This window comes from Chelonia mydas, chromosome 2, assembly GCF_015237465.2.
Source record: "Chelonia mydas isolate rCheMyd1 chromosome 2, rCheMyd1.pri.v2, whole genome shotgun sequence".
In the NCBI taxonomy this organism is placed as follows: domain Eukaryota; kingdom Metazoa; phylum Chordata; order Testudines; family Cheloniidae; genus Chelonia; species Chelonia mydas.
Genome location: NC_057850.1, coordinates 80,152,065 through 80,224,153, shown reverse-complemented (window position 1 = coordinate 80,224,153; position 72,089 = coordinate 80,152,065). Strand labels below are relative to the sequence as shown.

Genomic DNA, 72,089 nt, shown 5'->3' with positions numbered 1-72,089 from the left:
CGATCAAAATATGTCTGCAATAATTTCCTTTTTGCAGTAAAATAATTCTACCTTAAGTACTGATGTATGAAGACCACTTTATACTTTACCTGTGATTTAGCTAGTTGTAATATTAACACTTGAATGTAATTAAAGACAGCTGGTGTACCACAAATACTCTTAATGTTGAGATAAGCTTTTATAGAGCCAAAGCTGCTCACTTTGGTGAGTCGTCCCACTGAAGTCAATGAGCCTATTTGTGTAAGTAAAGAGAACATGATTTCTGGCCCATTATTATTTAGCTCTATACGTTCTGATTCTTTATCTTCTATAGATTCATGCCCAATGTGTTTTATCTTCCACAGCGGCTAAGATTTGCTATTTTTGAATCATTGTTTCCGACGTTTTTAGAAAACTTCTAGTGCAGCAATCACAGCTCATGACTAATTGCTTATTCACTAAGCTTTTTGTTACAGTAAACACTTGCATATGATATGCCAGTTTTTGGAAACCCAGGAGGTTCACAGGAGCAAACAAAGTATGTTTTCCCGCTCTTTGAAAGCAATTACCCCTGCACGGTGAAAATGAACTGGTTTTGAAAACGCCCTCTTATGGTATGTCTACACTGCAATTAAACATGTGCGGCTGGCCCATGTCAGCTGACTTGGGCTCATGGGGCTCGGGCTGCGGAGTTGCAGAACTACCATGTAGATGTTCAAGCTCATGTTGGACCCCGAGCTCTGGGACCCCTTGAGGCGGGAAGGGCCCCGGAGGCCAGGCTCCAGTCCAAGCCCAAACACCTCCACCACAATTTTACAATCAGTAGCCCAAGCCCCGTGAGCTCAAGTCAGCTGATGTGGGCCAGCTGTGGGTGTTTATCTGCAGTGTAGCCGTATCCTAAAGGAAGAGTCATTCAGTCATTCTGTGAAAGGTATCAAAAGTAAGGATTTCAAATACTTATTTCCAGTTTAAAAACTTCGCATAGGCCATAGACAAGAATTATAAGAATGACAGTCACATATTAAAGGCAGTTAGAGTGAAAATCAGAACAGAGCTGAAGTTCCCTTTTTGGACTCAGAGGGTATGTCTACATTGCAATGAAAATGTAGCAGCTGTACCAGCTGCCTCAGGGTTGTGGGGCTCAGGCTAAGAGGCTGTTTAATTGCAGTGTCGACCTTCGGGCTTCGGCTGGAACCCGGGATCTAAGAATCTGAAAGGTGGGAGAGTCCCACATCTTGGCTACAGTCCGAGCCCAAACGTTTACACCACAGTTAAACAGCCCCTTAGCCCAAGCCCCGCAAACCTAAGTCTGCTGGGACAGGCCATTCGCCGATGTCTTCTAATTGCAATGTAGACTTATCCACAATCACATTTAAGAGCCAATGCTTATTCCTGCCTGACCCACATCAAATATCTGGGGAATGGAATTATCTTATCATGATCTCTTATATACATACACACACACACACACACAATTTTGTATATATGTTACATACCAAAAACTTCTTTAAAAGAACATTAAGACTGCAAAATTAACCACTCAAAAGTTAGGAAATGTCAGAATTAAAGTTGTCCATGAAACCTTAATTCAGTCCCCTTGTGTGTGTGCTTTATGGTACAGTCTTTAATTACATGATCACATACTATCATTTGCACAGGACTCCTGCCTCATTCTTCAGTTCCCTAGTTTTTAAAAAAGCAAACAGAAAAAACAGAAATTCCATCCTGTAGAATCTTATGGACTCCCACATAGTTCAACAGGGTTAGAAACTTTAGATCTAAAGGACAGACCTCCGTCACTTGAGCTAACTCATAGCAGTAGTAGGTTGTCATCTTAACATGAGCAAGCCTCTTGAAGGAGATGAGGCACACACTTTGACAGTGGGTTTCACAACTATTTGCTGACAGCAGAGGAGTGTTGAGACTCAAAAATCCTTTGTTCTATTCCAGATTCTGGGGGGAGTTGTACATTCGTGGTTACAGACCCTCCTGCCCCTGTTCCCACGCATCTTCCCAATCCTGACCTCTTCTGTCCTTGGCCCCTCCGGCCTGTCCTCATCCCAATCCAGTCTAAACTCCCCATCCCAGGCCCACATCCCCACACACATTGGACTAGCTCCTCATCACGATACATTCATGTCAGGTTGTTTCCTCCTTGCTGTCTGGACACCAGCAGGAGGAACATTGAGAGCACAGGAGAGACAATTTCTCTGCCCTCCGTTCCTTTGTGCAGCAGCACAGTGACATATGGCTGCTGGGAGGAGCAATTTCAGGGAAAGTCCTGATCAGCCCCAGCAACCCCAGAATGGAACATGCTCAGTACAGAAAGAATGTTTGGAGAATTTACCTGTGAAATTCTAACAATGCACCTTGACCACTTTACCTGCATGCTGCCCAGTGAGCCACCTCTGTCCTGGCTACTAGCATTCCAAAGCTGTGAGCTGCAAACATCCATCACTTAAAAAAGAAAAAAAAAAATCTACCTGCCAGACAAATGTTTTCTCCTTTCTCTCCCAAATGTGGAATTTCACTCCCCTAAAACTACATTGCTCTGAGGCCCAATAGTCACTCCTGAACTAGCTAAAAATGTGATATCTCATAACTTCTCAGGGTTACAAATAGGAGCTTTTTACCATTAGCAAAGAAAATTTCTAGTTTACATGCATCCACTGGCTAGTAGCCCTAGAAAATCTCAGGACACTTGACTTTAAAATGGCATCTTTATGAAGGGAAAATGTATTCTATATAATATTTAGATGGTTTTAAAATGTCCTAATTATATTTTTTCTCTACCCTCGAAGACAACCTTTCTGCATTCAGTTTTCCATTTAACATGGGGTAAAAATAGGATATTTGATATTATTTCAGGGTGGTAATACCTGAAAGAATTATCAGGATAAGACTCCGTGGGGAACTGGAGCATAAACTAAGTGACAATCAGGTCTGGTTTCTGACTGGAAGGCCAACAAATAATGCAGTGTTTGTAGCGTAAATATTGCAGGAGTATAGGGGAAAACACAAGGACCTGCATTATTGTTTGTAGATTTAGAGAAGGCTTATGACAGAGTTCCTAGAGAAATAATATGGTGGTACTTATGATTGTGCAATCTGCCAGAGACATATGTTCAGACTATTGACATGCAGGAGGGTATCACAACAGTAGTGAGAAACTACTGCAGCTCCAGTGAGTCATTCATTGAGAGGGTAGGTCTAGACCAGATGTTCTCAGCCCATGGCCTGTGGGCTGCATGTGGCCCAATTAGCACACAGCTGGACTGCAGCTGTGTGCTAAAAAAAACTCGGGCAGGGCTGGCTGAGGTGGAGACAGCGGCTTGGAGCCTGCACTAGCGCTCCCGCCAGCAGGGGGCTGGTGAGTACTGCAGGGGGGTGGGAGAGTAGGGCTGTGGATAGGTTTGTGGGCCGTGGGCTCTGGGCAGTGAGGGGGTGGGGGACACTGGGAACTAGTGGTTTGCCGGGGTGCTGCAGCACCCCCAGGTTTCAGGTGGGGCTCTGCTCCTGGTGCAGTGTCAGGGGTCCTGGCTGCCCATCCACGTGCTGCGGCACTTGGGTCCTGGCTGCCCAGCCCCACGTGGAGGAGTCTGGATCCTGTTGCTGCCCTGCCCCATACAGCAGGGTCCAGGTCCGGCTTCTGCCCGGCCCTGCATGGCGGGGTCCTGTGGTCCAGCCGCCTGCTGCCTGGCCTGTGTCCAGGGCTCTGCTCCTAGCCCCGCTCTGGGTGGGGGCACTGGGCATAGGGGACTATGGGTGGTTTTTGGGGGGGCACTGTGGTTTTCAACCTGTGGCCCACGTAACACATTGTGCGCCGCATATGTGGCCCACAATGATAAACAGGTTGAGAACCACTGGTCTACACCAAGGATCAGCTGAATTCCTATTTGTGATTGTAATGGACACCCGCACACAAGCAGTTAAGGGAGAGGCTCCATGGAAGCATGCTTTTCACTGATGACGTGATGTTGTTGTGCTGCACAGATAAATACAAATTGGAAAGGGATCTAGAATGTTGGAGGGCTGCATTAGAAGAAAGCAGTTTACGAAACAGTCTACAAATGATGGAATACATATAATGCTTCATAGAGAGGTAATGAGATGCCAGTAAAACTAGACAGTGTAGTGTTAAAGTCTGTGCAACAATTCAAATACCTGAATTCAGTGTTGAACTATGATGGGGATGTGGATGTTAGAAGCTGCATGAAGTGCACTTGGTGCAAATAAAGGGAGTTGATGGGAATTCTCTGCTATAAGCATATGCCAAGGAAACTAAATAGAAAAGTGTATAAGCCCATGATTAGGCCAGCTATGATGTGCAGGTTAGAATGCTCACCTTGGAGGAAGAGCGAACAATTACTTGACACTGCCAAAATGAGAATGCTCAGGTGGACGCTGGGTGAGACGAAAGCTGTTAGGCTATGCGGTGAAATTGTATGAGCCATGATGCAGGTGGCGTCCATCATGGAAAAGCTGAGGGAACATTGGCAGAGATGGCTGGATCATGTGAGATGGTGAGATGCAGAATAGGTTGGCCAAAGAGTACAGGGAGTGGTTTGAGATGTTACAGGAGGATATGAAGAAGGTTGGCTTCAGCTTGGAAGATGTGCTTGTGGAATTGAAGAACAAGGGCTGCTGACACCGATTGACAAGATAAGGCAAAGACGAAGAAGAACAGAATATCTGATACTTGGTGTATGTGTGTGCTGCAGGTAGAATACTGCATAAAGCTTTTATTGAGACTTCTTGAGCAGTGGCGGATTAGGCACTGGGCCCACAGGGCCCATATCCAGAGGCCCCAGCCAAGTTGGGGGTCCCTGGCTTCCACTGCCCAGTGAGTGGGGTGCGGGAAGCCCCTCCGAGCCGCCCCCCACCCCATCCCAGGCAAAAGCAGTGGGGTGGGGGAAGCCCCCCCCACAGCAACCCATCCCATCCCCAGCAGAAACCACGGGGTGGCAGGGGAAGCCCCTGCACCCAACCCTGCTCTCCAGCAGAAGCATGGAGTGGGCAGGGCGGGAGAAGCTCCAGCACCGTGACCCTGGTCCCCTGCAGAAGCGCAGGGAAGGTGGGAGAAAAGGTCTTGGGAAAAATTTTGAAGGAGAAAGTAGTTAAGGACATTGAGGTCAATGGTAAATGGGACAAAATACAACATGGTTTTACAAAAGGTATATTGTGCCAAACCAACCTGATCTCCTTTGAGAAAGTAACAGATTTTTTAGACAAAGGAAACGCAGTGGATCTAATTTACCTAGACTTCAGTAAGGCATCTGATATGGTGCCACATTGGGAATTATTAGTTAAATTGGAAAAGATGGGGATCAATATGAAAATTGAAAGGTGAATAAGGAATTGGTTAAAAGGGAGACTACAGCGGGTTATACTGAAAGGTGAACTGTCAGACTGGAGGGAGGTTACCAGTGGAGTTCCTCAGGGATCAGTTTTGGGACCAATCTTATTTAATCTTTTTATTACTGACCTCGGCACAAACAGTGGGTGTGTGCTAATAAAGTTTGCAGATAATACAAAGCTGGGAGGTTTTGCCAATTTAGAGAAGGACCAGGATATCATACAGGAGGATCTGGATGACCTTGTAAACTGGAGTAATAGTAATAGGATGAAATTTAATAGTGAGAAGTGTAAGGTTATGCATTTAGGGATTAATCACAAGAATTTTAGTTATAAGCTGGGGACACGTCAGTTAGAAGTAACAGAGGAGGAGAGAATAGTGGTTGACCGCAGGATGACTATGAGCTGCCAGTGTGATATGGCTGTGAAAAAAGCTAATGCGGTCTTGGGATGCATCAGGCGAGGTATTTCCAGTAGAGATAAGGAGGTGTTAGCACCGTTATACAAGGCACTGGTGAGACCTCATCTGGAATACTGTGTGCAGTTCTTGTCTCCCATGTTTAAGAAGGATGAATTCAAACTGGAACAGGTACAGCGAAGGGCTACTAGGATGATCCGAGGAATGGAAAACCTGTCTTATGAAAGGAGACTCAAGGAGCTTGGCTTGTTTAGCCTAACCAAAAGAAGGTTGAGGGGAGATATGATTGCTCTCTATTAATATATCAGAGGGATAAATACCGGTGAGGGAGAGGAATTATTTAAGCTCAGTACCAATGTGGACACAAGAACAAATGGATATAAACTGGCCATCAGGAAGTTTAGACTTGAAATTAGATGAAGGTTTCTAACCATCAGAGGAGTGAAGTTCTGGAATAGCCTTCCAAGGGAAGCAGTGGGGGCAAAAGACCTATCTGACTTCAAGATTAAACTCGATAAATTTATGGAGGAGATGGTATGATGGGATAACATGGTTTTGGCAATTAATTGATCTTTAACTATTCATGGTAAATAGGCCCAATGGCCTGTGATGGGATGTTAATGGGGTGGGATCTGAGTTACTACAGAGAATTCTTTCCTGGGTAACTGGCTGGTGAATCTTGCCCACATGCTCAGGGTTCAGCTGATCACCATATTTGGGGTCGGGAAGGAATTTTCTTCCAGGGCAGATTGGAAGAGGCCCTGGAGGTTTTTCGCCTTCCTCTGTAGCATGGGGCATTTGCTGGAGGATTCTCTGCACCTTGAAGTCTTTAAACCATGATTTGAGGACTTCCAATAGCTCAGGCATAGGTGAGAGGTTTATTGTAGGAGTGGGTGGGTGAGATTCTGTGGCCTGCGTTGTGCAGAAGGTCGGACTAGATCATAATGGTCCCTTCTGACCTTAATATCTGTGAGTCTGAGAAGCCCCAGCACCTGAAGCCCCACTGCAGCTGGGACTGGAGGAGGTTTCACTCCCTGCTGCAGCCTTGGGGCCGTGACGCGGGGACAGAGCTTCCCCGGTCTGGGGGGTGAGGGGGGGCAGAAAGGAGCAAATCGATTGTGGGGTGGGCAGAATGGGGGGGACCCTGGGTGAAACAGGGGTGGGGCCCCAGGGAAGTGGCAGAAAGGGGTGGGGCTGTGGGTGGGACCACAGGCAGAAGGGGCAGATTGGGGGCAGGACCACAGGGCTGGGGAGGGGCCCCCCACTTTCTCTGGCCCAGGGCCCCAGGAAACCTTAATCTACCTCCGTTGTTGAGATAACTGTCATAACTTACTACACTTCATCCCTTGTGAGAATACAGCCATTGGAAAGGCCTGACAATAAAACCTTCCTAGCACATCGTACCATCATGTGTACTCTCTTTAGACATACCTACATAGGAGAGAGAGAATATAACTGTTTTACGGATTTTCTTTTCTTCCCTGTTCAGTCTCCTACCTTGGTGCAGCACTGTATGTCAGAAAGGAAAATGTCTACACGGGGAAGTTGGCTGGATTCAGTGTTAAGAAGGTGAGGGACTCAGTGTTCTGACTGTCATAGTTAGCCTGAGGATGCACCATGGATACATCTGCTGAATCATTGCTGGGACTTCAGGTTTTCTGCTCAAGAGCACCATCTGACCAAGCTGAGTATAGCTGACTTTTCAGTTCCTAATGCACTTAGGCCCAGACCCACAAAGAGTCTTAGGTGCTGTGATGCTGAGATTGCAATACTTAACTTTCAGCTGCCTAGAAAATCACAAGAACAATGCTGCAATCCACAAAGCCTGAGTTAGGCACTTAAGTTCCCTATATGATGAATGGGGAAAGAGTTGCCTTAGAATCCCATCCATAAAAGCCAGCCCACTGGGTGGCGCATTGCCTAAGCAAGCCAAACGGAAATGATGAGAAAGATGTGTTCTAAGTCCCAGCCCTCTCTCGGAGATAGGCACCTAAGTCCAGGTTGCTGGAGGTGCCTCTCTCTGCTTCTGTTCTATAACTGGTAGCCCCTCTCCTGGAGTTATGCAGCTTAAGGCCCTACATTGTTTCTTGTGGCATGAATAGGGCGCCTCCCCCATTGCACACAAAGCAGCAGGAGGAGTAGGAAGCAGAGCCCACCTTGTAACTTTCAGCCTAATGGTTAGAGTGCTTGCCTAGGATGTGGGAGACCAAGGTCTAATTCCCCTCCCTGCCTGATTGGGAGAGAGGATTATGAACAGGGGCCTCCCAAACTTCTCAGGAGAGTGCTCTGACCACTGAGCTATGAGATGATGTGCAGCTCCCTCAATCTCGCTTGTGGAAGCTGTTTGATGTGTAAATAATGAAAGCGTCACTGGAGCAGGGGGACTGGACACTGGGTCTCCAATGTGGATTCCCTCACCACCGCACTACAGTCATTCCCTTTCACGCTCTCTCCCTGTGGTCCAGTGATTCTTTGAGTACTTATCCAAAGTGGAACAGCTTCCGCAGAGAGACTGAAGGAGCCCCACAATAGATTATCCCATAGCTCCATGGTTAGAGCACTCTTCTCAAAGGTGTGTGAGACTCCTGCAGAAATCTTTTTCCTCCCCTCAAGCAGAGTGGGGAATTGAACCTGGGTCTCCCATATCTCAGCTGAGTGCTCTAACCACTGGGCTAAAAGCAGTGAAGTGGGCATGCCCTGCTCCTCTGATAGCCGGGCATGGGACCTAATCTTGTAAGTGGCCTCTGAGCCTACCTACCAAATCAGCATCCCTTTCCCCTCCAGATAGACATTTACCCACCTGTCTTCCCCCAGTTGTTGGGGATTAGGCAGAAGATAAATCTCCAGATGCCTAGAATAAGGCAGCAGTGCATGTGCCCAGAGGCAGAAACTTAGGGAACTTCTACACTGAAAACTTAGGCTCTGAGAGAGTTTAGGTGACTACAGGGTTAGGTAGGAGTTTTATGGATCACAGTGGAATCTAAAAATTGCACTTAGGCACCTAAACCTCAGCCTGGCCTACACTAAAGGGAAAAGTCGATCTAAACTACGCAATTTGAGTGATGTGAATAGCTTAACTAAAATTGATGTAGCTTATATCGATTTACCGCGAGGTCCATACTACGTGATTCTTCTCGACCAGTTAGAGGAGTCGACGGGAGAGCAATTGGCGGTCAATTTAGTGGATCTTCACTAGACCCGCTAAATCCACTGCTGATGCATTGTTTGCTGCAGCGTCGATCCTCCGGTAAGTGTAGACAAGCCCTTAGGCACCTAAGTCTTGCATTTAGGAGTCTAAGTACTTGTGTGGATCTAGGCCTGAGAGATAATGACTACTTCTCACTACTAATGTCACAACTGCTTCACCATCAAGACTTATCATTCTCATAGGTATTTTCCATTGTAGTCGGAGGGCCTGATTCTTCTCATTTATATAGGCATAAGTCAGGACTGATTCCACTAAAGTCAGTGGAGTTACATTAACTTAGATTCATTATTTCCCCTCAAGGGCTGATCTACACAGTTTTTACACCAATCTAACTAAATATACCAGTGCAAGATAAACTTTGTTAAACCAGTATGTATGTGGCTACATGAAAGGATTAACTAAATGTCATTTTAAACTGAGTTTAATTTAGTTAAATTAATATTTAATGTATTAAATCAGTAAGAAAAATATATACAAGATGCCTGTATACTCCATGAATATCTAAGGATGACAAGTTTCTGAAATTAGACAAGCATATAGTTTCTTGATCCTTATTTAAAAATATAATCTGCAAAACTCCTGGTTTCTTGTATTCACAGCATCTGTACAATTGGCTGGTTTGTCAGCATCATTCTTTCTGGAAATAATTGTCCTTGAATGTGTCTGCCTGAAGTCTGGCTTACCAGTCTGTTTGTTTAAAAACCTGGTGCAGAGAAAAGTGTTGCATAAATCTATTTATATGAACAATACTGGAAATAATATATGTTGAAGTTATTTCCATCTCCCTTGCTATTTATAGGCTAGATCCTGATATTTATATGTTGGCATAAAGCCCATTAAGGTTAATGGGAGTTTTGCCAGAATAAGAAGTGCTTCAAGATAAAAATTCAACATATTCTGATAAATTTGAATATAGCACTGTCTTCTATTTCAGTCTAGTCTATATCATTTTAATTGAAATAATTATCCCAGATATTCAATTGCATATGACAGCTCTTAACATGTTAGTAACATTGGAATAATATGCTGTTAATTGTAACCATATTTTATCTTCAAGGCCTTCCATAGGCTCTTTTCTTATTCAAAATGCTGGTGTTCCTTATTAATAAAAACACAGTTCATTATTACTAGTGATAAGGCAACATAATAACACCTGCCAAAAGAGATCAATATAAAGGATGGAAACTATTTGTATTACAAACTGTTTGTGCTTGCATCTTGATTAAATTAAAAGGATAAAAATTGGTACTGATTGAATGAATTAAATGGATATTACTGTATTCATGTACCAATCTGCCTATAATACATATGTTTACATGCACGGAAACATATGTACTATTTAACTACAATACAAAGCTATGTAAATGAAACCACGAACACTGAGAGGAAGTTAACAGTTGCCTTCTGAGGTGATTCAGAAGAGGTGATTCACCTGTGAAATCTTAGTTGTGAATGACTGTCTTGATGTGGATGTTAATTGCTTGGATGGAAACTACCTTTTCAGTCTCTCTCAGGGCTTTGAGTTTATCTCTGCTAACTCCTCCTTGCAGAGTCCATGAGGATTCAATCAGACTTGTTGCTGCTCGGGATGCAGTGAGGCTGAGACCCTGTAAATCTAGGAGAGCAGAAGCATTTGGGGTCTTGAACTTTATCAGGTTTGAATGTGTGATTGTGAAAGTAAAGAGCAGAAAAATGACAGCACTCCGTAAATCACACAGAAAGAAAATCAGAGCTGTCAAAAGCAGGAGAAAAACAGACTCAGGCAAAAGCAGAGTTTACAAAGCAAAGGAGTGAGACTTATTTTTAATCTCTCTCAGGAGCCCTGTGGCTCCTGGAAAGCAACCCCTCTGCACCCTTTTTGTTGCTACCCAGATTCCTGCAACTTGCTAAATGGCCTGTTTCTGGAATTGGGAAAAAATAAAAATATAGGCTTGATTTGCAGCTCCACTCTATCAGGTGTATGCCAATTCAGTGGCATCTGGTGTAACAGAGCAGTGACTCAGGTCCCAAGATTTTAACCACATTGGTGCCCAGATTCTCAACTACTGGAAACCCAGGAGACTCCACGATTATAGTTTTCTATGTATATTTCTTTACCAGTGTCCTGCTCCCAGTTGGTCTTCACCTTTTTCCATTCAGGGTTAGTGGCAATATAAGAATTTTTTATCAAGATCAGATAGAGAGGTCCCACTAGAAACCTATCAAATTGATGGCAAATAAACTAAATTGTGTTAATTTTTGTATTGTCATTAATAAAAAATGTTTTAACTGTATATGCATGCAAATAAGTAGTGCTGGTCAAACTATTTGCTGTGAATAATTATTCATTACAAATTGAGTCCCTTGTTTTGTTACTGAATCATTAGTGAATCAATCCTGATTTTCCTCAAATGTATTCATTACTCATAAGTATTTATTGAATAGTCTGGGTGAATTGTTTTCAGTCCATAGTAGTTAGAAAACTGCTACTAACTCATGTGGCTTGGTGGCTCACCGAAGTCACACGGTATTGTTTTTGCTCTCTTAATGGATGACTGAAACAGGAGGATAGTGTACAACGAATAACACACTTCTGGAATTAATTTATGATTAAGTTAACCGGGTTCAAGATTTGCAAGCATTTTGATGAATACCCAGCAGTTGTACAAATACCCACAAATAACTAATAATATGGCCCACTTAATTTTATTTTTATTTACTTGTGTGTATTACAGAAATACCCATACACCCCAATCAGAATCAAGGCCCTACTCTGGGTGCTGTACAGACACACAGGAAGCCACAATCTGTGCCATAAAGAGGTTTCACTATCAGAATCCTAATGATCTGAACTCAGCACTTGTATTCACAAACATTTCTATGTTTTTGTTATTGTATTTGACTATTGCTACAAACGAGGAAGATTTTGTAAATGTGTTGCTAAAACGAGAGAAATATGCTAATTGGACCCAGTACATCAGTTAAACACAAAATCCCAATGTTTTTCCAGTATTACAGTTTACATCAGTGATACCGGAAATTAAATCTGGATTTCCCTGAGTTGGGCTCATAAGAGAGGGTAACCAGATGGCACATTCAGTATTTCCTGGGCTAATTTCCAGGTCTTTACAGGAACACAGAAGTATTTTATTAATGAGGGCAAAGATGAACTTGTATTGCAGGGAAGGAAAGAGAAGAAAGTTTTACTAGCCAATTCAAGAAGGAGACAGCTGAATTTGTTTTAAAATTGAAGCCAATCAGGTGAGATGAGCCACATTTTTCATAGTCTAATGTCCAGGAAGTCAAACCAGCATACATACAATCGAAATTGCAGCCTTTGTAGGAATATCCTATTTTTTTCTCAGCCCATATTCCTGTCTTAAAGGCTTGATTTAATCTTCTGAATATATTTAATATATAACAGTAGTTGAAGCATATGCATTGAATATATTATTCAGAGAAATTATAGGCATGTAATTAGAGCTTTGTTGTGAGATAGTAATTAGTCTGACCATCAGATTCGCAGCCATGGTCGCCTGTGCACAATATCTGGATTTTTTGACATAAGAGTTACTCTTTTCATGGCAATGAGAGGTAAGCGTTATTAAGAGGTCCATATCAATTATTCTGAACTGTTAAATCTGGAGTCTTTAATATGTGATTTGAGTGTTTTGATTTTTCATTCCAGATTCAGAAAGTCTTTCACTTCCAGACCTGGTCAAAACTCAGAATTTCCATTGTGTAGGAAATTCCCATATTTTTAAATTTCATGTCATCCTAAATTGGAACAAAAAGTCAAAATGTCTCAATTTCCTGTGAAACAAAATTTGCAAATTTTTTTGTTTCTGTTCAATCAAAATGTTTTGTTTTAATAAAATCTAAACATTTATTTTTGATTTTGACTTTTTAATTGTACAGTATATTTGATCATGTAAAATGCATTTATAATTGATAAGTCGTTTTGAAATGAAACATTGAAGTGTTTTATTCTGAAAATGTTGACATAATGTTTCTGCTTCAAATGCTTCATTTTGGGCTTCCCCTCCCACAAAAGCATAATTTTGTGGAAATAGTTATGTCCCTGCTGGATCTTTAGATTTTGACAAATTGGCGTTTTCCAATGGGAAAAACATTACATTGGAAAATGTTCAACCTGCTATACTAATTTATTTTTTTCCTAGCAGAGAAATAGGAAATAAAAGCTCCTGTAATGATTCTTTAGCCGTTTCTACACAGAAACTATTTTTTCTTAGTGAGGTATAATAATTACAGTAAATTGTTTCCACTTGTCCTGAAAATATTCCTTATTAGAAGTGTTTAAAAAAGAGGGGGGTGGGGTGGGCATGATATCTGCGTGACCTTTTTGCTTGGAGAAAACTATTAGTTTGGCAATAAGGATAATTAAGGTGTGATTGGCATTTACTGGGTATTTGGTATCTGCTTCTATTACAAGAATAATAATAAAGAACCTGTTCTAGAGAATGATTTGTGAGAATGGGGGAAGAATATAATCTCACTGTACTGGATGTAACACCCTTTATAAGTTGATCATTTTGATAAGGATTGCAATGGGCTGTAATAGCTTTAGTATTTTATGTGTCTTTGATATCACTACTGGGGCTTTTATCTAGTAAAGTGATTAAGACTGAATTAAAATCTTCTCCACTAATAATTAATAAACAGGTTGTATAGGGAACTAACAGAAATAAAATCCGTGTGGGATAAATCAGATGGTGAGGGCAAGTCATCGTTTTCTGTTTTAATTGTAAATAATACTACTGTGGAACTGTCTAATTGTGAAGTCATTTATTTCATAGAAGACTCTTTCTCTAATTTGAAGTTCATTGTAACTAGATTAGTGGTTTGTACATTGCAATGCAGGTAACCAGTTTTGGATGTTCATTCTACTTCATTGCTAATGGAGTTTCATTATATTTAAGGTCACTATGGGGCTGATCCTGCAGCATTGGAGTCAGTGGGAGTTTTGCCATTGACTTCTGTGGATGTAGGATTGGGCCCTATGAGATGGTTCTTCTCTATTTTACAAAGAGAAACAAACTACTAGACTGTACCAAAGTTAGCTACTGGCCAGTATTCCAATGGCCTGGAATCAATGGGAGTTTTGGATGCTCAAGGAAGAATGAAAGAAAAGATTGTCCAGTGGGTAGAGTGATAGCCTTGGGCTGGGGAGACCAACATACAATTCCCTGCTCCGTCTGTCACAGACTTCCTGTGTAAACTTGGGCAAATCCCTTAGTCTCTGTGCTTCAGTTCCCCATTGTAAAAATGGGGATAATAAGGAAGTGCTATCTCCTCGGGGCATTGTGAGAATAAATATGTTAAAGATCATGAGGTACCCAGATACTAATTACCAAATGGGTGCCTTAGATAGAAGAAATTCAGAATTAGGCCTTGAAGGAGCTAAGCATATTTTTACCCCCACCAAGAGCTGAGTGTCAGAATTTTCCCCTTCTATATATAAAATTTGTGGAAGGTAGCAAATAGATGCAAGTAGAAAGTCCATAAAAACAAAGAAGTAAATATGAAATTAAAAAAATCCCCAAAGCTCCCACCACCAAAATACAAAGAAAATAGTGTGTGTTAACTATTCACAGAGACAAAACCAGAAGTAATAACAAACCACCACACCTTATTAATAGAGATCACAAGACAATAGACTTGCTAGGTTCAAGGCATACTGCTATTAGACTCAGTAAAAAATGATACATAGTCCCAGGAAGCAAGATAAACTGTCTTACTTTTTCACTTGAACAAGAAAATATCATGCAAAAATGAAATGAGGTTAAATTTAAAATCACAGAAGAATGACAAGTTAATTTAAGAGTCTTTTCAAACATTTAGATCTGTTCTGTAATATTCATTCCACTCCTACCAGAGACAGTGCTCTGCTCCTCATCTTCGACAACCTACGTTACAGGAGCTGCTTCTGCTTCTAGCACTGCAGATAACTAAGGGGCATATCAGACCATCAGTATTAACATTTATACAGAAGTCATTGAAGTCAACGATGGCACAAATGTACCATATGGGAGTGGGATGAAAATCATAAAAGGCAGGAGCGAGGGATGAGCTGTGTCTGTACAGGTATCCAGTGGTTGTGTAGCCTTAATCCCCTCCAACCTTGGGAGATATTTCTCTCTGAGTTGATGATACAATAAGCCATGTCTCTGCAGAAACACAAAGATCTGGACATTAGTCCCCTCCTTCTGTTACAGCCTGCTCTTAACTATATTTAAGTCAATGGCAAAATTCTAATTGACCTCAGTGCTAGTAGGATCAGGCATTAGCATTTTGTATTAGCACTAGCCTTAGCTAATTTGCATTATCCCCCTTTTTAACTGAAATTGCCATTGGAAAAAGGCTAGTGCTTTTCCAGCAATACAGCAGCAATCAAAAGATTCCCCTTTTATCTTCAGCCCAATAAGGGGAGAAAAATTGTGTTCAGAAGGTTTTGGAATGAGGGATAGAGAAGTCATAGCTGAGCATGTTGTATTGAGAGAGAGGTGTACTGCTGGGACTTGACTTGACTTGAACCTTGTTAATCCTGGCTGGCTCCAAGGGGCTGAAAGATTATATTTAGGTATATATCACTCTGCAGAGCAGTTGGGCGCGCCTGTGGCCATGAGGCTGAGGCTCCCAACAGGGTCTTTGGGAAGATTTACCCACACTTCCCTGTAAGTTAGATTTGTACGTTAGGGCTCATCAAGGGGAATTTCCTGTGCATTATGGCCCTGAATCAGGAAAGTACTTTAAGCACATCTTAAACTTTAAACAGGTGTCTCATCACTTCAGTGGATCTATCCATCTGCACATGCTTCAGTGCTTTGCTGAATCTGGGCCTATGCGCATCCCCAAAGTGTTGATCTGTAATGAGAAAAGATGTTTTTGGTGATGTGTGTAGTATGGGCTCCGCAAGCGGAGAAAAAGTGTGCAAGGGCCACATGGTTGAGAACAAGTGCCTTAGACAGAAGAAATTCAGGACGACACCTCAAAGGAGCTAACCATATCAAAATAAAGGCTTACAAAATAAGCCTGCTGGAATATAAGAGAAATCTATGGTCAAAGGGAGGACAACGCTGAGGGAGACTCCAGGGAAAGCAGATCTGCAAGTGAATGCTCTGTCTGAGCAGGAGGCCCAGCCAAGAGAGAGACAATGAAGAGACCAGGCTGGGAGTGAATAGGAAGAGGCTGTGGGAAAGGAAGACAGGGAAATTTAGGGTTTCTCAGGCTGGGAGCTCATAATAGAGGGTGGGTGTGTTCCTCCTTGAGGAAGTATGGAAGGGGTGGATTAAAGTGAAGGGAAAGGCTGAAGCCAAGGTGAAAAGGGAGAGCTGTACCTAGTGGAAGAGTCTGGGTGAAAGATTTGGTTTTAGCTTTACATTGGACTTTGAGTTGAACTCTGGAAGTGGTGGACTTTGGGACTTAGCTGGAGGGCTAAGTCACTGCAGTGACCTGATAGGACTGGGAGCTGGTGAATAACTGACATTAAAGGGAAGTTTAGGCAGAGGCAGGGTCTCCTGCCAGATTTGGGGAGACCCTGTTACAGTCTTATTGAAATCAGTTTGACAGCCTGTGGAATAAAGAACAAGGATGCCAGAATCAGGTCTCACATTTCATAAGGCACCTATGACTGTGGTTTCTAAGTGCTGGAGGAATGAAAGCCGCAGGCAATTGCAACATCAACCCTTTATTTACCTTGACTTCCATGGGGGAAGGACTATTCCCTTACATTTTCCAAAATGTGTAGAGCTTATGCTTTCGTTGCAATTTTATCCTCCACAAAGGCATAGCTGTACCAACTTTTCATACAACTGATTTGAGAAAACAAGGTTATAGTTTCTATCTGGACTGTGTAAAAAATAAACGCTGTCATAAAATAAAAAAACCACTGCTTTGGAAACTGACATAGTCAATCATTTTGACAGGAGATTTTGAAACGGGGCAACGCTCACGAAGTAATGCTAACATCATAACTTTTAAAAAGTTGTGCCCAGAAGAGGAAAAACTGGGGAGGAAAACTACCAAACGAAGACAATGATTTTTAAAGCTGTGTGACTGTGCTGGATCAATCCAGGGCTGGCCTTGCATTCCTCGGGCTTGATTCAGCACTTCTAACACACTCCTGATTTAGCAAAAGTCCCTTGATTTCAGTGTGATTGGTGGGTGGGTGAGAGCTGCTAGAAATGACCTCTAGATGCAACTCTCAGCATTTTAATGGACTGTTTTACTTGAAGTCCCAGCTCCTGGAGCCAGGTAATAACATGAGAATCTCAACTTAAAAAGGAAAAAAAAAAAGTTTCTTGCCCTCATGGTTATGGAGAAAAGCTTGAAAAGTGACCAGCAGGCAGCGGAAAGGCTCAGAAAGCAGAAGGCAAAAGGAAAAAGAACCCAACGTGTATTACTGTAAAAAATCTTATTTTTTTCAAAAGAAAAAAAGCCTCCAGAATTCTCTTTCCCATAGAAACACCTCCAGCCTCTCAAAGACAAGGGAGCCCGGAGTTTCCATGAAGAGAAAAACCTCTCTGGCCTAACACAGCCGGTTTGGTTTCTGTAAGCGGATGGATTGTTTGTGTAGCTCGGGCTGAAACGTCCGTGTGGAAATCACCCAAAAGCACATCCCCCGCGAGTCCCCCGGCTGCTGGGGGGAACCGTCTCCTGCCCAGTGTGACTCGCCGACGGGCACAATGGGAACCCGCTGAGCAGCTCGCTCAAGGGCAGCGTTTGATCTGGATTTCATGGCTGGAGCCAAACAACCCCAGCCGCCCACAGAACCGGAGCCCGGCTTGCAGCCAACCCCTCTCTCCTTTCCAACCTCCCCCCGAAGGCGTGGCTAGGCACCCAGGTCTGAGCCTTTGGAAAGGGGCTTTTCCCCTCGCTCGTGGGGATCCTCGCTCGTGGGGTGGTGACACACCCGCGGCTTTCTCACCCTCGGCAGCCAATATCCAAAAGCCCTCGCGCCCATTGCTGAGCTCTGACCCCCACGTCTGCAACAACTCGCTGCCCTTTTTGAAAACGTATTGGAGAAAAAAAATTGGGGGGGGACGACTCCCTCTCCTATAGGGTAACCCCGTGGGGTCAACTCTTGGGATATAGACTCAGAAACGTTTGTCTTTCCAGGTACTCACGGGGGAGGTAGAAATCCTAAGAAGAGAAAGCGACCAGGGTCAAATCCTTTGGCACCTGCTCCACTGAAGTCCAGCCAAGCAGAACTCGGTTCCTAGTCGCTTATTCGGTCTGGCTGGCTGTAACCGAGGTCAGTGTTGCACTGGAGGAAGGACAACATCGATAGTTTTGGGGAGTTTTTTTTTAAGGATTTTTACCTTCTTGCAGTATGGGGTGTGTGTGTGTGTGTATCTGCCTAGCTGAGACTTTAGACTATATTAGGTTCTAACTGTACTTATTGAATAGAAGGATTTGTAAAGGGAAGGGGAACTCGAAGGAGCCTACCAAACAGGCTGAAAATCCCCTGCGTGTTCGTGTCGCCCCAATCAATCGGTCTGGTGTAATGTCACAGTTGTTTGAGAGTGGAAATACTTCCTGTCATTGGCTGGCCTTGATAACATTATATTTTAAAGGAGCTTGGATAAGAGACATGGGGGGAATTGCACAGCAGGTAGCCTTTAATAACTCCTCTGCTTATCAGCCTGGCCTAAATTTACCAGCAAGTTTTAAAGTACATTAAGTTACATAAACATGGCATGGAAAAGAATGCATTTCATCCCTTGATAGCGACCAAAGTGACCTTTACTGTATCTCACCTAGAGCCCGATTTAATTAATGCACATTCTGACACTCAACAACAGTGGGAGAACCTGGACTTACTCGCTTTAAACACGGGCTTTGTGTTAATGGGCAGCACACTAAATTGACTATGTCTGCTTATTTCATTAAACAAATGGCACTCGAATCCCCCTGCTTAGCCCTAAATGTTACTTGGGAGGAAGGTCAGAACATATTTCAGGTGATTGGGGATAATAGTATCAGGGACAGTTTCCAAAGGGTTACAGAAGATCTGTGTTGAACAGAAGATCCGACATTTATGACACTAAATCCAGTGTTTGCGAGAAACAAGTCGAAAGTTGGCAATAACGGTTAACAATTGGATATGAAACAAGCTTGTGAACCTCTGCAAAGGAGACCGGTTTAAGTTAAAGGGATCTGTAGTCAAGGAAGAGGGCATACATTTCTCACACACATTAATGTATTTGTTATATTCTTCACAGCTGTATTTTTAGTACTCTCGCTCTTTCTCTATTTTTAAAGCCACTTGTGTAACCAACAGCTTTGTCAAAGGAGACTACAGGGGGTTTGAACTTGTGTATTATTGTTCACTAATCCTCTTTTCCACCAGAGCTTTCACAACCCGCAAACTGAAGCGAATTATAACCTAAGAAAACAATCCCCCCCCACACACACAAATTAACTGTAGTTAATGACTGAATTAAAATCGAGATGGATGTAATCCAGCCAAAATAAACCCCGCGAGTCCACAGAGAGCGCTACAGAAGAGAGAAGCCAGACTCCGCCTGCAGTGTTGTGTCAAAGAAACCCACACAACGAGGGACTCTTTCCTTCAGCCCGGCTGAATCGGCCACAGAGCCTTTCTTGAGCATTTTGACTCGATTGATCGAAATAAGCCGGAACAATCTAACTGCCGATACATTGGAATGGCTAAAAAGTGATGGCTATTATATAGGTATATTTCAGCAACTCTTCCCCTTCTCAATCATCCCAACATCATTAGCGCTGCCCCCTTCCCCCCAGCCCCAACCCGATTTCAATTCAGTTATTCATTCCGTCAGTTGGAGGTAAAACATGCAGCAAAGGAGCAGGGGCTTAACGCGGCTAGGAACGGTTTAAAGCCCGAGAGAAAACTCGCTATTTTCGCTACTGGGTGAAAGTACGTCAGAAGTGGGGTGTGGGGGAGGGGAGTGGCACTTTAAAATGAGCAATTTAAACCAACCTGTGGTTAGTGGTTTTGGAACCAAACTGAAACGAAAAGAAGCGGGGGGGGGGGGGGTGGTTAATTTCCACGTTGCCTCTGACACAGTACACAGGATTTTCTTATCGGAGTCTACTGGAGAAAATAAAATGAAATTTGTAGCCTGGCTGTACAGTAAACAGGCAGCTAATCAGTGATGAAAAAGTTTTGAAGTCTGGAGGGTAACATGCAGGTCACCTTTGAGCCATCAGAGCCACATCTCTGCCAGGCTAAAGTGTCTCTGCCCGTATCTCCCCTCTTCTCTCCAGCCGGAGCAGGAGAGAGATCCTGGAGAAACACGCAATGCCTTCGGATACAGGCATGTTCTTGCCCTCGAATATTGCAAGGAATCCCAGACGAGCGGCGTGAGGATATAGAGTAGCACTGTTTAGCGGGCACAACACCCATTCAAGCAAGAAACTTGTTATGAAATTGAGTGAGGGTCGGGATAGATCCGAGACGCATTCATCGAAATTTCCGCTCAGTGAAAATCCAGTATCCTCACATTATATCAACCATCCGGGGTGCCTGGCCATATACCGATGTAATACTTTCTGGTTTACTTTATTAAGGATCTGCTGGAGAATGTAAACGACAAGCCGATTGCTTTCACTCACTTTAGCAGAAACATTTACTGCTAACAACCATCATGGAACGAAATTACCGTTGTTACATATCATTAAACCTTATGGCAGTCTGTTTGGGTCTCTCACTTTAGCAAATCTAAACATGACTGAGACGTATTCTGGGTTACTGAAGTAAATCAATTGGAAGCCATGCAGCTGCATTCAAGAAAATGGTCCGGTGTCCAGACCTTTCTGCCTGCTATTATATTGTTTAACTTGCATCTCAAATTAGGGGGAAACCCCCTAATCATTTAAATCTCACACTTGGACATAATGAGGAGTATTAGTCAGGCAGACGGGAGCTGAAAGGAATCTCCCGCAATTCAGCAAAGAAATTGTTTCTCCGAAAACAGGCTCTTTTTCTCCACAAGAAATCCTCCTTCCATATACACAACCAAAATAAAGCAATGCATTGAAACTCAAAGCACCGAACCCGCGCTCTCAACAAACTATTACACCCCATATTTTATCCCCAATCATGCAAACTGTTCGCTTCCCACTCACCTTGCCCGGAAAAAAAAACCCTTCTACCCAAGATAAACACTCTCTATCAGCAGGTTTTTTAATTGTGTCTGTCGGAACGAATAGTTTCTGATGGCTACAGGGAGGGAGACATGCTTCATCTAGCCCCTTGCTACAGATGACTCTCTTTCTGTACAAACTGATGATGACAGATATCCAGCTGATAACCTCTGGGGAACGAAGTTATTTTAATTTCCAGTCACTTTCCTGCTAAGTACCATATCAGTTTGTACACAGCTGAGATAAGAGAAAGAATAAGAAAGAAACAGACTAAAAATGTAGCCATAATGGCTGGAGTGGACGGAGTGAGTTCTCATATCCTGTCTTTGACTTTACCTGAGTCCTCCTCCAACAAGTCGAGGATAGCTTTGATTTTACCAGAAAAAGCCTGGGGACGTTTTGATGGCTATTCACCTGATTTCTTAATGTGAACGTAAGGCAAACAGCGTGTGGCTCATACAAAAAGATACAGGGGCCGATTCGGTATGACCTAGGTGAAGTTCAGTCTATAGAACATCATGGCCCTTGGCTCTTTAAAAGTAATTTCCCGCAACCTGCGAAAAAAGATTACGGGAAGGGAAACTGATCGGTGAAATGGGTTTTTAGTGAAAACAAAGCCTGACCCCTCACCTGGTAAAGGCAACTCCCATCTTTTCATATGCGGGGTATTTATATACCTCCCTACTGTACGTACCACTCCATGCATCTGATGAAGTGGGTTCTAGCCCACCAAAGTTTATGCCCAAATAAATTTGTTAATCTCTAAGGTGCCACAAGGACTCCTCCTTGTTTTTGCTGATACAGACTAACACAGCTACCCCTCTGAAACCTTCTCTATTTCTGTTCAGGGAGAAGAGAGCGATGGATGGATACTTAGCTAGACAGAATAATCTTGGGGGGAAATATAATTGGGCAAAGGGGTTTTGATGGTGCCCCAGCTTGCCGTTCTATCAGCATGCAACTTTTGGATTAGTCGCTGATCCCCTTTTGTAAGCATTTGCCTGACACGGATATCTCTGAAAAGTGGTTTCTGATCTCTATCTCCCCCCGCATTCAGCGCGCGTCCCTTTGTGCCTGCGCTGCCCCTCACGCCAGCGCTGGGAGCAGCGGTGCGTCTGTCCTGTGACTAGCGCTGGGACTGGCACCCCTCCGGAGCGCAGTGTTTGTTTAGGGCTCACTGAATCCAATCAGGACGTGCTGGCTGCAGTTTTCCGGCAGGGCTGTGAGAGGCGCCTCCTCTCTCCTTTTTATACCATGAGCCGCTCGCAGTAGCCGCTGGACTCGAGTTTGCCGCTCTCCTCTCTCCTCGCTCACTGGATTAAAGCCTGCTGAGACCAAAGCAAGGAAGCCAATGCGAAGCAATCACGAGAGGTTTGCTTACTGATTTTGTTTCTTCTTGTACCTCTTGATTTAAAACACGATCCGGGCTCGCTGAGGGTTCTGCTGGTGCACGAGGAGTTGCTCTGGACAGACTTCTGATCCCTTTGCCTGGAAGCCTTATCTACCCGCCCCTTATCTCCTAGTTATCTTGCAAAGGGAGAGACGTATTTTGTGCCTGTTTGCAAGGGGGGTTTGTGTGTTGGGACTGATATTCATGTGGTTATCTTAAGAGCCCCGAGGTGGTTTGGGAAGCTCAGAGAAGGAAACTTGCGCGTCCACTTTTGTTGCTTGAGCGGCTGACACTTCCCCCTTCTCCAAACTCTCTCTGTCGCTTTCTACCCCTCTCCTCCAAGGACTTGGCACTGGGCTGGGCTGGGGGTGTGTGTGGCCTGTTTAATACGCTCGCGGTGTGATCTCCGCCGGGGGGCCCAGCTGGTCTGACGTGCAGCAGTTTGAGTTTGTTGATTGTGGATCGGTGCCATTTCCAAGGTGTGCTATAGTGGGTTTGGACTTGCAACTCCACAAGCCCGGAGTAAGTGGCGCAGGCTGGCACCAGCTTCCTCCGAAAGGTACATGCCCCTCGCCCTTAGCAGATCGCCTCTCCTGGGTGGGCTTTGCGCACCCCGTCCCTTTTGCGACCTTTTGTCTGAAACAAACAAAACCGAGGGAAAGACACGGATTGATGGAACGCCGTGGGTCTGTTTCCCCAGAGCCATAGAGAACCTGCCCCGTGCCATTGCTAATCGCTTTCCCCGTGGAAGGAATTCAGATGACTCACGCATCGGAAAACAAGGAAGGGGCGCGTGGGTAGCCGACAATAAACGGGGCTCTCCCCTTCCCCTCGCGTTTTCGATCTGCCACCCAAGATAAGGTGGGGACGCACAGCCTGGTGCCCTGCTCCCTGCCTGCTCTACCTATTGCTGGGGGCAGCTGAGCCCGGGCCGCTGGCGCGCCCTGCGAGGAGGCTGCGGGGTTGGGGTGGGACGCACGCGGGGCTGGGGGCTGCGGGGTGTTAATGACCTTTGCCGGCTGATCCTTATTCTGCCCGGGAGCCAGACAACGCCGCCCAGGCGACAGGAGCTATTAGAGGGTCCCCCCGCCCAGCGGGTCTCAGCAAAGAGGGAGAGGCTGGGGTCTGTTTGCTAACTGGATTTTTTCTTCTCTTTTGTGCCCCCCCCGGCTCCCCCCCACTCCCCCCCATCCCCTCCCCAGAGGCTAGACGGGGACCTGGATGGCCCTGACTGACGGCGGCTGGTGCGTGGTGAAGCGGTGCGGCGCGGACGCTGGCGACTCCTCCTGCCCCTTCCCCGCCAGGGAGCCGGGCCCCTCTCCGCCCTCTCCGGCCTCTTCCTCCTGCTGCTCCCCGGGCGAGCGCGGCTCCTCCAAGACTCCGCAGCACGAGCCCGAAGGGACCCGGCCTCCTCCCGCCGCCGAGGGCAGGTCCCTGCTCGCCCCCTACGTGCACTTCGGAGCCCCCCACGCGCCCAGCCTGCCCAGCTGGGAGGACATCCTGCTCTTCACGGATTTAGACCAGACCAACAAGCTGCTCTGGTCCAGCCGCGGCTCCAAGCTGAGCCCCTTCGGCGCCGAGCAGCCCGAGGAGATGTACCAGACCCTGGCGATCTCGGCCAGCCAAGGGCCCCCGGCCCCTTACGATGGATCTGCCGGCAGCTTCATGCACTCCACGGCCAGCTCCCCGGTCTACGTGCCCACCACCCGCGTGGGCTCCATGCTGCCCAGCCTCCCCTACCTCCAAGGCAGCGGGGCCGCCCAGCCCAGCCACCCGGGCAGCAGCCACTCGGTGTGGCCCCAGCCGGCCTCGGAGAGCCCCTCGTACAGCAACGGCAGCGGCTCGCACCCCTCGGGCCGCTTCCCTTACTCCCCCAGCCCGCCCATGGCCAACGGGGCCTCCCGAGAGCCGGGGGGCTACAGCAACAGCCTCAATGCCAGGGACCAGTACAGCCCGCTGGGCAGGCCTCTGAACGGATCTTACCCCGGCCACTACCCCTCCTATGTGGGACCCCAGCTCACCCCGGCCTGGCCCACGGGACCTTTTGAGAACTCCATGCTGCACTGTCTGCAAAGCCGAGCCACCCCGATCCCGGTGCGGGCTCCCAGCTCAGGTAAGAGCGCCCAGGCCCCGCCACGGGCTTGGGTCCGGGTGAAGGGCCGGCCAGGCTCTCGAGGGCTACAACAGGAGCGAAATAACCCGAGGGAGCGCGAGAGAGGATTTCCCCGCCAGGGGAGGGGAGCCGGGGCGGCATTTTTTGTCTGTGGCCAGCCTGTGTTTTCTGCTGCAAGGCTGGGAGCTGTGGTCGCGGAGAGGGGAGGAAGTGACAGGGAAGCAGATGGCACTGAAGTATAATTATTAGTCCTTATTTGTGTATCCTCTGAGGAGGAGGTCGGTGTCTTTGGAGAAAATGAGAAGATCCTGGGGCGTGGGGTTTGTGGGTTTTTTAAAGGGGAGGATAAAGGTGCCAGGAGGAGCCGTTGTATTAGCACAAACACAGTCTTTGAATGAATATGCATAAAGTTTGCTGAATAGGAATCCTAAAAGGCCGCGGACCTTCAGGTGTCTTTTGGAATAAGTTTTCTCTCCTGAGTTGTGTGCAGGGACAGCGGTTTGGAAGGGATCAGTGGAAGTATTTTGAGACCCCCCATTCTTCTGGCGTTTTTGAATAGTGTGGCTTTGGTGATAATGGCAGGCAGGGGGCCGGTAATACAAAAGTATCTTTTGGAATAAACGTTACTGCCTTGCTTTTTGTATTTTTTTTTTAAATGGCACCAATTAGAAGTATTTTCATCGGCGTTTTAAGCCTGGTCTTTTTTTTTTTTTTTTTTTGAAAGAAAAGAAAAGAACTGGTTAATGTAAGTCACTTCCAGATGTCTCTTTATTGTATATTCGTGCTTCCCCGTATTAACATAATCCGATTAAGAAATAGTGAAAAATGCAGTGTAAATCACATCTTCTATTCGAAATAAACGATTCAGGCACATTACGGAGACTCGGTCAATGGATTTTTGTGATTTCCAAAGGCAAATCCGAAGCCAGTTAGTGTTAGCAATTTTTAAATTAAAATCAATGGGAATTTCTGTTTTAAAACCGCTGGCACAGTCAAGCTCCCAGTGGCGGAATGTACGGATGGAAGCGTCTTTTTAGCAAAAGAAATTATGCGCGTCATTAAATTAACTGTGGGGTTGAAGACTGAGTTACTTTGCGATGATTTTTGGTTATTGCAATCTCTTCAATTTCTTTCAGTCGGAATATAATTTTGCGCTTGCGTTTGCCTGTCACTCTACTAATAAATATTTTATGCATATGGATTCAGTACAATTTTCCTTCTAAACAACAGAAGGAACCACCTAAAAATCTTTTCATCGCTCGATAAACAATCCTTCTCCAGTCCCCCAATGCAACATATTTGATTTAGGCATTTTAAGTCCCACTCTCGTGTTTACTAACGTGACACAGAGAATGAAGATGATTAATTTTTTAGAGATAGCAGTGAAAGAGCAAAGCAAAGCAGAAAACCCTCCTCCTCTCATGCAACACGAACGTTGAGTGTCAGGACTTTCAAAGTTAAAGTGTAAAACACGGTGATAACCGGCCTGGATCAAACCCGCAAGGAAGCAATCATATCATCTGCCTAAGGAGAGGGTTATGGGAATGGAAATGCTCATAGACGAGTGAGGGCGGAGGGGAAAAGGCTCATGGATAGGTTTGAAGAGGAAGGAAGGAATGGGCAACCCTAAACAGAAAGAGGTTAAGGAAGAAGGGTTAGATCTGCAAGGAAGGGCGAGCGGACACATTTCTGTCCCTGGATCTCTTTCTGGATCACTGATTCTCCTTCGAAAATACCAGATGTACTTTCCTTATGTATTCTTCAAGAAACTGCTTTGATTCTTGTTTCGTTTACACAATGTTAAAACGATTAAGTCGGTAGTATATCCCTTTTTGGTCCCTACAACCTTGTCTTTGGAAAAGCGGTGATAATATTACATGGAGTGTAATATGTTTAATTCCTGATTTAAAACGGCCGGGAAAGTAGCTCAGCTAATTTCACGGGGTACAATTTAATGTTTCTAACGGTATTCCCCTATAAACTTTCCTGAAGATCAGTTTTGTGACCAAAAAGGTGTGGGCATGTGCAAGACGGGGGGAGGCATTGGCTGCTGGAGATACAGTCTTCAGAGCGGGGTTAATGTCTTCTTGTGAAGGAAATAAGAGACTGTAGGCAAGATCCAGACTAGGAACAATCAAAGTGTGTGTGCATCCGAACTACAAAGCGCAGGTGTCCTGTCAGTCACCAGACCTCAACATCTCTTTCTTCTCCCCTCCTCCCCCAATCAGGTTTAGACTAAATTCAGAGTAGCATGTGAATGCAATCTGTTTATAATGTTTGTGGGCGAGGTGATATCTTTTATTTATTGGACCACTTCTGTTGGTGAGAGAGACAAGCTTTCCAGCTTACACAGAGTTGTCCTTCAAGTCTGGGTAAGGATAAACTCTGGGTAAGCTCCAAAGCGTGTCTCTCTCACCAACAGACTTGGCCCAATAAAAGATATAACCTCACCCACTTTGTCTCTCTAATATCCTGGGAACAACACGGCTACAACTACACAGCATATATTTGTGTGAGAAATATTATCTCAGCACAAATAACCTTCTGTATGGTTTCCCCATCAACTAGTTTATTTAAGAAGATGTCAAGGTCTAGTATATGCTTGATATAACATTAAAATAGAAGCAAATAAACCGATTAGAGTCCTCCACAAATTGAGGTTCTCTTATGCTATCCATTCTTAGAGTTCCAGCCCCCAGCTTTAACTCAGAAACATCCCCATTGGCTTGGGCCTGTAATATTATTATAATTATGGCACTTAAAGTTCTGGGTGCTTGCTGTATAATACAATAACCATAAACGGATATCACAAATAAAATGTACAATATCTACTATAGATTTGTGTAGGTCTCCTAATATTTCCATGAAGGCTCTTTTATTCCCGGGTGGGAACTCAAAGGAGAGAAATGCCTCTGTTGGAGAGGAAAATAATGGATTCGGGGAGATTTGCACAAAGTTAAAAAAAAAAAAAAAAAAAAACCTTAAACCCCACTACCGATACCATCACATCACTTCGGACTAATGATAAAAAGTTTTCTGTTTCTGCAAGTTAGACTCCCGCATTTAAAATGGATCCAATTATAAACGTTTTATCAAATAAAAAGATCAGCGCTCAGAACACATGCAGTGTGTGTAATCAAGCTCTTTGTTTAAATGTAAGGCAAAGAGTATCGTGGAATTCTCATAATTTAACGGAAACAGAATTCTCATAAATAATACAATGACAGAATTCTCATAACTTTACTTGTAAGAGTTTCTAAGCTTTTACTGAACAATTAAAGCTATATTCTTTTATTATAATTATAAATATATCTAGCATGGATTAAGGAAAAACTATTCTAAAGGCTAGAGATATATTACCTCCATAGAATTTCTTTCCATAGGTATGAAGGTAACATTTTAAAGTAAACAATTGGAAAAAATAACTGTTTAACTCCAGTGTCCTTGAAGCCTTAAGCATTTTACTGATTACTGTATTCAATGGCAGCTTTTAGTGCAAAGATTAATAAATCTTAGTGATGTGTTAAGAGTTACAAGCTGACAGTGTAATTTGAACTGTGGTCTCTGGACTCTGCCATGTTCTGATCTCATTTGAACTTGTAATTTTTGTAAATGAAGGGAGGAGAAAAATTTGCCGGGAGGGGGACCAGGGAGGGGGAAATACAATTTCTTTCTAGGCGAAGTACGTTTAGTATAATCAAACAGTTATATCAAACCCTTATTTGACATTTACAAGATCTCTTTCACTTTAGGGAACACAAAGCTAATATGTGAAACATAAAAGAGTAACCTCAAGACGAACAAAGTCAGGTAGAACAGGGCATTAAAAGGAGCGAGAATCAATTATGAAGCTACACTTCTGCAACAATGGCTTCCTCTTCTCTTAAACTAAGAAAGTGATATAGAAGTAAAACATTTTAAATTATCTCTGTATAATATATGCGTGTGTGTATACACACACACACACACACACACAATTATATAAATCAATATATATATATAATTGATTTATATATATATATATTTGTGTGTATATATATATACACACACACATATATTGTACAGAGATAATTTAAAATGTTTTAATATATATAAATTGTTCTCTATCTTTAAAATATGGAGAGATGAATCAGATAAAAGAAAGGGTTCCACAGGAGGAAATGTTTGGTTGTTATAGTTGGGATTTATTTATTTATTGCCTAACATGTGTATCTTTATTAACTGTTTAGTAATTAATAGATCCCTGTGATAAAATGTTAGGTATTTTTCCACTTAGTATATTTCTTAATAATGAGATTTAGTTTCTCTCCCTCACACACAACACTAATCGTTGTCTCAACTACAGATTTAGTAAAATCCAGTTAGCAAAGACTTTTTTTATATTGAAGTTTTAATAAGTTGTAAAGCATTTTTTTCAGTAAGACTCTAAAACGATCAAACACTTGCTCAGTCGTGAGTGAGAATTATTTGACAAAACTAACTTCACTTCCAATTTACTATGATTACAGTTAGACTCCCAAGTGGACTTTGGAAGGTGGATATTTTGGCAACGAACAAATTGGTTTTGAACACCAATCTCTGCCCTGTGTAAATGCCTTTTAATTTATTGCTTCTTTCTATACAATAAATAAATAATTTAAATAAACACCGCGAGCAATTCTGATTGAAAATAGATTCTGTTCAATATAGGCAATATACTAAAGGTTGGTAAAATTCTGAGATCCGAATAATTCTGCCAGACTAAACGAAAATTGGTAAATATCGCGCTGTGTGATTTTCAGTTTCAAATGTTCACAATTGCATCTTTAACTGACCCAACCGCCCTGTCCTGCGGGTTTTCACTATGGCAAAATTCTCGTTGTGATCAATCTGCGAAGGATCGGGCCGTAGGGGGGGAAAAAAAGTCCCACCCCGTGGGTTGTTAACACGATTCTTTTTTTACTGTGTGGCATTTTGGTCACGCTCTCTCACGAGAGGAACATTTGTATCAAGGCCATGCGGGTTGAAAACATCATCAGGCGGTGTTTTAAACAGCGCTGACCTCAGTGGTGAGAGATTCAGAGTCGTGCCTGCAGCTGCGTTGTGGCCGGAGGAGCTAAGGGCTGGAGACTGGGGGGGGGTGCCAAGACCGCGAGAGAGCCCCCGGGGACAGATGGTAAACGGGTCACTTTGATTCGTCTGCCCAAGGCGCATTTTGCTGCCACAGGAGAGCCGTGACCTGAGCGTGTGCTAGGCTCCGAAGAGCAAATGACGACGCAGGTTGGGGAGGGGGGGCGCGGCCGGGGTATCTCGGTTCAGCCGGGCCTTGCACGACTTCGCTTTAAAATGGCTCTGATGAGGATGAGTCAAAGGGAGGAAGCCGAGGGCAAAGCTCGCTGGGGCTGGGCAAGTTTCCTGCCGCCGTCTTGTTGCGCAATGCCCCCAGCCCTCCCCGCAGAGCCAGCGATCTCTGCCCGCTGATTTCAGCTCGCTCCCCGGGGTCTGACAGCAGGGGATGGTTGCATTGTTAACTCGCCTTCCTTTGACTGTGTCCCCCTCCTAGACCTGCTGGAAGATCTGTCCGAGAGCCGGGAATGTGTGAACTGCGGCTCCATTCAGACCCCTCTGTGGAGAAGGGACGGCACCGGCAACTATCTGTGCAACGCCTGCGGGCTGTACACCAAAATGAACGGCCTAAGCAGGCCCCTCATCAAACCCCAGAAGAGAGTGGTGAGTGAGTGAGCGCCAGGCACAGACGGCTGGGAGCCAGCCCCATTCCACATTCCAGCCCCCCCCCCCTCAGAAACTGGAGTCACACCTTTTGAGTGTGAACGGCTGCTGACGTCATAAGCCTTCAAATACCAACCCCCTGTTCCTAGGGCTTGAGCCTGCAGTCCTAGCTCCCACAATTTGCCCTTTAGCTCCCTCTGCCCACTCACACAGTCCCTGATCCTGCCAGGAATGTAGGGCTCAGTCCTGTTCCCACTGAACTCAGTAGCAAGACCCCCCCATTGACCTAACTATGCAGCCACAGGCCTTCAGTGCCCACAGCTTTCATTGGAGTCAGTGGGAGCCCACGGTGCTTAGCACCTGGTAGGCTCAGGGTGACCCTGTCCTGACCGGCAGAAAATGAGTTCAACACAGTGGAAAAGCCCCTTTAACGTGGGTGAAGTGGCAGACTAACCTGTGAGAAGATGTGTTAGCCTTAGCCGGTTATGCTGGCTAGGTTCCCCCTATGCAGCCCTCTTGCTGTCCTTCTAGTGCTTCAGTCCAGCGTTGCTGCCTGGCTCATCTTTAGGTCATAATTATGTTGGAGCATAAACAGGGGAAATAAGAGTTCTCCCTTTGGGTGTTTTTTTAAAATTGATAAACCCCCATCAAAGAAGCAAAGCAGATGTTTAAAAATACACACTGAAAATACTGGAAGTTTCAGTTTTTCGCAGTGTTGAAAATTGTTTGTCCAGGGGGCTAGAAATTCCTAAAGATCTACCTTGTTTGTGAAGAGCTCATTTCTCTGGATCTCTGGGATTTTTGTTTATATAATTCAAGGAAAACCAATTGCTTAAATAAGATAAAAGCCTTTGTTTTTTTGTTTTATGCCTAAAAATGAACCATAATTTGTCAAAAACGCACATTGAAACCCCGGGGGGAACAAACACTACAGACCAGAACCCCATCTTATAATTCAGCACTGGCACTGAAGAGGGAAGGAGAAAATGGAACAAGAGGGAACTGCAGACAGGTTTTAATAAATCTGTGTTGAGGACAGAAAAGAAAGAGAATTCTCCTTTTGATAATTGCCATTAATGGGATAGTTATAATAAGTGATGTTGACATAATCCAAACCAGGGCTTGGACCCCCAGTGTCTGAAGACAGTGTGACAAACTGATCTAGCTTCAAGACCCCTTCAATCACCCCAGCTGTTGCAGTTCCTTCATATTTCTATTGTATAAAAAGAAATGCCATTCTTTGTTAAACAACAATTCTATCACCATCCACTACAACATTTTCTGTAACTGGAAAAAAAACATACCTGACAAGCTTTTAAAAGCCACATTTTCTTCATCATGTCAACATTCATCTAGTGAAATGCCTGCTCTTAAGCCAAATAATTCATTAAAAGCAAAAGTTAATTACTGTTGAATGCTCAATTTCTTAACTGGTTTCAGAGTAATAGCCGTGTTAGTGTATTCGCAAAAAGAAAAGGAGTACTTCTGGCACCTTAGAGACTAACCAATTTATTTGAGCTCACGAAAGCTCATGCTCAAATAAATTGGTTAGTCTCTAAGGTGCCAGAAGTACTCCTTTTCTTTTTGCGAATTTCTTAACTGGTTATTTAGCAAATTTCATTAAGTAAGACTAATTAGCAGGAAAAATGCAGCACATGGGGTCAGATCCTCAGCTGGTGTAAATGATCATAGCTTTCCTAACTTTAAGGTCATGGAACAGATATACTCCAGCTGAGGATCTGGTCCATGGTGTTCCTGGTTTTCACTTTTGTGTGTGTGTGTGTGTGTGTGTGTGTGTGCATTGCAGCAATTTCAATCTGACACCTCAATGAAACAAAAGTTTTACAGTGTTCTATGAAAAATATAGTCATAATCTATTCCAAATACATACAACCAAATTATATATTATGTATGATTGTATATTCATACATCTGTAAGTATATATAAAAAAATGGTTTGAAGATGATAAGCATGTTTTGGCCCTTGTCCTACTATTACTGAAGTCAGTGGTAAAGCTCCTGCAGCAGGAAAGCCAAGATTTTTTTCCATTTTAGTGCCAAAACTTTTTGAAAGTTAAATAGTTTTTTAGATAAATTAGATTTTACTACAACAGCGATGCAGAAAATTATAGAAAACTTTCAATATAAAATATATTGAAACTTATGCTAATTTTCATGCAAACAAAAATAAAAGAAAAACAAAAAAATTGTGATAAGATCCAACTATGTAAATTTTAGAAAATGCAGCATATACACTGGGGCCAAATCCTGTTCACGTTACACACACACAAAACTCTCTTGATTTCAACAGTCATTTTGCTTTAGGAAGGTAAGCAGAATTTGGAAGCAGTGTGTATCTTTCATTTTCTTTTATTAATTAATACGACAAATTCTGTTTCAGTACTAATTATTTGTTACAGTACATTCCGTATTGCCTTAAATTGGTACCGACTGAAACCACAGCTTGCTGATTATCTTCAGTATGCAATCAGTAATGACTTTTAGATTCAAAGTTCCCAGTCAAAGCAATTATATTTAATTTATAATTCTCTTTACAACTGTGATGTAAAGTTACAGCTCACTACTTAGTTACACAAATGGATAGAATTCAAGAGACTTGACTATAGCTCTGAAAAGTACTTATCATTCTGAAAACATTCTTTTGTGTTTTCTGTGTGGCAGGTGTGGTATCAAAGGTCTCCAGATATTTCGAGCAAACCAACAGTAAATGATACAAATGGAAAGGGCCCAAGAAATTAGTTTTTGTTGTGGACTCTTTCTTTATGGTCATGATGGGCTGAATGCAGTGCACTGAAACTGACTGCTCCATGCAAATCTTTTCAGCCTGCAAACATAGCTAGTCCCAGATTTTTTGACATTGCAATACTTTGTAAAATAACAGATTTATGATGTAGCTGGAATTCCTTGCTTGTGATGAATGTGAAAGAGAGCGCTTGTTACAGGAACTTTTATAACCCATTCACCTTCATTTCACATATTTATGAGGACTGGCTTCACTTATGATATATAGTCTGCAGTCATAAAGCTCTTTGTTATATGGTATTTTCTGATATAAGGTTGCTTCATCTTGGCTCCAAACTCCACTGAAGAGTGTCATAAATGGCTTGTTTATAATATGGACCTTGCTGTCGCACACCAATTTACTGACTTCCTAGAACATTCACACAGAGAGAGAGAGCACTGTTCTGTAAAGCATGTTCCTGAAGTATGTTGTTTTTCACTTGGTGATAAATATGTTTTTACAAAAATGACACTGTTTGTTGTACATATTAAGTCCCTTTGATATCTGTTCCATATTCCTTTTCCATGTCAAAACAAAAGTTTGCAGCTGTCAGCCCTTCAGGTGAAGTTCAGCTTGTGAAAATTGAGCTGTCTTTTTGCTTTAAACAGAATCCCTGCCATACTGGAATGTTCATTTTTCACTGCTGATGTAGGAAGGTCATTAAAAGAAGCTGATTTTTCTCAAACCAATTTAAGGCAATGCTTAAAAAGTAGGCAATTTAAGGCAACACAAAAAAGTGCTGTGTCAAAACGATTACTTTACAGTAGCACATTGTGAAAAGGGAGAGTGCTCCACTGTGCGCTGCCCCGTTTTCATTTGGATGGAAATCTGTTGAAATCCTTTCATATCCAACCTATCAGAGGAAGTGATGATATCCCATGGTCTGGACACACAACTGGGTGATCAGAAACGCCTGAGTTCTAATTTTGCCTCTCCAGAATTGGGAAAATCACATTACCTCTTTGCATAAGTTTCCTTGTTTATAAAATGAGGATAATAATACACACACTCTGGGATGGGTGGAGGGCTTAATTAGATTAGGTTGTGAAGCAGCTTACAGAAGCTGAATGTTGTCATACTGACTTTGTATTACACATAGCTTTGGTAAACCACTTACCAGTCTATTCCTCTCTCCAGCTGTTAAGTGGCAAACTACACTTGTTTATATTTGTTTGTTTATGTTTTTGTTTACTTGTGCTTGTCCCCTAGCCTTCTTCGAGACGGCTTGGTTTGTCTTGTGCCAACTGTCACACCACAACCACAACCCTGTGGCGTAGGAATGCAGAGGGCGAGCCAGTATGCAATGCCTGTGGCCTTTATATGAAACTTCACGGGGTAGGCAGCTATTTCAGTCCACATTTGATTCCTGTTTCGTAAGGACCCAATCCTCATATGGAACATCCATTGACTTCAGTGTGCTGAGCACTAACAGGGGCAGGCTCCACGGGCTTGAGTCTATGCTCATTGAAGACAATAGCAAAGCTCCCTTTGACTTTAATGTTGCAGGATCGGAGCCTAAATGAGGCTATCTTAAAGATTCTGTAAATGTATGTTAAATTGAAGAATAAGAAAAAAATTATTCAGAATGGCACTTGTTAGTAAATTGTTGGTTATACTTTTTCAGCAAATGTAGAAAAATAATGGTGTAAGAAAATAACTGTACTGTGAATATAATGGAATCCATTTAGCTCTAGACTCTGGGAAATCTTGTGACTAAAGTTATGCACATGTATAAGTCTTTGAAGGATTGGGATTTTAGAATTTATCAATACTTTGTCCAGCATTTTAAAAAAAGAAATTAGGTGATGGTTATAAAACATGATCATATCATGTACATTAATTGATTATATTTTCCAAAGCTATTTTTAATTGGGTAAGTGATATTAATTTTGAATACATATTTTCTGTTTCAAAGGTATGTTATTTGTGCCTTTAATGACCCAGACTCCAAAGCAGCTATTTATGCATTTTCTTGGTATAAAAATAAGCTTGAATATGATGCATTAGTTCACATGGATAAATACTTAAAAAGAATATATATTACGTTTTAAAGACCCATCCTACAAGCACTTAGGTCAAGGCCTGTTCATGCACAACTGGAGTCAGTAGGAACAGGATTGGGCCCTTCATGTGTATCTATTTTCCAGGATCAGCCTCTAAGTCCTTAGGATCCAGTCCTGTTGTCCTTACTTAGGAAAATCTCTGGCTGAAGTATATGAGAGTTTTGCCTAAGTAAAAACTTCAGGCTTTTTGGAATCACTGCTAGAACAGTGGAAAAATTAGGTATTTTTTGGAAAGTAGAGTCTATATAATCATAAAAATGCTTTAAAGTGTTGATTTCAATTGATTTAGTTGGTAGCACCATTTGATCTTACGTTAAAATTTGGTTTCTGCTGAGTGCTGTACATGAAAAACTTTATGATCTGTGTTCATTCTCCCCACCTCCCCCCCCCACAGGTTCCTCGGCCTCTTGCCATGAAAAAAGAAGGAATTCAGACTAGAAAGCGAAAACCAAAGAACATAAATAAGTCAAAGACATGTTCTGGTAAATATTGTAAGACAGGATATTTGGATGTAAGGATTTTGTCATTCTGGAAAATATTTGTTTCTAATCACAGTTACTGCTGTTGCAGGTAACAATAATAATGCAGTTCCTATGACTCCAACATCCACGTCTTCTACTAACTCAGACGATTGTAGCAAAAATGCTTCCCCTAGCACACAAACTACAGCCTCGGGGGTAAGTGATAAAATAGTATCTTTATTTGTAAGCAAGCTGATCGCTGTACAATATGTTATCTCAGCTTTTATCTTATCTAACAGTACAATAATCTAAATAAACTTTTCAGTTTTGTTAGCTGATACAGGAGCAAGATTTTCTGAGGAAATTACATATAAATGTAAACAAAACGACAAGCTGGAGTACTTTACAGACCTCTTAATTAAGATCTATATAAATTTTATGATTAAATCAACCAAAGCTTACACAAAAACATTTTGTTTTGAAGAGTTTAAATGGTTTTATCTTAAAACTGTTTTTTTTAGACATAATAGCAATGCACGGCATTGTGACAACATCAATAACATTAGTGCACATAACACAAATTCCTTGAATGCTGGCCAACGTGCATGTATAATTCAAAGCACCACCCATCTCATCTTTTCCAAAAGTTATTTAAAAATGTGTGCATGCATTACACACACACAACTCCCTCCCCCAAGTGTAATTTAAACTCCCACTAAAAGCAACAAAACTCAGTCCTGAGGTCTGTGTACAGGCAAGATGAATTGAGATGTGCAGTTAGGGCCTGATCCAAAGCCCACGGAAATCAATGGAAAGATTCCCACTGGGAGTGGAGGCTGTTCCGTACTTCACAGGACTGAGCCCAGGAGGTCCACTGAACAATATCTTGTTTATTTCAAACTCTTATTTTCATCTACACACCACACCTTCTTACCACCCCTCAGATCAGCATTTGGGATAATACATACTATAGTTAAAGTTGAAAAGTAGTTTAATTTATAACCTCTTTTATTTATCTACACCTCCCCCCACACACACACACCGTTGCAGTCTTCTATATTCTTCATTTACTATATCATTTACTTTAAAAGATACCCTTAGCATGGCTTTCACTGTTCCTTTATTACTAAAAAGAAACTTGTTTATCATAACTCTTTTTTGGTATGTTTCCCGATCCAAATTCCTTTCCGTGGTTTCTTTCCTGAAATATGCAGTTTCACCGTAAACAAAACAAAAACAAAAACAAGTTTTGTTGTTTGTGGACTTATTTACAACAATCCTGCTCAGAGATGCTGGACTTTTGTATCTGATGCCAGCAAGCGATGTTATTAAAAGGCTGTATGTGACACGAAAGAATTCAGAGAGTTCAAACAATAAATAAAATACATTAAAGGAAGGGAAATTTGAAACTAAAACATAGGTCTAAAATGGAAAATGATTGGGTTTCAGGCTCCCTCTGTGCCCTCCCCTCTCCCAAACATTTGATAGGAAAATCCACTTAGATCTAAATTCACCACTAACTTCAGTGGCATTGGATGAGACCTAAACCAGTAATAACGGCAAGTAATCTCCCACTTGTCCATTTTGAACCATGAATGCACATTATAAGAATTGAATCTGTGAAGAAGTTGGAATAATGGCATGTACTATATATACCCATGTCCACGCACTTGATCTTATAACCTTGTTTGCTTTAGGCAGTCAATAATTAACATGTGAAAGGAACAGGAGAGGCAAGAAGATGCAAGCAGAAGGTCATGGTCTTTAAGGCTTGATCCTGCTGCCATTGAAGTCATGGGGCGCTTCACCATTAACTTTAGTGGAAGTAAGCTCGGTCTCTGTGTCTGAATCACGGGAGTTGGTGAGCATGCTCAGGACCTATTGAAGGCAATGGGAATTAAGGGCATTCAGCATCTCAGAGCAATGGAACCTAAATCTGATCACATGTAAAAAAAATTTATATTAATGCCAAACCTCTTTCTCCCTCTCCACCCATTCAGATATTTTTTTCATGAGAATTTAGAGCTGATGGATTGATGGCCATTCTCTATTTATTATTAGAACAGGTACAGCCCAGACATTAGCAGTGCAAGCTTCTCCCTGCTGATCTACCTGTATCAGCTGGAAGAACTGCTCATAGGGATGACTCCATGCCTATTTAGTCCTCGGCTTTTCTAGCAAAAATGTTGTCATTTAGGGCCAACTGTGCTTTTGGTGTTTTTGTAATGTGGACACTTGTTCACTGGGAATTATAATGAACTATATATTGTAACAAACTCATTCCATGTCGCTCACTGTATTGACACGTTTTTGACTGCCCTACTTCTTGAGGAGCAGAAAAATGCTAAATTGACAAAAAAGAACCAAAATACATTAGGGAAAAATATATGAAGTTTTAGAAACTATTGCCTGAAATTCACAGAAATGTTATTGCTAAATGAATCATTTAGAGAAAATGAATTCCTTTGCTGGTACAAAAGTAATTTGTTATGCTTTTGCAAGGCTGCCAAAAGAGTTCCTAGCAATGTGGAAATCTAATGGGAATGAAATTCAGCAGAATTTGTTTTAGCAAGATTCATTTTCAGCCCTACCTTTTCCGTTTCCTTTAAAAGTAAAATAATGGGGGAGGTGGGTGGAGGGAGAAGGTACTTATCCTCTGAAAGGCAGTTACTCAACTGAGCAGCTTTGAAACTGCACATTTCATACAGGGAATTTTACTGGCTGCCAGCCTTGAGAAAAGACGATGGCTTAAATGTTGATTTTATGCCCCTAGTTGAAGAAGTTAAAAAAATTAAAACATATGATTGATTAATAGCAATGGGCATGAATTATAATATTTGGATCCAGCTCCAGACTTAGACCATCTCAATGTTTGGAAGTGTTTGCATCTGAGCTTTTGGGATGACCATTATAAAGATGGGGGTTCTTTGCAAAATTCACATCTGGATCTAGGGATTTTAGTTTGGGCCCATTTCTGTGTATAAGTACTGAGTTTTCTCCATTGTTAATATGGACCAGCACCATTTACAGGCTATATGAAGTTGCTTTATATCCTTATAAAAGAATATTTGAAACTTTCAAAACATACTGCCTCTATATCTTGAGACACATCATCCCACTGATGCCCCCCCTTAAGTGCACAGAGGAGAAAACTGCACACAACAATATGCTGAAATAAACTAATATAAAATGCATATGCTCTAGTCCACACCCTTCTGTAGATGTGCAGAGGCTGCAGTGGGCATGGTTGCCAGCAGTATTCCATTACCCCATTAGGACAAAACACAGTGTAAAGACTGTTACAAAGTCTGCTCTTTATGGCAATAGAGATATGGCAATGGAGTCTCCATGAGCCAGAGCTGATGTCAGTGAGGATACAGCAACAATGAGGGAATTCTCCCTTCAGTAAAGCGTTGGGCCTATATAAGAGCTGAAAGAGGCCCTGAACTCTGTGGCAAGAGGAGACACTACAGCACCTGGCCTTGGGATTGCTATGGCCATTGTGTCTTGGGCATAAAATATGGCACACTCATATAGCAAGTTGTCTGGATGATGTAAATCCACATCAGAGCACAGCAGCCAGGGCCCCACTTCTCCTGTTGCCGTTTGTGCAATGAATAGGAATCTTGATATGCCAGTGGGAACCAATGTGCACCACAAATGGTGCCTTGTAAAGCAGCCTGGATCGTGTCTAGAAGTGCTGTCCTTTACATCTGTTTTTTTACTTTGGGCCAGTAGAGACCACATAGGGGAGCTTCTTCTGCCTACTTATGCTCCCTGTGGAATAGATATGATCATCCTTTTTGCAGCATGCCAGTACTTTGTGCGTCCAGTGTCCATGAGGAGCACCTGGGCTTGCTTTCACGGGGACCATGATGGTGCTCTACATTTTGTTGCAGCTTATGCTCCTGGACAGCACTTCCACTCTTTTGAAGTTCAGCCCGCATCATGGGTGGACAGAGACTGACTGGGTCCTTTGTCTATGTTGTCCTGGTCATGATAAATTTTAAGCATAGCAGGCCAGTTATTGCCCTCACTTACACCCATACAGCCCAAGCAATATCCTGGAACTGAAAAGCTCATTCCTGTTTATCTGGTAACTGAGTGGGTGTATGTAGATATATGTGTCCATTAATGCATAACAGTGCAATTATGTGAGTCTGTGCAGCAAAAAAATGGAGTCAATGCCGTGTAATTTAAAATCTTAAGAACATTTTTGTTTGTTTGGTTTTGTTTATTAATGAGCGGAAACGAACACAAAATTTTTCTCAGAAGGGCCATACAAATAAATATTGTGATAGTCTAATGTCGGGCCTCGTCCTGCAGTCCTTGTGGAGGAAAAACTCCCATTGATTTCACTTGTAATTTTGCTTTTAGAAGGATTTCAGGATTGGGTCCTTAGAGTGACAATAGCATGGACAGCAGTCTTGCCAGGCTGGAATATTGGCTGTCTTTTGGAAATTAGTGACATATTAACCATAGATTTATTTTGGTATAATATAAAGGAGAGATTAGAGTAAATGTAAACTTACACATTTCTAGTATAAGCAAAAGGAGTAATTACACCAGCATTAAAAATATAATTCTACATAGTGGCAATGTCACAGAATCAACAGAATTCCATTTTTGTTATATTCATACTTATTTTTAAGTCAATCATTGTTAAGACAAGATTACAGCAGAAAAGGAAACAATAGTATTCAGAAGAATAATATTCAGAGAACGTGCTATGGATAGGCAGGATCACAGGAGAGCCACGGACACTGGAAAATTAAGGGAACCCCCAACGTTTACCAAATCAGGTTTTGTGTAACAAAGAACTTTTGTAAGCGTGCTTTGAATAAATAAAGGTTATCACTGAAGCTGAGCCAAGCCAGGGCAATGAAACAGGATGCACATCATTTATCAGTAGAGACTGGCTTACTATAGATCTAGCCATAAACCAGTAACACCTAGAATTGATATAGCACTTTAGATCTTTAAAGCCCTGTGAAAGTATTAACTAAGGGGCAGCTCATGGCTCGTGGTTAATCCCTGCTCCCCCTCCCCAAATCTCCTCCACAGCCTCTTTGCATCTCCACTGCCAGCATGGGGGCAGGGAGATAATAGGCTGCATCTCTAGTATTCTCTCCATCACCACAATGCAGATTGGTAGGAAGTGGATTGAAAGACGCAGGGAGCGGGTGGAAGCTTGACTCTGTCCCCTGATATTATGGCCTTCACAGCTGAGTCTGTGCCTGGGGTTAGTAATCTGCCACTGGTTTCAGGGCCAGTATTAATAGTTGGTTACTTCCCCCTGGAACAAGTGGGAGCAGGGAAGGAATTCTGCCTCTCTTAGTCGGCAAGGCTGCCTCTCACAAGATAAAACTGGCAGCAGATTTTTAGGCTTTAGTGTAAAAAATGTATGTAGTGGTGTCTGTCTGTGTCTTACATTGTTGGGGAGAACTATAAGCGCAATGCCAGTTAGGCAGAGGATTCACTACAACTTTGGGATCCCACCCTGACACTTCAAATTCCTTGATCTTCCTTCTCCAACTCTTCCAGCCTGACTCTATTCAGTTTCTGCCTCTTGGACACAGTCTCACACTCTCTCTCTGTGCCATGGCTGCTCTGAATTTGTCCCCAAAGACCTACACATGGGGTGGAATTCACATGGATAACTTAGGCTGAGCATTGCAGTACCCAACGTTTAGGTGTCCTGCTGCCAAGTGGAATTCTCTACCCTGAATTAGGTGCCCAGGCTTCCTATACAAGACATGGGGAGAGTTAGGTGTCTGAAAAGGGGATTCAAAAAAGGCAGCTCGCTGGGCAGGGAGCTGTCTAAGCTAGCCAGTAGGAAATGCCAAGGAGAGGGAGTCATCTAAGCACCACCTCTCCGAGCAACTTAGGAGTCACACTTTGGATCCTCTCCTGGAGTCAAACACCTAAGCCAGGTCAGCTCTGTCTCCCGTGGTTAGAGCACATGGTCAGGATATAGAAGACCCGGTTTCAGATCCCTGCCTGATGTGAAGCAGGGATTTGACCCCAGGCCTCCTGCCTCCTTGGTCTATGGCAAAGGTTCCCATAATTTTTTTGCTGCACCGACCTTTGGAGATTCATGCCCCATGCACACTCAGTCTGTACAGGGGAAAGGCCCAAAGGGGGGGACTTGGATAGTGGTGAGGTCAGAGAGGCCCAGGAGGTGGGGGAGAGGGGAAAATCCCCATGTGACTAGTGAGCTGCAGGGTGCCTCCCCTGCGGAGGGGGATCAGCTGCTAGGGCCAAGGGGAGGGCCCTGTGGGGAAAGCATGGATCTCCTGGGGTCAGTTTTGGGCAAGGGCTACTTAGCCTAAGGGTAGCTTCTTAGCCCCATAGGGTGAGGGGGAGACCAGAGCCACGGAGTATGAGGGGATTCTAGTTCAGTGGGCAGCAGATCCAACCTCAGGCACCCCCCTACCTAACCACACTCGCCCTGGCAGCAGCAGATCTCCCTGGTCTCCCACCACCCGGCAGAGCTACCACCTCCCTCCCCAGGCCCTGCTCCCCAGAGCAGCTCCCCCCTGGCTGGCCTGTCACCCCCCAGCAGAGACCCTGTATCCGTCATGCCCTGACCCCTGCTTCCCCAGCAGAGCCCTCCCCTTGCCAGTCCCCCTCCCCCACACTCAGAGCTGTGCTGTGCCCAGTGTCAGAAGTGGGGCCGCCCAGGATGCCCTGGAGGATGGGGCAGCAGGCCCTGCCCACAGCCCAACCCACAGGAAGATGCTGGAGTCCGGGGACCAGCCTTCTCCTACTCCCCACCCCCACCCCAAGGCACTCTCATCCCCAGCAGAGAAATGGGTTGAAATAATCCACAATAATACATTAATAATTAATGTAATAATAATACAATAATACAGTTCGGGGACTTATAGCAGAGATGTTTAATCATGAGCAGACCTGCGTAACCTAATGATTCAGCCATGGGCATTTCACCACGTAAAGATTATTTTCCATGTCTCACTTTAGGAACTCCCCAAATTGAATTTGTCATGCCATTAACTCCGAGTGGTTTCTAAACTAAGCTGCCCTGCCCATCCCCCTCCCTCCCACACCTTTTCTCCTCCCCCACTTCATGCTGGCTCATTTTAGGAGCTGGACCCAGTCTGGGTCAGGCACTGATATGCAGCCTTCAAGCCGGAAGTGCCTCCGCATTCTCTGGTATCTGCGGGAGCGTTAACAGATAAGCCACAAATGGGAACACAAAACAGATCTCTCTGCTCCACCCTTGTAGAATTGAATCAGGGAAAGAGTGAATTACTTTTTCCAGACAAGGAAAAAGCAGGTGAGCTCTTTACCCGAAGGAATAATAGCAGCAGGGAGAGGTGAATGGGAACCTTTCACACTAATTTCTAGTGTACACAATCTTTGCAAAACTTGTTCAAATTTGAAAATATTGTTTTCCTGTAGTTTAAACTCTTTCCTCCCAGGGAGGGTGAATGTATTTTTAAAAATGTCTTTCTGGTTAAAGAGGAACCTGTGTTATATATTATAGATATAAAAGCCTCTTCCCAAAGTGTAGGCTGCTCCAAGACCATTAAAGCAGGACAAATACAAGGAAAGTCCTGGGGAAGGAGAGGAGACACCCATGGATCTGACAGCACACCACCAAAGGAAAACATTATCTTTCTTTTAAATTTTATATATTGAACTTACTTGTCCTTTATTTATCAGGGCAGTGGGCTTCCACCCTGCGCTAGCTAATCTCCAGGCCATTTAGCATTCTGCTGAGATTACCAATAAAGAGGCCAATTAGACTAGTTGCTTTTTGTGATGTTCACTTCAAATTGGAATGAGAGCATCAAACTCTTTTCAGATGGGCCACTGACCAGGCATCAGTTAGTAAACTTTGATCACTAATGACAGAACTGGATTTGAATCACCAACCTAGAGGGGAAAGGCTCTGTGATCCAAATCTTGCCAGACTCACTCAGTTTTTTACTTAAGCAAAACTCCCAAAGATTACAATGCGCATTTTGACTGGGTGCAGTCAAATTGGTTATATTCCATAACCAATAACATAAGCTCTCTGCTACCACAAGAGACTTGAAGTAAGAATGACAAGGTGGTTGAGGTAATATCTGTTATTGGACCAACTTCTGTTGGTGAGAGAGACAAGCTTACATGGAGCTTTTCTTCAGGTAAGTGCTGTGTAAGCTCAAAAGCTTGTCTCTCTCACCACCAGATGTTGATCCAATAAAAGGTTATTCCCTCAGCCACCTTGTCTCTCTAATATCCTGGGAGCAACATGGCTACCTCAACACTGCAACAACAATTGAAGTAAGGATAGCAGCAGCCATAGTTGCTATCATTCATTTCTTGCACACCCAAACTCCTATTGAAATCAGTGGGTTTTGCAAATGGTATTATTATTATTATGTGAAAAGGCAGTGCAGCATTCAAACAAATTATTAGCGCTGACGGAAAATTTTCATACAAAACATTTTTTCCATCGGAAAATGACATTTCTCTGAGGTTGAAACTTTTCACGGGAATGTGTCAATTTCAATGACATTTTGGTTAGAAAAAAAATTGTGAGGAAGCATGTTGATAATGTCCAAACATTCTATTTTGACATCTGAAATGGAAGCTTTATTGGTTTGAAATGACGTTTTGCTTCAAAAATGATCATATATTACAATTTTTTAAGAAAATGAAACATTCTGATTTAATCAAAATGAAATGTTTTGATTGACCTGAAATAACTTTTTTAAAAAAACTTTTGGTTCACAGAAAATTTCAAAATTTGGAGCTTTTTGTTTTGATTTTGAAATATTGGAATTTTCCACTGAACAGAATTTCTGGTTTCTGATCAGCTCTGCAAATTATCCGTAAATGTCTTTTCAGGGGGGCACGGGATTCTGATGTAAATAAAACATTGTGAAACATTTGAATGATGCTAGGGTTAATGGACCTTTTAAGAATGGACTTAATTTCAGGAGTAGCAATAAATCTGCATCATAAAGTGCACTGTTTTTGATCAGATAACATTTATATCACCCTACAAATATTTATAACAGTAATATAATTTTGTTTTACTGAATAGCAGTATAATATCTAATAAATAAAACATAAAGATAGCAGGAGAGATAAGCATACTGTCTTGTGTTACCTATATAACTGGTTGGTGGTCAAAGTCAGATCTTCTGAATTATTTTTTATTAACATGGATACTTTCTGAAGTACTTCCAGAGACAATTCTTCTTCAGATTACACCAATGGACCCTCACTAAGTTTCAAGAGCTCTGCTGAGGGGGAAACTGGACCCCAGTTTACCACAGGCAGAAAATATCAGCTGACCACAAATATCTCTTTCAATGGAAAAAGAAATTTAACCTGGAGCAAATTTGTCTCTACTGGTGGATATTGCCACCTTTCACCATTAAGACTCACAAAGCATTGTGGGAAGCCGCCCTTGAACAAAAGTGGAAATTTCCATAAACATTTAGGCGAGTCTCTGCTTTTTATGTATGAGAACTGCTAGTTTGGCGCCGCTCCAGGTGAAGATCTGAGAGATGGGCCTGAGGGAGGTTTTCCTTTTGTGTGAAATGATTGGATTAAATATGTGTACTTTCCACTTAAATAATGGGCAGGCTATTTCCACAGTCACACTGTCAGCTATTCCCTTTTATAGGAATTTGGTCCGACAAGTATCCATTTACAAGCAAATTAAGATTTTAAAGTCAATTTATCCAAGAGTTAATTTCTCATGAAGTCAGCTCTTAAACATTTCCTTTATTAGGTGAAATGTTGCCTCTTTCTCTATCTGGCACTGAAGTTTTCCTTTTCAGCAGATCTCCTAGGTCACATGGAAAAAGTGGATTGTTTTTATCTTTGGAACTCTCAGCTTCTCTGTTAAAATAAATGGACTATTATTAGATTTCAGAGTCACATTCACCAAACCTTCCCTGTGGTTTGTCTCACTGATTTAGATCTTTGTAGGTTGCAGTGGATAGGAAGGTTGTAACAAATCCATGCCCACTGAGAACTTTGTGGTTCAAGCTCAACATAACCAATCCAAAGTTTATGGTGACAGCAAGGATGGAGCTAAGACCGTCTTGGTTCGAAAGCATAGGCCTCTGCCACTTGAGATAAACATGAATCTTTGCTAGCTGTCAGCAGTATGGGGATGATGTCATACATTTGAGTGGTTCTGGCCGAGACTGTGAGAAGTGACTAATTATTTTGGCTACCTCTGTTTTTGGGTGCCCACTTTTTGAGGCATCTAAAATGAGTTTAATTTTCAGAAAGTTCTGAATACCCACTTGGTGAAAGTCAGGCCACTTAAGTTGTCTCAAACTAGGCACCCCAAAATGTAGGCACCCGAAATCAGTAGCCATTTTTGAAAATCTTGACCCATGATTCCAGTAGGGGGCACTAGAGCACACCCACCCACGCACTAGCACATTACAATCTAATCATACTAATTTCCATTTCTTTCGGCTTGTCCAGCTCTCCCTTTTTCTGGTAGATTATTTCCATCTTTTGAAAGATAATCATGTAATATTTCCCAAATACTGATAGCTCTTGAGGTGGGACGATGCCAACAGAAGGGTCCGTTATATACTGGGGAGAATGCGCTGGCTGTCCTGATGGGTTTTTTTTTCAATCAGAGGTTTTGAGGTACAAGAGCGGCAGAATGGGGTCAAATCCTGATCCTTCATACAAAGGCCAAGCAAATCGGCTCTGCTTGGAGTCTGGTGCACCCAGGGGACAATAACATTTCTGCAGAATTCTTGGCTTTAGAAGCGTTGCACATAGAACACTTACTTCTAGTAGCTTTCATGGAGCTCTGGCTCCATTTTTCACAAAGGCAAATTCTTTTCAGCTCTCCAGACTCCCGATTTGTTTAATTGATAGGACTGAGTTAAAGCACACTTATGTTTTTTTTTCCTGTTCTCCAGGCGGGTTCTTCAGTGATGTCTGGCCAAGGAGAGAGCACCAGCCCTGAAGGCAGCACACTCAAGTATTCAGGTCAAGAAGGGCTGTACACAGGAGTCAGCCTGACCTCCACAGCTGAAGTTACAGCATCGGTGAGACAGGATTCCTGGTGTGCCCTAGCTTTAGCATGATTCAGAGAAGATGAATCTGGATACCTGCACTGGGCTGCAGCCTTTAGACGTCCACACTTGTTTTTGTTTTGTTCTGTTTTATCAGGAAGTCTGAGCAGCAGGGAGAGTGCTGGCTAGAACATTCCTCTGATGTTGTTTTTGTGCCTTAATGATAGAGGTGTTTTTTCCAAAGAGGTTCTGCCTTAGCATCCAGCTCCTCATCTATGCAAGAAAAACAAGGGAAAGCGAATCTCTCCCAGGGTAAAATGAATACAGCCAAAAAGAGCACCCTAGAGCTTTTGTTAGGTTCCAGAAATACATCTTCAAGAAATCCAGCAATGCTGCCTTTTTGATTGTATGTTTGTTTTCACTCTCTCACTTCTCCAAAAAATTTGATTGGTGTAGTCATCTTTTGGGAGGGAGATAAGGGAAGCCTTTGATGATAAGGGATAGTGAGATAAATTTAAGAAACCGCTAATGTGCGTATTGCTTGTGCCAATGCACACATCTTGAACTAAACCTTTGATGCCCTCTCACAGGTCAGTTCTCTTGTTAGCACTGTCCGTATCCAGTATGCCTCCATTACTCTGTCATTTTCCTGCATCAGAGTTCAAGTACACCCATGGAGGAAATCACAATGTTTGGTACAAGTCTCTCAAGGTCGAGTCCGTTAATGAGATCTTTTGTTTAAAAATATTTACTCACTTTGCAAGACTGCATTATAACTTTTAATGTACACTGTGACTGAGGTTTATGAAAGTTAATATTTTGTGACTGAACTCTATATAGTCAGTCAGAATTTGTAAACAGGGTAGCAATCAGATATTTTTCTTCCATATATAAAATAATTTTTTTAAAAAAAAGAAGTGCAATTTGCGTTGCAGCAATCAGTGTTAAATCATTTGCATAAGATTTAACAACAGTTTTTATATGAATGAATGAATGTAAACATTTTAACTTAATGGTACGTAAATAATTTAAAAGAAAAAAGTTAACTAGGCATCCTTATGCTTTTTTTTTTATTGCAGCAAAAACATCCCACTTTCTGTATTTCCAGTTGTTAAAACACAGTTTTCAAGAACAAACCTTCTCTCAGGAAAAACACCCTTATCCATTTACTCATAAGTTTTGTGCAGAAAAGCAAACGCATCCCCAGTGTTTTGCCATTGAATAAGTATGTGCTGGAAAGATACAAATTGCAATGAAACGTTACTACCTAACTGATACATATGTAAATACTCCATAAGATATTGAGGCATCTTTAAGATTTAGGATGCAATCTGTATAGTGTGACTGACCCATAGTTAGGTTGGTTTACATTGTTTTTTAAATGGGATGTCATTTGGAAAGTTGTTCTTTCATCAGAGCTTTACAAATAAAAGGGTATTGTTTTTTTCTGTACAATGAGACTTCTCCTTTGTTTCACTCTGGTATATTACAAAATATTTAGCAGTATTAAAAGCTATAGAAATGTGTATGATGCAGCTGCAGTGTTTGAAGAACTCAGTGATGTCTTCTTATTTAGCTATCTAATCTAGCTGTCTAATCATTCTGTCTATTACGTATAGAATATATACAATTTCTATAGCTCCTATCACCGTAATACCCAGTAGACCAGTAATACCCCAATGTAAAAACAGGGAGATATACCTGATGAAAAATCGGTAAGATTGAACCCCTACCCACTCCTCAAGTTTTTAATATTACTCTCTTGCTCATATCACATCTCAAGATAGTGATGACATTCTTTCCATAAGTGGCCTGATTCTCCCTTGCACACCTAAAAATCCTTTTGACGTCACCTGGAGTTTCAAGGGTATGAAGACTACAGGATTGGGCCCAAACATTGCTGATGAAAACAGGAGCTAATATTTCATATGACTTCCGGTATTATTAGCAGTAGTGTGGGACGGGGAAGCAGGAGCTCCTGAATGGTAATCGTAGCTCTGCTATCAATATGCTGTATGATCTTGGATGAGTCTTGGCCGCGGGCCCAGACTTTCATTTGGTGTGACGTGGCATAACTCCACTGATGAAGCTATGCCAGTTTGCACCAGCTGAAACTCTGCGCCTCTATTTTTCCGTGCCACATAAAATGGGGTTAATAAAGTTTCTCTTCCTAGCTCTCAGGGATGCTGTGAGGATTGATGAGTGAATTAGTTAATGTTGGTACAATGATTTGATAGTGAAAGCACTGTACAAGTTCTAAGTAAGCAGAAAGGGCTGTCTCATAGGATTCAGGGTTGAGAAAGCAAAGGAAATTGCGTATGGAGAAGAGGTTTTTAATGTGAAATCTTTATTAGTTGAAATGCTGTCGCAACATCATAAATCGGCTATAGCACAGGGGAGAATGTCTCCCTTTATTCCTTAGTGGAAAAAGCATCATTTATGAAACACTTTGATTCCCTGGAGCAACGGTTGCATGAACTCATCCCTTTCTCCTGCTGAGATAGGTAGATAGAACAGTAGTTTACTCTGTGTGTGTGTCTTTAGGGTGAGACAATATAAACCAGGTTTTGTGTTAACACAATAGTATGGTTTTATTCAGAAAAGTGACTCTGTAAAATGGCAGCTTCTTACACCCTAGAGCCACTCCCTGTGTGTATGCCTTGGCAGCCCTGCTGTCTTGTGACAAAATAAAAGTTTACTGCTTTTTGCCTCTGTTGGTACTGCAGAGTCAGCACAACTATGGGAATGAGAACTGGGTTTTATTCTGACCCACACATCAACAGAATGGATAACAAACTGGTCCAAATTCTTCCCTCCGTTGCGCCTGCACCTCTCCGTTGTAGGTAGGGGGTGGCACTGGTGTAACTAAGGGAAGAAGATGGTTAGTAGAACAAGCTCTTATGTACCTGAAAACTGTTATCATGTCCCCTCTCAATCTTTTCTTCTCCAGACTAAACAAACCCAATTTTTTCACTCTTTCCTCAGAGGTCATATTTTCTAAACCTTTAATCATTTTTGTTGCTCTTCTCTGGACTTTCTCCAATTTGTCCACATCTTTCCTGAAATGTAGCTCCCAGAACTGGACACAATACTCCAGTTGAGGCCTAATCAGCATGGAGTAGAGCGGAAGAATTACTTCTCGTGTCTTACTTACAACACTCCTGCTAATACATCCTAGAATGATGTTTGCAACAATGTTACACTGCTGACTCATATTCAGCCTGTGATCCACTATGCCCCCCACAGATTCCTCTCCACAGGACTCCTTCCTAGGCAGTCATTTCCCATTTTATACATGTGCAACTGATTGTTCCTTCCTAATTAGAGTACTTTGAGTTTGTCCTTATTGAATTTCATCCTATTTACTTCAGACCATTTCTCCAGTTTGTCCCGATCATTTTGAATTTTAATCCTGTCCTCCCACTTATATATTTATAAAGAGCTTCGGAATCAGTGAAGGTTAAAGGTACATTATAAATGTAAATTATCATAGTATGGCTGATTGACCTTCCTTAAAGACACATAGTGACAACTGAAAAGCTCTAAGTGTATGGTAATATGGAGAGTGGGGGACTGTATCCTGAGAAGCAGTAACTCTGAAAAGGGTCTAGGAGTCATAGTGGACAAGCAACTGAGCATGAACTGCGAGTATGATGCTGTTGCAAAAAGGGCTAATGCAATCTTTGGCTGTATAAACACAGTAAGAAGGTGGGTTTACCTCTGTATACAACATGGGTGAGACAGATACTGGAATCCAGTTCTGATGTTCAGCTATGAAAAAGGCAGCTGAAAAATTGGGGAGGGTATAGAGCTACAAACATTATTTGAGGGCTGGAAGATGCCTTCTAGTGAGAGAGAGCTCAATCTCTTTATTTTAGCAAAAAGAAAACTGAGCCGTGAACTTGGTTATAGTGTGGAGAAAATACTGGGTACTAAAGGGCTGCTTAATCTAGTGGAGAAAGGATTAATAAGAACAACTGGCTGGAAGCTGAAGCCAGACCAATGGAAATTTGAAATAAGGCACAAATTAATGAGGGCACTTAATCATTGGAACAAACTACAAAGGGGAGGCATGGATTCGCCCTCTTTTGATGTCTTCAAATCAAAACTGGATGCCTTTCTGGAAGATCTGCTTTAGCCAGACAAAATCATGCTTCAGTCAAACACCAGTTATTATGCTCAATCCATGGGTAACTGGGTGAAATTTAATGGCTGTGGTATACAGGAGGTCAGACTAGAGCTAATGGTCCCTTGTGGCCTTAAACTCTATGAATCTCATGGATGGGACCTAAAACTGAGGTCCTGAATTCTGGTGATTATTAAAAGTACTGGTTGGCCTAGTGTCCTGGCCAAACTTCAGCTCAACTTCAGTGTTTGCCTACCTAAAATGTCCTGTTCCCTCTCCAAAATGGGCGTGAACTGTTGCTGTGTTAAACGGTTCCTGTGTTGCATGTATTTCAGTGGTGGGTGAACAAATACATCACATCCCTCACCTGCTCCAGGGCAGTGCTGTGAGGCTTAATTAATGCCTGTTAGGCATGTGGATGTTACTGGATGGAAGGTGCCATATAAGAGCAATCGGTGAAGAATGACCAGAGGGATATGGAGCAACTGGGAGCTCTGGGTGATTCTGAAAACAGAAATCTTCAGAATGGGTAGGCTGCACTAGGGTGTCAAAATCCAGAGGCAGGGCCACATCCTGCTTGCTTTGTTCACAGGAGTAATCTTGCTATAGTCAATGGTACGCCACACGAAAGCAAGCAAAATTTGACCATTGCTTTCCTGTTTACTTAAGGTCCAATCCTGCAGCATGGTCATCAACAGGAGAGGGTGCCCTATGCTCTGGTCCATAAGCAGTACAAAATGGCCTTACACTAGCCAGAGATAACCAGGAGAGAATCCCCACTGTGTAGGAGACCTCTCCATTGGCAGAAACCTGGCAGAGGAGGCTCTGCCACACCAGTGCCCTGCACTAGCCCTGGCGTTAGGGTAGGGAAGGGGTGTGCTGGGAGTGTTCCAGAGACATGGTGGGGGCAGGGAAGGAAGGGGCTTGGCAGCTCAGAGCTCTGCTACACCTCATCCTGGCCTGACCATATGCCAGTGGTGTAAATTAAAGCTGCTCCTGTGTAGCTTCCTCTTGACCTGGGGCTGGGTGGCTGAGGATCAGGGAGCTGAAAGTGGCTTTCTGTGTCCACTGGCCCCACAGGGTCAGGATGCAGAATCTGCCACAGAGAGAGAGTTTTCATTAGACTTTTCTGCTTTCCCTCTTCTCTGCTCCTTTTTCACAGTGTCTGTATTTGTTCCATTTTACTTAAAGGGGAGCATGATTAATCCCTTAAATAAAGGTTTCTGAATCTGAATCTTTGCCCTCCACCAGACCTTGTTTAGGGTTCAAACCAGGCTCCACCGTCTCTGTCTGCTCTTGGCCACTTTTTGCGTGTTCTTTGTGTTGTTAAGTCTCTCTCTGACTAGTGTTTGACGGAGGGACTTTTTGGTCAGCCTCTTTTGCGTGTACCTTCAGCTGCCCAATGGCATGCCTGCTCTGGCTTCATTCTTAACACACATCCCAGATGTTTCCAGCTTCTTTTCTGTAAAAGGTTAGAGATAAGAAGTTGTTGAACTTTCTGGCGAATCTTGGCATTTGTTATACATTTATTCAATTTAATACCTAGTGTTGTTCTGAGGCATTTGGTTTCAAAGGCATTTAGGCATACGTCTGTACCATTGGTAGATTTCCATTTTCACACAAATATGTTAAGATGGAGATAACATTTGAGTTGAAACTTCGTAGTTTGGTCTTTAAGGTGTAGATTTTCAATGACCAAAAATCTTGGTTAAGCTGGTAAATGCAGCTGCCACCTTGCCAATTTGTGACTTTATATAAAATAAGGGTGTATGTACAGTAAATAGTAGAATTATAAAGCAAGGGTCTATTTCTGTAACCCTTTACACGTGAGTAATATTACTGAAATCAGTGAGCCTTGATGAAGGGTTATTCATGTCAAGAAGGGGAGTAGGAGTATATACTAAGACCAGAAGGTGGCTAGAATTGACCCTAGCATCTTCCGTAGACTGTGGATGAAAACAGTTATGCTCTGTTTTTCTTACTGAATAAGTGAAATATTTTACAATTCATTTTTTGTTTTTAACAGGTAGAATAAGGAAACATTTCATGTAGCCTGATATGTGGCCCCCCTGGAGAGCCATTTTTACATCTTATAAATGAAATGGCATCCCATAATTTCCATATGCTTTGATTTGCTAAAGTTGTGTTTTTTCGGGTCAAGTTGAGGACTTCAACCAGGAGTTCTGGAAATAAAGTTTACTCTTTTGTCTCCTTGAAGCTTTAAAGTATCACTTACTGCAGGTTGATTATTCATTGATTCCTTCAAGTTTTCAGATCGCATTTCACCTATAGACAGAACGGTTTGGACAAATTTTAATTTAGATAACTTATTAAAAACTTTAAAATGTGGCTTCTTTCAAAGGAATGTTAAGCATAACCGAGCGTTAGATGGAATCAGGCCAGTGGTGTCTTTAAAATTATAGCTTCAGCCCTATTACTCAACCCTGTGCTCTCCTCAGAATGGTGATAAGCACTAATGGTTTCAAATTAATCATCACAAGAAATTCACAGGACTAAATGAAAGCTTTGTATAAGCAGGAAATTCAGGAAAAACAGCTTGTCTTGCTTAGCCCTTAGTGATCAGTTTTCGCCAAAAGGGAAGAAACTTAGAGTGCAGCTCCCACCCACCTCACACTGTAAACAAGACACCACTATCTTATTATTTCTGCATAGCTGATTAAGGCAATGAGGAAGTCCATGGATGCTCACATCTGCTCTACTGTAGCTGATATCACCACTGTGGTAATATAAATCAGTCCTGATCCTTCAGACCCTACTCCTGCGAGTAATTATTTCTCATGCAGGTAGTTGCATTGACTTCAGTGGAAACACACACGAGAGAAGACTGCTAGTGTAAGGCTGCCTGACAGGGTCAAACACATCATATTAAGAAACATCACATTATATAAACAAAGGTTTAGCATTTCTGGGACAAACCAATGTAAACATTTTAAAAATGAAGTTGGAAGATATTTGTATTTTGCCCCGTTGTGTGCAAAACAATGTAGTAGAACATTTATTTAAGAAATGCTTTTCCTATTCAAAGCAACTAAAATGATGGACTGAGCATTGTGCACTAATAATTTATTGCTTGTTATTGGCAGGCAAAGCTATGCTGCCACAAGGTTAAGTCTGTGATTTTAATCACACAAAGTTCAGGAAATTCAGAGAAATTTTTACTTTGCCTTTTCCATTTATGCAATTTTACAACAGGGTCTTTCCTTATCCAAATGATATTGGGACACTGCTGCTTCCACTGCAGCCAAGAGCAAAACTCCCAGTGAGTTAGCAGAAGAGGTGAACTCTGATTTATATAGAGACTTTTAAGGAGATGAACCCTAACACTAAATGATGGTAGGCTAGGGTAGTGCTCAGTAACTCACCAGAAGAAATAAGATGGGTCAATTTAAAGCCTGCACTATCTACAAGAGCAAGGAGTTATATGTTTGACACCTTTGGAATTGGTTAGATCACCTCAAGTAGCTGCCTAGACCAAACCATACTCATTGGAAATAAGCCCTCAAGAAATGCACAGAGGAAGTTTGGACATTCTTCAGCAAAAACGGCCAACTTAAAAGAGAACCAACGTAGTTCTACTGGAAAAGGAAACGTACCCTATATCCTCAGCATCTCCTAGAGGATGCTAATCCTACTTCTTCCTAGTGTGAAGGGAGGATGGAGTTCAAACAACAGAATACATTATTGGACTGATAGAATGGAAAAAAATGGGTATATCTGTATTGTGATGACCTAAAGCAGCTCCATGAAGCAGCAGGAAAGGAAAGTAGAGCTGGTCAGAAAATGTAGTGTTGTCAGACAAGTAAGTGTCGGCCATGCAAAAATGACAAAATAAATAAATAAGTTGTGGACATTTCCTAGTTTTCAGTTTCTGTTTTTTGCTAGGAAAAAATGAGACATTTTGGAAAGAAACAAAAATGTTCATTTTTCATCAAATACATATTGACTGAAAAAAATTCCACCAGCTCTAAAGAAAAGATGGTTTTGCCACTGTGGAAAATATAGTTTCCTGGTCACTTCATTGTTGTGGCACTTCTAGAGCATTCTGTCTACATCCTGGTACATTTTAAGGGGCGATCCATACTTGACAGCCCCTGTGAGAATTATGACTCCATGTTGGCCCCAACACAGATTGTGCCTAAAAGACAAATTTGAGTCCTTAACTGTGAAATGCTTTGAGACCCACAGATGAAAGAGGGTACAGAAGTGCCACGAATTATTATTTATTTAAAATGTAGCTCTCCAGCAAATTAGTTGCATACAGCTGCGGGATTTTCATTCTGTGGGGAGAAGATAAGGTAAAGGAATATGTGGAATGTAGCAATGCCACTTTGGCCTATGAGTTCACCAGATCTCATGAGTTGAGCATCTTTTAGCCTTGTCAGCAGTTGGATGGGGAAAAAAAGGAAACCCTATGTACTTAAGGAAATAGTTACGGTAATTCAGTAGGTGGCACTCTTTTATTTGAGTTAGCACTGAACCTTTGGGAAGAGGTAGAAATTATGCCTTTTGGATTGGAGATAAAACTGATGTCCTTGTGTATATATAAACCCACTGTACTATGTACCGCTATCAGACTCCAATTCAGCAAAGTACTTAAGCATGTGCCTGACTTTAAAGACATGTATAAGTACGGTTCTTTGCTACCATCTGGTTGTCTTCTATATGTTTTAAAATAGCATCTCTCTCTCTCTCTCCATGTTGACTGAACACCCTACAGAATTTGTACAAGTAAGGTAAAAAGTAGGCAAGGACAAAGTAAAAAGACACTTGGGGCCAGATCTGAGGGTCTGGCTGAGCTACACTTTATGCCCCCCTCCCCTGACACTGCTCTTAAGTTGTGCCCTGCTTCTTCTGGCAGCCATGGCTCCCTGGAGTGCAGAGGCATTCTGGCCACACCCTCTTTGCCCTGGCCATGACCCCTAGACTGAGGTTCTGATTGGGGGTGGTGGAGGACTGGCTATGCCAACGCTACACTACTTTGGGATTTCCCTGTGTGTGGCAAATCCCTAGGTAATCAGTTATGCTGTCTTTATAGCCCCCTATGGGCCTTGATCTTTTGTTCTCTCCCTCCTCTGGTAAGAGGGCCTCCTTCATCTTGTTTCCCTCCAACATTATGTATGGTTGAAAAGGTTTGTTTTAAAAAAAAGTCTTCCCCATGTCTCTTCTCCTCTTTCACCTTATTGTTCTCCCTCCATCCTAGTCTACCCCAGGCGGGTGCTTGTTGCCTGGGATAGATTGGCCACTCAGATAGGCAAGTGAACAACTTCTGAGCAGCTGTCACGGCTGCAACAGGTCAGCGTAGCTACCTCCTAAGATGGGGATGGGAAGAGGACCTTTTGGCCATGGCAGGAGTGGAGGCTCTCATTAGAATAAAAACAAAATGTTTCTAGGCCTCATAGTTAAGGAGGAAAACTTGGAAATATGACCCGAGTGCGACCCAAAAGCTCCGAAACCTTAAGACAAATAACAGAACCCAACATTTATTATTTAAAAAAAATGTTTTACATTGATCTCATGACTGGGGGGAGGGTTTGACTCATGATATTTGAATGCTTGGGATTGGCAATACTATCTGGCTGAGAGCCCTGTCCCCAGTGCTGGGCCGTGTCTAACAGACGCAGTCTAGCTCAGGATGAACAATGAGAACAATGAACTACAGAATTCAGGAAGAGCAATCTTGTACCTTTTAAAAAATCCAAGAAAGAGTAGTGGGCCTAATTCTGATCTGATTGCCCCTGGTCTGCAAAGGTGTAACTCCAATGACCTCGGAGGAGATGCCTGCGATGTAACTGATAGCAGCATCAGTCCAAAAGTATGTAATAATTGCAGCCACTGTGGCCCAGCTTCTCAGCTATAGCTAAGAATAAAGCAAAGCCCTTTAAAGACACCTTCGTGCTTCCCCAGTCCTGAGCTGACGCTGTGCGACATCAGTCCCCAGCATAAGTTAGGGCAGCCTGAGGTCTGCTTTAACTTGTGCTGCCTTTCAACAGCCCCAAAAGGCTAACATGGAGCCATGGATTGCCAGAGTGCACAAAATCCCTGGCCATGCCACCTTTCCTCTAATCACACACTCCCTCAGTGAGAAGGTGTGTAGGAGCAGCTATCCTCTTCAGTGCCAGAGGATCCTCCTACATTCTGATGAAAAGTGCTACATAAGAGCTAGTTATTATTATTTATGTATGTATGTATTTATTTATTACATTGGGATGATCCTTCTGTGGCCAACTATACCAAATGTAAGCCCCGTATCAGCGGGCAGCTTGGCACCACATAGCTACACCACTGGGGAGAATCTGGGCTGTTATCTCTCAAGGTCTCTTTTCTTCCTCAGTGCCGTCTTCCTGCTCCTGAATGGCAACTGTTGTATGAACACCTAAATTTCTTCTTGATGGTCTTGGAGGTTCTCAAGAAAGAAGCGGAGAAGTCCTCCTCAATTCTCCTTACGAAACAAAAGGGGCGGGGGGGCTGAGCAGTGATATGTTTGGATTTCTATTTCTGTACATGTATAGTCTGCTTCTCTTAATTAATACAACAACTGAGGGAAAGGACAACTTGTTTCTATTAATAAATAGTTAGCAGATGATTAACATAATGCAGGTGGAAGAACACGTATTGTTCCAAAAATTCACCAGAAGAACTGAGACAGCCGACAGTATTTTTTTTTATGTAAGATGAACTGTAAGAGCAAAAGCTGAGTAAATTCTCTGATAGCACATTTATTGGCTAATTAATGAAGCCATTATCTACTTCGAAGTGTGCACTATTTTGTTGTACGAAAGTGCACACACTGATACTGGTAGGGGTAACTAAAGGGCATGTCATAAACATAACTGATGTCATGGAATATTATTTTTTAACAGTCTTTCCTGTTAACTCTTCCATGTGGAAAGCTAGATATTTTGGTGTATAGCTCTATTGACTTCGGGGTAGCTTTGCCGATCTATAGCAGCTGAGGATCTGGTCCATAATATTTATTGTTTCCCATGTTCGTGGGTCATATGCAGCATGAGTGTCATTCATGCAGTTATAAAGTGAAATACAGGACTAATATCAAATTTACTGAAAGCAAAGTCACTACGTGTGGGCATTTCAATCAGACTCGTTACACAGAGGATGCTCTGTGGAAAACCTGCTCCAAAATAGCCTAACTGAAAATCTGGCCCTGGTTGTGGGTTTTTTAAAAATCTGTCTGTGAATGTCTGGCCACCAACCTGCTTCCCTCTTGCCTCCTAGTAGATCCTATAATCCTGGTCAAATGGTATATAGCCTTTTGTTTTGAAGTCAGAGGATTCTAATAAGTAGCTTTATGGAATCTCAGAACGTATTTATGTGGGGAGGGCCAGCTACCATGGATGACTGGTAGCTAATTTTTTTTTTAAATAATGGATTGAAGGCACATATACACATTAATCCTGCGAAGTGTTGAGATCCCTCAACTACTAAAGTGAGAGGGAATTGAAGGTGCTGAGCACCTCACAAGATAGAGGCTTCAAAATGCTGTACTGACCTGTGTATGCTTCTGAGAAAATGGAAGAGCATTTGTTGTAGAATTTAAATCTCTCCTTTCTTTCTTTCTTTCTTTCTTTCTTTCTTTCTTTCTTTCTTTCTTTCTTTCTTTCTTTCTTTCTTTCTTTCTGATCCTAATGTGTTTTGTTTTGCTTTGTTTTTCTCCCAAGTGTGGGATACTTTCTTTCATGAATTTCTTGAAGGTTAAAGGGTCATGTAAATCTGTAAATCCACAGCACTGAGGAAAGCTATTTCCTGACATTCTGCCCTTCCATCGGTCAGGTTCCTCAATACAAGGAAATGGCAGCTTCTTTTTATTGGAGTCCAGGTAGTGGTATCATTTAAGATAAGAGTAATAAATCAAACATAAAAATAGAATAGCTGGTCATCATTTCATTAATAAAAACTGCCAGGGAAGAGAGAAAGATTTGTGCAAATAAGAACAAAGCGCCAAATAGGAACTTCAGCACAGGATCAGGCACAAATTGTATAGAATGTTCCTGTATTTTTTAAATGTGGCCATTTCCAATACAGCTTACTTGCTTTTGTCTTCATAATTTAAAGCATTATACAGTGTCTATTATTCTAGTTTGGATCCAAGTCCAGTGCACCTTATTTATGCAAGTAGACCAATAAAATCAAATTCTCACTTTATTTGTACTAAAACTTCAATGTAAATGTATTAAAGCCAGTGTGTTTGTCTATGGTACTTATACGAACTCCGTCATCGTAGTATATAAGCACCTCACTATCTTTAAGGTGTGGTAGGGAAGAGCAATTGTCTTGTTTTACAGATGGGGGACTGCAATGCAGATGAGATAAGTGACTTGCCCAAGATCACGCAGAAAGTCTGTGGTAGAGCAGAGAACTGAATGCTGGCTTCCCAAGTCCTAGTCTAGTGCCTGAGCCCCTAGATTGTAAGGAACTCATGCAACCTGTGTAGGGCTTATCATTGACCTCGTTTGTAAGGAATTCATGCAGCCTGTGCCGGGCTTATAACTGAATTAGTATAGTTTACCCCCTATTGGTCATTGCCCACCAGAGACAACCCATGCTAGCCCTATAAGAACTCAGTGAGGCCTCATTGGAGTCTGTGCAGTGCAATGGATGCCTGCCTCGTTACCTGCCCGGTGCTGTGCTCTTGGACTAACACCCGATGTTGCTTCAGCTGACATGGAGTCTGTTGTGAGTGTTAGCTTGTTCCATGAACCACCCGGGTGGGGGTGAGACTATGGCATGTTTCCCATGTAGTCAGTAAAGAAATGAAAGGGGAACTTATATAAAATCTGGATGAATAAGACAGCCCAGATATTAAAATCTGGGCGTTTTGCATGAATGAACGTTATACTCTGCCTATGCTAGTGTCGGCACAAAGGAGATATGTCTGACCTGTGACTTCTTAGTACATGTGTTTGAAGGGAAATATATGATTTCGGAACAGAATTATTGTGCAAGCAAAATCATATTTGCTAAAGATCACAGCAATAAGCTTGCTCTGAATGTTGAGCCTGGGGAATAAAAAAAGTCTTGTATTGCTTTTCATAGTACCGTGAGATTAGAAAACTTGGGTTTGTACTGGTGTTAGTGTCACTATTCCAGGTCCCCCAGGTGTGGCCTGAATAGCTGGGACTTTGCATGAGGAAATCAAGTAGGTGTTGAGGTGACAGAATCCTCCCTCTAACTTGAAGGTACAACTGAAGTCCCCAGGCCCCGCTGGCTACTAGACCCCTATCTGTAGAAGCCTTAACCACAGCCCTGTGTAGTGGATTTGTGCTGCATATGGCTACGCTGGCCCTTTTCCTGCTCTGCCTGCAGTACTTTCTCTGCGCTCTAGACTAGTGAGTCCTCATGGAGCAGCTCTTGTTGGCACATCAGAGTTTGTGAAATCCTTCTCTAGAGATTCTCCTCGGCCTCCTTTATTCTCCCACTCAGTGCAGCAGAGATTCAGGATTTCCGGTTGCTTTGGGTCTTGCATGCACACAGAAGAACCAGGATTTGTCCATATATCTTTAGTGGATATGGCCAGTGTTTTTAATGAAGCTTATTTTTCATCCCAAATGTCATGAATGTTAACATTTGAGATGAAAAGAAGTAGAAAAAGGAAAGTGAATTTCAGGTGTCATTGTTTTGCATTTCTAGGATTCAAAATATCACTTTTTTTAAAATAAAGCATTACAATGAAGGTTCTACCACGCGGACCACTTTTGGTTTCTGAAACAAGCCTCTATTGCAGAAAAATAGAGATTATATATAAGGTTGTTAAGAAACAAAAATAATTCTGTGCTGCTGATTAATGCACTTATTTCTGCTGCCCTCTTGCATTGTCAGAAATTCGTTCAAAACTGTTCCTACACTGATCTTTCCCTACCCTGCATGGGAAGGGAGACCTAAAAGGCAGATAGGTCATCTTGAAGTTGTCCTTGTACTAGGAGTTTGACTTGGTTTCACAACTCACGCTAACACTTACTGCCATGGCAATTTTTGCGAGTCTTCATGACTCCAGCAAATGGCAATACACTGCACTGTATGTATTTAAGAGTGTTTGTTTTGCATATGGGTGTGTAAGAGGAGGCCTTTCCTGAAAGGAATAATTAGACACTGACCTTGTACTAATGCCGCTGACAGTTGCTGCTTCAGACAGGGTTGTCCTATATTAATGTAGCATCACCTCAATGCTGCTTTTCATTGTGGAGTTTTGACCATGAGTGTTATAGACCAATAAGATTGGCATAACGTACAGAGACAGCCCCATGGCAACACCTGCAATCTGAGCACCCACAAACTTTGAAGTTCAAATTCACAGCCAGCATCTTGGATCTGTGCATCTTAGATCTGCACATCTGCAGGCCAGAAAAGTAAGCCTGGTTTTGGATCTAAACTTCATGGCCTGGGCCCATGTCAAGTTAATAGCAGATCAAGGAAAAGTATCTTGAAATATGAGTATGCTACATAGCTGAAAACTTGTTAATGTTCTTCCTCTGTGAGCAGGAGGGAGCGGCAACTTTACGGGGAGGGAGGAGAGGTGATAGCTAAAGAAAACAAATGGAAGGGATTGTTTAGAGTGATTCAAGTGCAGGCATCTGACTATTTTGCCTCTTCGGGTCTTCTGCCCCTGAGAATCCTAGCCACTGCATTATCTTTTAACAAACCTCTGTTTTTGATTGGTGCAAACCCATGTATTTCAGTAAAACAAATATACCTGATTTTCCTTTGAAAAGCAGCCCACTGTTTCCACTACACAGGTTTCTACCACTGCCTTTAAATCAGCTTGGCAGCTTTTGTCCAGATTAGCCTTCTGGCTAAAATCAAGGGCTAAATCCTGCACTCTTCACTTAGGCAAAACTCCCACTGACTTCAGCAAGAGTTTTGCCTCTGAAAGAACTATCAGATATCTCCCTAAATGTAACATCAGTTTGATATCTGATGTGTCCTGTGTCAGGGGACTGTATCCTCTACTTGGAGGATAATGATCCCTGTGATCGAGTGGCCTTTCCTAACTCTAAATACTTCTGCATTTGCCTCCTTTCAAAGAGCCCACAGTGATGATGGGACCAAACATGAGTTAGCCTCTAACATTGAATTGTTTTTTGGGAGGAGGGGGGTAAAAATTCTCAACTGGGGTAAAGTGACTTAAATGGAGATACATGAGTTGAGACCAGCTGAGGAGCTTTAACTATAAATGGTGCTCCAGCCTCTGCCAAGGCACTTGAAATCGGCACCATAATTTAATAGGAAAAATGTATCTTGAAGTTGCATGATCAGGACTAGACTGAAGAAATGGGAGGCCCTGGTATTCCCAGAGGTTTAGGAGCCTTTATTTGTTGTGGCATAATATCTGACCTTTGATGGGCTATTACTCTGTGTGGAAATCTTAGGCAGAGTACAGTTTCAGCACATTCTGGGGGCTCTAGGCAATGGCCCAACCGTCCCCACGGTTAGCCTGCCCCACTGTAAAGCTATACATTTTTGCTTTTGTTAACAAAAATCATCCTAGTGTCCAGAGTGCTTGGCTTTCTTGCCTATAGTGCTGCTGAGAGCTGTTGATTCCTGACCTTCGCCTTTGGCTAGTTCCAATCTCCATAAAAAGGTGTTACGAAATAACGCAGCTGACCTTGAGGGATTTTTATTGCTGGAAATTGAATGTAACACAAATATGAAGGGAGTAAAAGGCTCAGATTTCATCCTTTTTTTTTTTTTTTCCCCGTTTTAAGAGGATCATGATGATATCCTGCCCTTGTGGGGGAACAGACTCAGTGATCCGGTTGGTCTGTTCCATCATTAGCTTCTGTGATCCTAATGCCTTATAAACTAGGTACCCTACAAATATGCTTCCAATCATTCCACAGCATATCGGCATATAAGTTGCACAGATATTTTTCCTTTTGGTATCTCAAACCAATATGGCATCTGTTGGGCAGTGTTATTTAACACTGTTAAACTCCTGTGGCATTCACACAACGAAGGTGAAAGGTTCAGTCTGAAAATGGTACAGCTCAGTTAAGCATTTAAGATTGGCATTTGTCCAAGGTACATAAGCATATGTTTAGTTTCCTCATTTTATTATCAGGTTCCAATATATGGACCTGATCCTGCAAGGCTGTATTCACATGGAGCTTTCCTTAATCACACAAGCAATCCCAGTGAAGCTAATACAGCAGTAGGTACAGACTGGCCAGTGGTAATTTGGAGCGGGAGAAGACTGCACTGAGAGGCTGATGAGGGAAATCTGTACTGGGAATGAATAATCTCTACTGGGCCCGATGCTTGTAGCACTGGACTTTGGCCTGTGATCCAGCCAATCTGCCACTGAAGTCCATTTCTTGTTTTGCTGTTCCAAGGTACTTAAGGAAATGGACACCATGAGTACGTATAAAGATAGACTAGGTGTCTGTCTGCATGGGCTCTTGTATTGATCAGCCAGACACCTAGCCCTTCTCCCTAAAGAAACAGTGCTTGTGCATGGCTGACTCTGAGAAAAGCAGGAAGACAATTACACACATGTATTTCAAAAGTGACACTTGCTGTGTTGTAGCCATGGTTGGTTCCAGATATTCGATACAAGGTGGGTGAGGTAATCTTTTATTGGACCAACTTCTGTTGGTGAAAGAGATGCTTTTGAGCTCCACAGAGCTCTTCTTCAGGTCTCTGAAGTGTGACATGTTTGTTTAGGGAGGGATGGTGACAGAGGGGGAGTGGGATAGCCTGAACACCACACCGGGGGATATCATCTGTGGACATACAAAGAAGGTTGGCTGACCTGTACATTGTAAAGAAAGAGGAACAAAAATATTGTATTGGTTTTTAACCTTTTTTTAGGATCAGGATGAATTTTGGGGTGGGAAATGGCAGCATTCACATTATTTCATTCTTTACATTTAAATGTGTATTGTTTGCAGCCACTGTGCTTTGTGCGTCTCAAAATCCAAGTGCCTGGCCCTTACAGTGGGAGGTGTGAGGACACCCTTTCTCCCTCATCACCTTCAGTTGATTTTTTTTTTTTATTTAGCAGCTCTTCTGACAATAATTCATAGAATTATTGATGTCACTTCAAGATTATCTTTTGAGCAGCGTAATCTAAAGACTAAAGGGTTCTTACCTTCCCCTGCCCCCAAATGCAAACTAATCATAAATGCTTCAGTAAAACAGCAGAGCAAAGGTGTGTTTGCTGCACAAGGTTGTTCCAATAAAACTGTACTTTGCCCAAGATTGAACAAAATTGTAAGAAAGGAACACAGTCTAAAATTAAAGACATTCCTTTTTTTTATACAGACAAGTTATATATAACCCTAATATGATACTTGATTGTGGTGTAGTTTTTTTATCATGGGACCTGTTTTTATTCTGCTGCATAGCAGCTCGCCCTAGCCTTTTGGCAGGGGAGAAGTAGGGGTGCTATACAAAAGTACTTTTACCCTTTATTTCATCATTTATTATGAAACCACTTCTTGAAACCTTTGTGGTAACTCTGCTCATAATTACTGGCACATCATCACTCCGTCAATTTTGATGTGTATTTCTGTCACAAACCAATATTAAAATATGATGTGTAGATAAAAACATCACACACAGTCACAACCTTCACATTTATTATAGCTTCAGGTTGGAAGAAGTGGTTGTAAAATGAAACTCCTCCCCCCACCCCTTATGTTTTTATTTCCCATTTGTAGCATTTTGTATGGCAAAGCAGAGTTGTTTACAGTCTCTCTGAATGATATGGTGCAAAGGAAGTTAATCAGCTAACACAGTTTACACCTGTGAAACAATCCCCTGGAGCATAAGTGAGTTTGCCTCAGAAAGAGGTGGTGTTGAATTGTCCATCTTTTTAGAAGTACATAGAATCACATGTGTACAGTATTACACATTGACAGGCTTCTCTCTGATGTTTTGATAAGGCTCAGAAAAGACAAATGTCACTCCCATCACATCCCACATCAACAGAAGCGTTGAGGTTCTATTTGCCATATTAGTGAGATAATTTTGAAAAACCATTGTTAAACTCAAAATACATGTTATGAAAATGATCACTAGCTGACTAATAGTCATCAGGAAATAAACTGAAGGTAATTCTTCTCTAGATTCTGTATCCTAATAAATGAGATTATGAAGACATGAATTAGTTTATATAATAAGCATCCCTACCATCATAAAATGTTGCCATGAGTTATATTCTATCTTGACAATCCCCATGTCAAGGAAGGAAGATCAGTGTCTTGGAAAGATGAATAAAAGTACCTGGTAAGTGGTTGCTCCATACTGTTAGTTTTATTGATTTATCAATGAGCGAATATGATTCCATGTTTTAAAATTCCTTGCTGAGCAGCCAAGCATGCAGGCTGACAAACAACCCTAATCCTTCTCCATAAGGCAAACCATAACAAATGTAAGCTCTCCCACTTTTTTATGTAGACTTATTTTCAGATATATGTAAAGATTTGAACATTCGGGAGGAATCGGGGAAACAACATAAGTGTGGCCATACTGGGTCAGACCAAAGTGGCCAGTGCCAGGTTCCTCAGAGGGACTGAACAGAACAGGAAATCATCAAGTGATCCCTGTCACCCATTCCCAGCTTCTGGCAAACCGAGGCTAGGGACACCATCCCTGCCCATCCTGGTTAATAGCCATTGATGGACCTATCCTCCATTAACTTATCTAGTCCTTTTTTGAAGCTTGTTAGTCTTGGCCTTCACAACAGCCTCTGGCAAGGAGATCCACAGGTTGACTGTGCAGTGTGTGTGTGTGTGTGTGTGGGAAATACTTCCTTTTGTTTTTTAAACCTGCTGCCTATTAATTTCATGTGCTGACCGCTAGTTCTTGTGTTATGAGAAGGATTAAATAACACTTCCTTATTTTTTTTTCTCCACACCAGTCATGGATATTATAGACCTCTATCCTATCCCCTCTTCGTTGTCTCTTTTCCAAGCTGAAAAGTCCAAGTCTTATTATAATCTCTCATATGGAAGCTGTTCCAAACCCCTATTTTTTGTTGCCCTTTTCTGAACGTTTTCCAATTTGAATATATATTTTTTGAGATAGGGCGACCACATCTGCATGCAGTATTCAAGATGTGGGTGTACCATGGATTTGTATAGAAGCAATATGATATTTTCGGCTTTATCAATCCCTTTCCTAATGATTCCCAACATTCTGTTTGCTTTTTTGACTGCCACTGCTCGTTTAATGGATATTTTCAGAGAACTATCCACAATGACTCCAAGATCTATCTTGAGTGGTAACAGCCAATTTAGATCCTCGTTTTATATGTATAGTTGGGATTATCTTTTCAAAAGTGCATTACTTTGCATCCCTCAACACTGAATTTCATCTGCTATTTTGTTGACCAGTTTTGATAGATCTTTTTGTAGCTCTTTGCAGTCTGCCTGGGACTTAACTATCTTGAGTAGTTTGTATCATCGGCAAATTTTTGCCAATAATTTATGAATATGTTGAATAGGACTGGTCCCAGTACAAACCCCTGGGGACACCACTATTTACCTTTTTCCATTCTGAAAACTGACCATTTATTCCTGCTCTTTGTTTCCCATCTTTTAACCAGTCCCCAATCATGAGGGGACCTTCCCTCTTATCCCATGACAGCTTACTTTGTTTAAGACCCTTTGGTGAGGGACCTTGTCAAAGGATTTCTGAAAATCTAAGTACCTATATCCACTGGATTCCCCCTTGTCCATGTGCCTGTTGACTCCCTAGATCATTAGGGAAACCCCCAGCTGCCCCTTTTGGGCAGCTTTAAAACACATTTGTGCTACTGGGGGATCAGCCTGGGGTCTATATTCCATGCACAGAGTAAAAGTATAATGAGTATGAGACTTACTTATAAAAGTGGGTAGTGATGCAGGCAGAATATAGGGTATAAGGAGTCTTAATATCTTGGTACATAGTGCAATTTTTCACAATCTGCATAACTCAAGAGTTCAGTCATCATTCTAATAAGAGTAGAGATGGACCTAATCCTCAAAGAAAGAGTAGCCAGCTTTGCAGTTTGGATCTGGATCCCAACATCTCTTTACAGGTAAATTCAGAATATCTTATTTCAGGGTCTGATCAGTGCAGATTGGACTGAGTCATAAACCCCAACTTTGCTCACATCAAAACATGTCCGTCTCCAAAAGACTGCAAGAGAAATTCCTGAATAAGAGTAGTATATACATATTTAGCTAACAGGTGGTCTCCCAAATGACCAAGATGTCCTTTTACATCTCACTAATCTAAATTCTAGAAACTGGGTGAAATCCTGGCTACTGGAAGTCCATGACAAAAGCCAAAGGAGACAGATTTTCACCCTGTGTTTTGGTGAAAGGGTTCTTAATTGTTTCTGCATTTGTATAACCCACTTCTTCCTAATTCTCAGTAGCAAGTTGTTGTTTCAAGTTCTATTAATTGTACAATGTCTGAAAATAATCCAGTAGCTTTAAGTTGTGACCTGTGACTTGGAACCATGCCTCCCTTGGTTTGTAAAATGTAGCTAGAACATTGGGACTTTAAGGGAGGTTGATGCCTTCCTTCAGCAAAACAGGGTCAGCATCTCTTAAATAATGACGGTTAGGTTTGTGCTATGCAAACCACATTCTGATATGGGCAATCTCACCAATTATCTTTATTTTTATAGTAAAATTTTTAGAAAAGTTTTTTGTGGCAAGGCAGCTCTGGCAGTAAAGTCCTGATTTCTCTGACCGTTTTCATTCTTGTTTTAGACCTGGGTAGGCCAAGGCATATGGGTATGGTATAGCTGATTGTAATGGTCTATCGTCTCATTTTAGTGATGGATAAAGGTGATCCTCTTCGATCTGTCAATCCTCCTTACTTCTGTCAACCATGAGGTATAGTTGACCTGTTAATGTTAACCAAGTAAAACTCTATCCTTATCTTTTCCTTGGAAAAGATCTGGAAGGTAGCACTGGGTGACAGAGGTCTCATGACAGAAAATCTGTGTTCTAGAAGAAGCTATTCAGCCACCTGCCCTGTCTAATATGTATATAAGGTCATAAAGGGAAACAGGACAGTTTGTTGCAGTGCCATAATCACACTGGCACTTGGTTTCACATTTGTTTCTCCAAATCAGGTTCTAAAGTTCAGTTTAGCTGAAATTAGGGTTTAGATGACAGTTTTAAGCAGCTAGCTAATTTCTGACGAGAGTGAAGAAATTCTGACTGGATGTTAGAAGCAACCAGAGGAAATTGTGAATTTGATATCTACCACTTCAATTGGGGAGGGTGCATGGCTGCTTTTGGTTAGTCATGTCTGCAATCTAGGAACCCTCTTGGATCCTTGCTATCTGAATATCCAGAAGAAGTCAGCAATGGCCAAGACTGCTTTTTTTTTTTCCCCATCTTCTGAGTAACTTTCCTATTGGTTGCAGGCCTTAGCGTTGCCTCCATTACCTACTTATGGTAATCTCCATATTGGATTGTGGTAATGTGATCTTGATGCTACTCTTAGGGCTTGTCTACACTGGCAAGTTTTGTCACCAAAAACTGCCTTTTGACAACAAAACAGCAATAAGGTACACACTGCAATGTGACTTTTTTTTTGGGGGGGGGGGGAACAAACCGCCTAGTTTTGGTGACAAAAAACTTCCACCCCTGAGAGAGACTTTTCCCCTCTTTTTCCCCTCCCTTTATTGTCATAAACAACCATATAGACACCCCAACAGTTTTTGATTTTTTTTTTTAAATTGGCCTCCAGAAAGTGTCCCACAATTCCCATGCTGCCACTCTGGCCAGCAGTTTGAACTCCACTGCCCTGCAGCCAACCGGCCCCTCGCTCTTGCAAGCCCCAGGAATTTTAAATCTCATATCGTGCTTGCTGGCTTCCCAGGTGAGCATGGCTGGCTATCGCATCAAACGCACTCCTGCTTGGACCACCGCTGAGTTGTTGGATCTGATCAGTATATGGGGAGAGGAGTCTGTTCAGTCACAGTTGCGAGTTACCCATAGGAATTGGGACATGAGCAAATTTCTCAAGGCTTGTGCGAAAAGGGCAGTGCAGAGCGAAGATAAAGGATCCGAGGCAGGCGTACCATAAGACGCGGGAGGCGAACCATCATGCTGGTGGTACACCTAAGATTCGCCACTTCTATAAGGAGCGGAACGCTATCCTCAGTGGTGACCCCACCTCGATCGCCGATAGCCCCATGGATACTTTGGAGGCAACAGAAAGAGGGGTAACCCGGAGGCTGAAATTCTGGATGAAGAAGTTGAGCTAGAAGAGGATGTGGTGCTCCCAGTGGGGCAGGCAGCCAGGAACTTTTCTCCATTCCAGAAGTGCTCAACAGGAAGCAGATGAGACACCAGGTAAATTGCTGTGGCTTGTGTAGGGAATCGAAAAGTGGGAGGCAGGTAGTGGTTTCTGTAAACTGGACATTGCCTTATGTAGCTAATCTGCATGGCCAAGCAGGGTGTCGATGGACAGAGACCTGGAGGGAATCCTCCAGAGAGGCTCTGGAAAGCTTCCAAAAAGTACTTGTTAATCCTCTGCGGCAGATTCCAAGGGATTGCAGCCTTGCTAGTTTCCCCCATTGTAGGAAACTGCACCATGCCAGTTAGTAATCACTGGAGCTGGGACCAAAGTAGCACATAGCTGAGCTGCATATAGATCAGGGTGAAAGTTGCAAGCATGCAGCAGTTGTGCTCTGGTTTCTCTGGTCACCTGCAGCAGTGAGATGTCAGCCAGCAGGCTGGCTGCCTGTGGGGAAAAAGTGTGATTTTTAGAATGAGTTCCCTGCAAGCAGTGACCTTTTTGTCCATATGCACAACCGCCTTCCCCCACCCCCAAACTCCCAACACTCACCATAATTGTGGTGCTTGCAGAACTGTGTGCCTGCCTAGAGTCTCTCAGAGAGAGTTATTTCTACTAGCAAAAGGCCCTTGTTACTAAAATGTTTCAATCATTTGCTGGAATGTAACCATCCCTCTTCTGTTCAGCACAGACCTTGACGAACACACCATGCACCCCCGCAAACTGGCTTCAGCAGATAAGGGAGAACCCTAGGAGCAGCAAAGACATCTTCCGGGAGGTGCTGCAGCATGATGAGACAGACCAGGGAACGCAAAGAGTGCTGGGAAGCCAATGCTGCATTTGCTAGGCAAGCGACAGAGCAGATGATAAAAGTTATGGAGGATCAGACAGATGATCAAGTCTCTGATACAGCTGCAGACTGAGCAGATCCCTGGTAGACCTCCACTGCAGACCATGCAGATGCACAGTTCTTTGCCAACCCCACCTCCCTCTCTGCCCACGTATTCCTTTTCACTTCACAGCACTCCTGAGTTTCCCCATTACTCCACCCTGTCTCACAGCTTGCATAACGATTGCTGGAGCTACACACAGTTGTGAGGTTTTAGCATTTATTTATTGTTAAAAAGGGTAAAGTATTTAATGGGTACAGCGTTTTTATTCTGTTCTACAGAAGTGTATAGCAATCCCTTCACTCTCAGGAACAGGCTTCTAAAGCATTTTTTTGCATGGATCTTTGGGCCCCAAAATTGTACATGGATGCACCAACTCCAAAGCAGACATGTTACTGCCCCTCACTGTCAAAGTGCTTCCTCAAAGCTGCTCTGATATTAATAGCTGTCCTCTGACATCCCTTGCATCTGGCTCTTCAAACTGTGCAGACAAGTGATCTGCCTCAGTGCTCCACACCTGAGCAAACATTTCACCCTTAACTTCACACACATTATGCAAAGTGCAGCACACAGCTATGACCACAGGAATATTATCCTCCGTAAGGTCTAGCCTGCCATTGAGATACCTTCAGCGAGCTTTCAAACAGCCAAAGGCACATTCAACTACCATGCAGCACCTGCTCAGCCTGTTAAAATGCTCCTTGCTGCTGTCCAGGTGCCCTGTGTAAGGTTTCATGAGCCAGGGCTGTAAGGGGTAAGCTGGGTCTCCCAGGATTACTATGGGCATTTCCACATCCCCCACTGTGATCTTGTGGTCTGGAAAGAAAGTCCCCTTCTGCCGCTTTCTGTGGCAGCCACTGTTCCTGAAGATGCATGCGTCCTGCACCTTTCCAGATCAGCCTGCATTGATGTCTGTGAAATGCCCCCAGTGGTCCACAAGCACCTGCAGCACCGTGGAGTAGTATCCCTTCCTATTGATGTATTCAGAGGCAAGGTGGTCTGGCTCTAAAATTGGAATGTGTATGCTATCAATCACCCTGCCACAGTTAGGGGAAACCCATCTCTGCAAAGCCATCCCCTATTTCATGCACATTTCCCAGAGTCATGATCCTCCGTAGCAGGATGTGATTTATTGCCCTGCACATGTAATACAGGCTCAATAGTGGACTTTCCTACTCCAGATTGCTACCACTCAGTTGCAAATCAATCTGGATTCACCAGTTTCCACGCAATTGCAACACACTTCTGTACCAAAAGGGCAGCTCTCAATCTGGTGTCCTTGCCTCACAGGTCAGGGGACAGCTCAGCTGTCAGGGGACGTAGCTCCATGAAGGTTGCTTATGCATCCTAAAGTTCTGTACCCACTGGTCATCATCCCACACCTGCATGACAATACAATCCCACCAATCAGTGCTTGTTTCCCTAGTCCAAAAGCAACCGTCTACCATAAGCAGCTGCTCTGTGAATGCACAAAGCACTGATAAGTTGCTGCCGTCCATATCACACTCGGGTGCTTGAGATTCATTCTCTGTTAACTTTGTGAGTAGCTCTGAGTAAATGTGCTGCCATGTGTGATGTCCTCACGACAGCTAACCGCACATAGGCAAGAAGTGCAGGATCCATCCTCTCTGCAGATGCTGGCGCACACTACAAAAGAATGACAGTTGGAAAAATAGCACAAAAGGAAGCCAGAAACCACTGGAGGGCTGGGACACAAAGCAGTGCACGACGGTACATTTTGCACATCCCAGGATGTGCCGTGCTCGGTTTCCACATTCCCACAACACCTAGCGACGGATGGTGTCACGAGGCACTGTGGGATACATACCCACAGTCCATTGCTCTCGCTGTCCACAGAGGTGCCCTGAATATGGTCACAATCCGTCGACAGAGGGAGCAAATGTAGACATGCTTTGGCGACTTTGTTTTTGTTGATGTGTTTTTTTTCCTTGCCAACATTAGTTTCATGGACAAAACTTGCCAGCATAGACAAGCCCTTAGATCGCTCAAACCTCCTCTGGTGCACTTAAATAGCAGTGTGTCTACAACTAATACTACTTCTGTGCTCCAGAGACAAGTTGTCTTACAGTTCATTTGCAAGTGCAAGTCAGTTTGGCTCTGCATAACGATTCATGGTTAGGGTCCTGAA

General features: G+C 42.6%; 1 protein-coding gene across 4 annotated transcripts; it reads left to right on the top strand.

Annotated features, from left to right (window-relative positions):
- The first annotated feature begins 22,342 nt into the window (after positions 1-22,342).
- On the top strand, positions 22,343-48,168 carry GATA6 (GATA binding protein 6). 4 transcript variants are annotated; one of them, XM_007057005.4, is made up of 7 exons: positions 22,343-22,460; positions 23,682-24,592; positions 30,135-30,301; positions 34,313-34,438; positions 35,561-35,648; positions 35,737-35,843; positions 46,547-48,168. In XM_007057005.4, exons 2-7 carry the CDS (start codon positions 23,701-23,703, stop codon positions 46,712-46,714), a joined length of 1,548 nt encoding a protein of 515 aa, XP_007057067.3. In that variant the 5' UTR covers positions 22,343-22,460; positions 23,682-23,700; the 3' UTR covers positions 46,715-48,168. The 4 variants fall into 4 exon arrangements, with proteins under 4 accessions (XP_007057067.3, XP_043395694.1, XP_043395693.1 ...); XM_043539759.1 differs by having other exon boundaries at positions 22,368-23,038; XM_043539758.1 differs by lacking the exon at positions 22,343-22,460 and adding an exon at positions 23,105-23,272.
- Positions 48,169-72,089: the final 23,921 nt, after the last annotated feature.

Coding starts and splice junctions, on each gene's coding strand:
- GATA6 (XM_007057005.4), top strand. CDS start 23,701: ATGGCCCTGACTGACGGCGGCTGGTGCGTGGTGAAGCGGTGCGGCGCG. Junction 34,439..35,560: donor TTTATATGAAACTTCACGGG/GTAGGCAGCTAT, acceptor CCCCCCCCACAG/GTTCCTCGGCCTCTTGCCAT. Junction 35,844..46,546: donor CACAAACTACAGCCTCGGGG/GTAAGTGATAAA, acceptor CCTGTTCTCCAG/GCGGGTTCTTCAGTGATGTC.